Below are 72,089 nucleotides of genomic sequence, written 5' to 3'. Positions count from 1 at the left end.
TTATTACGATGTCCTGCAGACATGGCAACCATATTATATTTTTTTTAGAAACACACTAAGTCAGCTGAGTAGCACTGTAGCCAGGTTGTGAGAGAACAAAGAATGAAGGAGAGAATGAAAGAAAGGAAGAGAGAAAGAAAGAAAGAAAGAAATAAGGAAAGAAGAAAATAAATAAATAAAGAAAGAAAAAGCATTGTACTCTAACGTGACGAATTAAACATTGAGGTTATTTGTAGTGTAGAGGCCTCGCCTACCATTTAGAATGACACAGTGCCTACGTTCCACATTAAACTACCTGTGTTTCCCAATCTTACCCATTGAATGTTTACTTTTAGTATTTTCTCTACCTGTTACTGACGAATGATGATAATTTCTGTAGATATCTTTATTGTGACAGTGACGAAAATATTACAAATTGTTTTAAAAGTAATTGTTATCTGTTTAAGTTTTAGATTGTTCTCTTTCAGGTTTACTATACTTTGTCCTTGTGGCAGCTCATCAGTTTGTCTAGGAAATAGTTGATCCACACAATGGCAATAATGGTAAGTATTGTCATGTCGCACCATGGATATGTACACAATTCCAACTGTTACTGGGACTATCACTAATCGACCACAGAAACTGCACTCAAAAATAATGTCGGCCAGTTTGGACATTTTCCTTTTAACCCCAAGTTGGTGGGTGCTGGAACTGGACTTAACTGTGTATTCTACACTATTACGAATTTTTTACATGCTACTCTCTTCTCTACCGTCCCTAGGATTGTTACTGATATCATCTCTCCCCTCCCCAGCAGTCTTTGACAGATCTCACTGTTTCACTGAAATAGGACCTGCGATTTACGTGGAGATGTGTAACAACCTCCTCCCTCACATATGAATTATTTTTAAGACGTCAATTTAAGAAGAGGAACCAACACCAATAACAGAAGAATCACTGTGTCTGCCATATAAAAAATAAACTTAATTGGTCGCAAGGTATTGGGGCTTTCTGAGCTGTATGTTCTAACAGTACTCTTGAATTTCAGTGCTTCTTTTCCCTCTGTCAGTAATATCACAAACATTCCAATATATCCCCAGCGAGAAAGGGGATGATAACCGAACAGGCTACAACAGATAACGTAGCCTTTCTGGTCTAAAATTGGCCTTGTACCTAATTACAACATTTGTAACAACAATTTCAGACGAGAAACTACACAAATACAGATTTCTACCGAAATAGACCAGAATTGATTTGTCTACACTTCTTAGCTCTAATGTCCTCTACTTTGCTTTCCAAGCTCCTAAAAGTCATGACATTTTCTTTCAAGCCCCTCTATAGAGGACATATCTACGATAATGTGTCCACTGCTGCACGTGTCTCAGCATTTTAAGGCACCAATTCACTGTGCTCTTGTTCTTCTGCTTCTTCCACTGGCAGGCAAGAGTCGGGACTATTCTTGAAGAATCCTGCTTTCAAGAAACGATTTGAGATCGTAGTTAGCTTCACAGCTTTCCAAGACATTGCAATGAAGTGGAGTACACCGAAGATTGAAAATTTAAATGATGATGGAAAATTTCCAGCATCCCTAAGGAATGAAATAAGCTGTACCAGCTTCTCCCTATAGAATGACTTAAATGGGTGTATAATACCTACATCCATAGGGTGCAGCTTGCATGTGTAATTAGCAGGCAGAAATTCTAACTGCACATTCCTGAAATTAACATCCACAGGATGTGCAGGACAACAGTCGATGAAAGGAAGGATTTTCCAATTTTTCACACCCATTTTTGAATCGAGAGCAGCTAACTGCTGTCGAAAAAGATATGAGGTCGTCCAAGCTTTAGGACTGGCATCATAGGCAGTTGCCAATGATCGCACATTCTTGAAGCAGGGAGGCTTGGAGCATCTCAGAGCCACCAGCATGGGATCACATCATTGTGTGCACCAATTTCCTCAGTTTCCCATCACGGCATTTATCACCTTTAAATGCCAAGAACTTGCTGGGCAACACAATCAAAAACAGCCCAGCTTCATCTAGGTTAAAAATGTTACTGGGTTCGTGTTTGTAAGTCAGCTCCTGCAGTCTTCCATTGATTCCCTCTTCCACAGATTCAACACTGTGTTTCATTCTCAATTATATGCGCTGAAATTTTCAATGCCAAGAATATTTGCTACTTTGCGTGCAATTTAAAAAAACAGCATCTATCTTACATTCATACGATGTACACTGGGTGCATGGTTATGGCGTCTGTTGTTTTGTCCCATACCCATGTGAATAACATATTGAAAAATAACCTTTGGGTACGCAACACGCTCATCAGAAATGTCCTACTTTTTGCGTAAATTTGTTAGGTAGGTAACCCGTTCATCATAGTTGTTAGGCGACTTGCGTTATTTCCCGACTTTAGCATTAGGCTAGTTCTGCCCATGTGTTGTCGTAACGTGTGTGCTGTCTGGTTTGATCATCATGCCGTGGTTACTCGAAGCATTATAGGTTAGTTGTGACACCCTTATACTTTGATTTTCCCCATCTCGAGCAGCCTGACGTGGAATAAACGGCGGGAAGCATAAAAAGTCGTAAACGTACAATTGATTATTTTAATAGATTGCGAGCGCAGAGAAACTGAGGAGCCCAACAAAAATGTTTTAAATGACGTTAAAACATAAAAAGGTGGAATGTAAAAGCGGGGCAATACTGGAATTACTTAAACTTCCACAAAAGGCTTTAGGAGGCTGCTGCTTTATACTGAGCTGAAGAAGGTGAAAAGTTAAATTGGAGGGGGAGGGTGGAAAAGTCACGTAGAGAAACTTCTTACTCAGTATAAGCCATGATGTGGTATGCGAAATAAATTCGGAATCCAGTCCTAGTATTATCAGTGAAGAGATTATGAGAGCAATAATACTCTACAAGGAAGGAATGGACACCAGGATACGATGGAGACCTCATGGGAAGAAATGTTCCACATACAGCTTAGCTTTAGGAGTGTTCTTCGCACAAGAGAACAAGTTACTTATATACAGGTTTTATGTCAAGGGTTCTGAAATGTCAATTGTGATATATTTGTTGCTTAGATTATGAGAAAGCCTTTGACATTGTGCAATATTCTACATTTATACGTGTCCTCAGCGAAACTGGAATTGATAATGACATACGTACTTTTAAAAAACTTACACTCGAATCGAACATTTGCTATATGAGTTCGTGGAGTTAACAATCAGCAAAGATTGGCATCCAGTCTGTTGACCGACGATGGTGCGCTTTGTCTCCAGAGCTCTTGAATTTTTATTGAGGGAGGCCTTGGTAGATGTGCGCCAGGGAATACTTATTACTGGTGAGCATTACAATAACAAGTACGCAGATGATAGTTCTACTTGCCGATTCCTTGGACGCTGTATAACAACTGATGGTTAAAAATCAATGTGAAAAAGTCAAAATTTATAGTTATTAGTAAAGAACAAAAATGTTCGGTGCAATGTCTAAACGGTACCGAAATTAGATAAAGGGAAATATTTAAATACCTAGGAAGCTATTGAGAACAATCAGTCGAAATTAAAAACTGATTAGAATAAGCATGGAATGTCTCTGTAAAAATCAGTCAAATACTGAACAGTAACTATTTGAACATCTGCACTAAGCTTTGATTGGTGAGATACTACACCTTCATTATCGTTGTATATGGTGTAGAAATAAGGACAGCGACTGCAGCCACTGGAAACTACAATAATAAGAAGTCTTTCAGATTTGGGTCTACAAATATCCCGTACACGGTACACATTATGAATTATTACGGACACTCAGGAAGGATAAAAAAATACCAAAACTGGTACGAAATGAAAACAATATCCGGGACACAAAGATAAATCCTGAGATGTTAGGCTTACTTCAGATTATACATACAGGAAGAATATGTCAGTCGTGGGCGAGAAAGACCTCGGAAGAACTCACTAATTTCTTTTGAGATTTGGCTAAACACTGCAATGACAAAACTTTTCCAAACTGCATTCTTAGTAAAGTGTTCCTCTCCCTTCGAAGGGCACCTGTGTTAAGTATTTATGATCATTACTAATTTCTTAGAATGGATCAACCTGGGATCAAAAATAAGGTTTCACCAATCCCAAAAAGAGCATTGTACAGGAATCTTTAGGGGATGCAAAGGAATAAAGAAAACCAGATTATGATGATATTTGTTGTTAAAAAGAGGCCTAACATCTAGATCACTGATGTCAATATTAGGAGGTGCAATGATATGAACTGAAATGACAAATAAAACTTCAAAATATATCCAATGACTAGAATCTAAAACGAATGACGAAAACATGAACATTAATCCCAAATAATCAGTGGATCAAATTCACAATGCTTTACTTTCTGAGATGAAGTCTGTTGTCCAGAGGGGTCCAGATCCAGCTCACTGGACCTCATAACTGGTAAAGCAGAACCATGGTGCTCCTCCTATAGTGGTACTAATCACGGGCAACCTAGACCCATCATGATCGTCTCATGGTAATACTAATAATCGGCAATGCACAACCCCGTGGTGAACCACACATAGTGGTACTACTCCCACGCAACCTAGAACCATGGTATTTCTTACATAGTGCATACTTCCCCGATTTAAGCGGAAAACTCCCTACTTTTGGTCCTTTCTCCCTCTCCCTTGATCCCAGAGACTTATCTGCCGATTTAGGGAAGAGATTTAGTATTCCTGTATTTTTTGAATATCCCAGGTTTTTCCTCGTTCTTTAAGTATCTGGAGAGAACTGATGTTCAGTGGGCACTGGCAAACAGATGCTTGCCAAGTGTAACGTCATGAGTCGCGTACGCTCGTTTCGACCTGAAATCAATAAAACACCAAACGCTTACTTAATGCGCTATTTATTATTACAACAATATAAGATAATACTATTTAAACACAGACAAACACTATTTGACATGATATTTATAATAATGAGATTTGCCTTTTCTGATGAAATTGAAAATATAAACTCATGTTCTGTTTATGGAAAATACCTGTAAAATGACGTTTAATTTCATTTAACACACGTCTACACAACTCTCCTTCTCAACAATGAATGATAACAGTGCACTTTCTGCAATATTGATAAGTCTACGTTATGAGTCGCGTCTGGTTGAATAGAACGGAGACAGGTAACGCGAGGAGTCGCGTGCGAACGGAACGACCGGATAAGCAGGTTGTCACTCACTGAAGGAGTGGAGAGGGATGACAATGGTGTGACAGAAGTGTGGACGAGTCAGTTGAAAGGTACTGAGGGGAAGGAAGTATAATAAAGTGTGTTCGCGGAAGGATTGATCAAAATAAAGAGGAATGGTTGAACGACCGGACGCGACCCTCACCGGTTAAATATGGCAGAATCCCTAACGCAATGCCTTTTATTTTACCATTTCCACATAAAAATGCCGACTGTGAGAGTATATTAGCATATTTACGAGGACAAACATTCAATTCAGGCCAAAGCTTTCCGAAAAATAATTCCATTACAAATTAATCCTTAAAACCCTTTCAACAAGGCCAGTACTTTGAGTGTAAATCTAGTACAGAAATTTATGAAGATGCCTAAGGCAGTTACAACGATGATGCATGGGTTCTAAAGCTCAGATTTATACAATAATTCAGTATTTATAAAATGCATGCAATAAGTCAGTATTTACTAATAAAGCATTAAGAGTATTATCTGTGAAATATTCTTCAATGTTACGTCATTACGGTGTCGAGATATGCCACAAAAACAAAATATCCTGAGTTATTATTTTTGAAAGTCGGCACGCATGCATAGTGGTACTGATCACAGGCAACCTAGACCCGTGGTGTTCCTCACATAGTGGTACTGATCACAGGCAACCTAGACACATGGTGTTCCACACATAGTGGTACTGATCACAGGCAACCTAGACCCATGGTGTTCCTCACATAGTGGTACTGATCACAGGCAACCTAGACAAACGGGGTTCCTCACATAGTGGTACTGATCACAGGCAACCTACACCCATGGTGTTCCTCACATAGTGGTACTGATCACAGGCAACCTAGACCCACGGGGTTCCTCACATAGTGGTACTGATCACAGGCAACCTAGACCCACGGGGTTCCTCACATAGTGGTACTGATCACAGGCAACCTAGACCTACGGGGTTCCTCACATAGTGGTACTGATCACAGGCAAACTAGACAAATGGTGTTCCTCACATAGTGGTACTGATCACAGGCAACCTAGACCCATGGTGTTCCTCACATAGTGGTACTGATCACAGGCAACCTAGACCCACGGGGTTCCTCACATAATGGTACTGATCACTGGCAACCATGACCCATGGTGTTCCTCACATAATGGTACCGATCACAGACAACCTAGCCCCACGCGGTTCCTCACATAGTGGTACTGATCACTGGCAACCATGACCCATGGTGTTCCCCACATAATGGTACTGATCACAGACAACCTAGACCCACGGGGTTCCTCACATAGTGGTACTGATCACAGGCAACCTAGACCCACGGGGTTCCTCACATAATGGCACTGATCACTGGCAACCATGACCCATGGGGTTCCTCACATAGTGGTACTGATCACAAACAACCTAGACCCACGGGGTTCCTCACATAGTGGTACTGATCACAGGCAACCTAACCCACGGGGATCCTCACATAGTGGTACTGATCACAGGCAACCTAGACCCACGGGGTTCCTCACATAATAGTACTGATCACAGACAACCTACACCCACGGTGTTCCTCACATAGTGGTACTGATCACAGGCAACCGAGACCCACGGGGTTCCTCACATAATGGTACTGATCACAGACAACCTAGACCCACGGGGTTCCTCACATAGTGGTACTGATCACAGGCAACCTAGACCCACGGGGTTCCTCACATAGTGGTACTGATCACAGGCAACCTAGACCCACGGGGTTCCTCACATAGTGGTACTGATCACAGACAACCTAGACCCACGGGGTCCCTCACATAGTGGTACTGATCACAGGCAACCTAGACCCACGGGGTTCCTCACATAGTGGTACTGATCACAGACAACCAAGACCCATGGGGTTCCTCACATAGTGCTACTGATCACAGGCAACCTAGACCCATGGTGTTCCTCACATAGTGGTACTGATCACAGACAACCTAGACCCGTGGTGTTCATCACATAGTGGTATTGATCACAGGCAACCTAGACCCATGGGGTTCCTCACATAATGGTACTGATCACAGGCAACCTAGACCCGTGGTGTTCCTCACATAGTAGTATTGATCACAGGCAAACTAGACCCATGGGGTTCCGCACATAATGGTTCTGATCACAGGCAACCTACACCCATGATGTTCCTCACATAGTGGTACTGATCACAGACAACCTAGACCCGTGGTGTTCTTCACATAGTGGTACTGATCACAGACAAACTAGACCCGTGGTGTTCCTCACATAGTGGTATTGATCACAGGCAACCTAGACCCATGGGGTTCCTCACATAATGGTACTGATCACAGGCAACCTAGACCCATGGGGTTCCTCACATAGTGGTACTGATCACAGACAAACTAGACCCATGGTGTTCCTCATATAGTGGTATTGATCACAGGCATCCTAGACCCATGGGGTTCCTCACATAGTGGTACTGATCACAGGCAACCTAGACCCATGGGGATCCTCACATAGTGGTACTGATCACAGACAACCTAGACCCATGGTGTTCCTCACATAGTGGTATTGATCACAGGCAACCTAGACCCATGGGGTTCCTCACATAGTGGTACTGATCACAGGCAACCTAGACCCATGGGGTTCCTCACATAGTGGTACTGATCACAGGCAACCTAGACCCATTGTGTTCCTCACATAGTGGTATTGATCACAGGCAACCTAGACCCATGGGGTTCCTCACATAGTGGTAATGATCACAGGCAACCTAGACCCATGGGGTTCCTCACATAGTGGTACTGATCACAGGCAACCAAGACCCATGGCGTTCCTCACATAGTGGTACTGATCACAGGCAACCTAGACCCACGGGGTTCCCCACATAGTGGTATTGATCACAGGCAACCTAGACCCATGGGGTTCCTCACATAGTGGTACTGATCACAGGCAACCTAGACCCACGGGGTTCCTCACATAGTGGTATTGATCACAGGCAACCTAGACCCATGGTGTTCCTCACATAGTGGTATTGATCACAGGCAACCTAGACCCATGGTGTCCCTCACATAGTGGTATTGATCACAGGCAACCTAGACCCACGGGGTTCCTCACATAGTGGTATTGTTCACAGACAACCTAGACCCACGGGGTTCCCCACATAGTGGTATTGATCACAGGCAACCTAGACCCATGGGGTTCCTCACATAGTGGTATTGATCACAGACAACCTAGACCCACGGGGTTCCTCACATAGTGGTATTGATCACAGGCAACCAAGACCCACGGGGTTCCTCACACAGTGGTATTGATCACAGGCAACCTAGACCCACGGGGTTCCTCACATAGTGGTACTGATCACAGGCAACCTAGACCCATGGTGTTCCTCACATAGTGGTACCGATCACAGGCAACCTAGACCCACGGGGTTCCTCACATAGTGGTACTGATCACAGGCAACCTAGACCCATGGTGTTCCCCACATAGTGGTACTGATCACAGGCAACCTAGACCCACAGGGTTCCTCACATAGTGGTACTGATCACAGGCAACCTAGACCCACGGGGTTCCTCACATAGTGGTACTGATCACAGGCAACCTAGACCCATGGTGTTCCTCACATAGTGGTATTGATCACAGGCAACCTAGACCCATGCTGTTCCTCACATAGTGGTACTGATCACAGGCAACCTAGACCCACGGGGTTCCTCACATAGTGGTACTGATCACAGGCAACCTAGACCCACGGGGTTCCTCACATAGTGGTACTGATCACAGACAACCTAGACCCACGGGGTTCCTCACATAGTGGTACTGATCACAGGCAACCTAGACCCATGGTGTTCCTCACAAAGTGGTACTGATCACAGGCAACCTAGACCCACGGGGTTCCTCACATAGTGGTACTGATCACAGGCAACCTAGACCCACGGGGTTCCTCAGATAGTGGTACTGATCACAGGCAACCTAGACCCATGGTGTTCCTCACATAGTGGTACTGATCACAGGCAACCTAGAACCACGGGGTTCCTCACATAGTGGTACTGATCACAGGCAACCTAGACCCATGGTGTTCCTCACATAGTAGTACTGATCACAGACAACCTAGACCCGTGGTGTTCCTCACATAGTGGTACTGATCACAGGCAACATAGACCCGTAGTGTTCCTCACATACTGGTACTGATCACAGGCAACCTAGACCCGTGGTGTTCCTCACATAGTGGTACTGATCACAGACAACCTAGACCCGTGGTGTTCCTCACATAGTGGTACTGATCACAGGCAACCTAGACCCGTGGTGTTCCTCACATAGTGGTACTGATCACAGGCAACCTAGACCCACGGGGTTCCTCACATAGTGGTATTGATCACAGGCAACCTACACCCGTTGTGTTCCTCACATAGTGGTACTGATCACAGACAACCTAGACCCGTGGTGTTCCTCAGATAGTGGTACGGATCACAGGCAACCTAGACCCGTGGTGTTCTTCACATAGTGGTACTGATCACAGGCAAACTAGACCCGTGGTGTTCCTCACATAGTGGTACTGATCACAGACAACCTAGACCCATGGTGTTCCTCACATAGTGGTACTGATCACAGACAACCTAGACCCGTGGTGTTCCTCACATAGTGGTACTGATCACAGGCAACCTAGACCCGTGGTGTTCCTCACATAGTGGTACTGACCACAGGCAACCTAGACCCGTGGTGTTCCTCACATGGTGGTACTGATCACAGGCAACCTAGACCCACGGGGTTCCTCACATAGTGGTACTGATCACAGGCATTCTAGACCCACGGTGTTCCTCACATAATGGTACTGATCACAGGCAACCTAGACCCACGGGGTTCCTCACATAATGGTACTGATCCCAGGCAACCTAGACCCACGGGGTTCCTCACATAATGGTACTGATCACAGACAACATAGACCCATGGTGTTCCTCACATAGTGGTACTGATCACAGACAACCTAGACCCGTGGTGTTCCTCACAAAGTGGTACTGATCACAGGCAACCAAGACCCGTGGTGTGCCTCACATAGTGGTACTGATCACAGGCAACCTAGACCCACGGGGTTCCTCACATAATGGTACTGATCACAGGCAACCTAGACCCAGGGGGTTCCTCACATAGTGGTACTGATCACAGACAACCTAGACCCGTGGTGTTCCTCACATAGTGGTACTGATCACAGGAAACCTAGACCCGTGGTGTTCCTCACATAGTGGTACTGATCACAGACAACCTATACCCGTGGTGTTCCTCACATAGTGGTACTGATCACAGGCAACCTAGACCCGTGGTGTTCCTCACATAATGGTACTGATCACAGGAAACCTAGACCCGTGGTGTTCCTCCATAATGGTACTTATCACAGGCAACCTAGACCCGTGATGTTCCTCACATAGTGGTACTGATCACAGACAACCTAGACCCGTGGTGTTCCTCACATAGTGGTACTGATCACAGGCAACCCAGACCCATGGGGTTCCTCACATAATGGTACTGATCACAGGCAACCTAGACCCACGGGGTTCCTCACATAGTGGTACTGATCACAGGCAACCTAGACCCACGGGGTTCCTCACATAGTGGTACTGATCACAGGCAACCTAGACCCACGGGGTTCCTCACATAATGGTACTGATCACAGGCAAACTAGACCCACGGGGTTCCTCACATAATGGTACTGATCACAGGCAACCTAGACCCACGGGGTTCCTCACATAATGGTACTGATCACAGGCGTCCTAGACCCACGGGGTTCCTCACATAGTGGTATTGATCACAGGCAGCCAAGACCGATGATGCTCCTAACATAATGGTACTGATCACAGGCAACCTAGACCCATGGGGTTCCTCACATAGTGGTACTGATCACAGGCAACCTAGACACACGGGGTTCCTCACATAATGGTACTGATCACAGGCAACCTAGACCCATGGGGTTCCTCACATAATGGTACTGATCACAGGCAACCTAGACCCACGGGGTTCCTCACATAATGGTACTGATCACAGGCAACCTAGACCCACGGGGTTCATCACATAATGGTACTGATCACAGGCAACCTAGACCCATGGGGTTCCTCACATAGTGGTACTGATCACAGACAACCTAGACCCATGGGGTTCCTCACAGAGTGGTACTGATCACAGGCAAACAACCCATGCTGTTCCTCACATAGTGGTACTGATCACAGACAACCCAGACCCATGGGGTCCCTCACATAGTGGTACTGATCACAGGCAAACAACCCATGCTGTTCCTCACATAGTGGTACTGATCACAGACAACCTAGACCCATGGGGTTCCTCACATAGTGGTACTGATCACAGACAACCATGACCCATGGTGCTCCACACATAGTGGTACTGATCGCAGACAACCTAGACCCATGGTGTTCCTCACATAGTGGTACTGATCACAGACAACCTAGACCCATGGTGTTCCTCACATAGTGGTACTAATCACAGACAAACAAGACCGATGATGTTCCTAACATAGTGGTACTAATCACAGACAACCATGACCCATGGTGTTCCTCACATAGTGGTACTGATCACAGGCAACCTAGACCCATGGGGTTCCTCATATAATGGTACTGATCACAGGCAACCTAGACCCATGGGGTTCCTCACATAATGGTACTGATCACAGGCAACCAAGACCCGTGGTGTGCCTCACATAGTGGTACTGATCACAGGCAACCTAGACCCATGGTGTTCCTCACATAGTGGTACTGATCACAGGCAACCTAGACCCATGGTGTTCCTCACATTGTGGTTCTGATCACAGGCAAACAACCCATGCTGTTCCTCACATAGTGGTACTGATCACAGACAAACTAGACCCATACTGTTCCTCACATAGTGGTACTGATCACAGACAACCTAGACCCACGGGGTTCCTCACATAATGGTACTGATCACAGGCAACCTAGACCCATGGGGTTCCTCACATAATGGTACTGATCACAGGCAACCAAGTCCCGTGGTGTGCCTCACATAGTGGTACTGATCACAGGCAACCTAGACCCACAGGGTTCCTCACATAATGGTACTGATCACAGGCAATATAGACCCAGGGGGGTCCTCACATAGTGGTACTCATCACAGAAAACCTAGACCCGTGGTGTTCCTCACATAGTGGTACTGATCACAGGAATCCTAGACCCGTGGTGTTCCTCACATAGTGGTACTGATCACAGGCAACCTAGACCTGTGGTGTTGCTCACATAGTGGTACTGATCACAGACAACCTAGACCCGTGGTGTTCATCACATAATGGTACTGATCACAGGCAACCTAGACCCGTGGTGTTCCTCACATGATGGTACTGATCACAGACAACCTAGACCCGTGGTGTTCCTCACATAGTGGTACTGATCACAGACAACCTAGACCCGTGGTGTTCCTCACATAGTGGTACTGATCACAGACAACCTAGACCCGTGGTGTTCCTCACATAGTGGTACTGATCACAGGCAACGTAGACCCACGGGGTTCCTCACATAGTGGTACTGATCACAGGCAACCTAGACCCATGGGGTTCCTCACACAATGGTACTGATCACAGGCAAACTAGACCCATGGGGTTCCTCACATAATGGTACTGATCACAGGCAACCTAGACCCACGGGGTTCCTCACATAATGGTACTGATCACAGGCATCCTAGACCCACGGGGTTCCTCACATAGTGGTATTGATCACAGGCAACCAAGACCGATGATGCTCCTAACATAATGGTACTGATCACAGGCAACCTAGACCCATGGGGTTCCTCACATAGTGGTACTGATCACAGGCAACCTAGACCCACGGGGTTCCTCACATAATGGTACTGATCACAGGCAACCTAGACCCATGGGGTTCCTCACATAATGGTACTGATCACAGGCAACCTAGACCCACGGGGTTCCTCACATAATGGTACTGATCACAGGCAACCTATACCCACGGGGTTCATCACATAATGGTACTGATCACAGGCAACCTAGACCCATGGGGTTCCTCACATAGTGGTACTGATCACAGACAACCTAGACCCATGGGGTTCCTCACATAGTGGTACTGATCACATGCAAACAACCCATGCTGTTCCTCACATAGTGGTACTGATCACAGACAACCTAGACCCATGGGGTTCCTCACATAGTGGTACTGATCACAGGCAAACAACCCATGCTGTTCCTCACATAGTGGTACTGATCACAGACAACCTAAACCCATGGGGTTCCTCACATAGTGGTACTGATCACAGACAACCTAGACCCATGCTGTTCCTCACATAGTGGTACTGATCACAGGCAACCTAGACCCACGGGGTTCCTCACATAGTGGTACTGATCACAGACAACCTAGACCCATGCTGTTCCTCACATAGTGGTATTGATCACAGGCAACCTAGACCCACGGGGTTCCTCACATAATGGTACTGATCACAGGCAACCTAGACCCACGGGGTTCCTCACATAATGGTACTGATCACAGGCAACCTAGACCCATGGGGTTCCTCACATAGTGGTACTGATCACAGACAACCTAGCCCCATGGTGTTCCTCACATAGTGGTACTGATCACAGACAACCTAGGCCGATTGGGTTCCTCACATAGTGGTACTGATCACAGGCAAACAACCCATGCTGTTCCTCACATAGTGGTACTGATCACAGGCAACCTAGACCCGTGATGTTCCTCACATAGTGGTACTGATCACAGACAACCTAGACCCGTGGTGTTCCTCACATAGTGGTACTGATCACAGGCAACCTAGACCCATGGGGTTCCTCACATAATGGTACTGATCACAGGCAACCTAGACCCACGGGGTTCCTCATATAGTGGTACTGATCACAGGCAACCTAGACCCACGGGGTTCCTCACATAGTGGTACTGATCACAGGCAACCTAGACCCACGGGGTTCCTCACATAATGGTACTGATCACAGGCAAATTAGACCCACGGGGTTCCTCACATAATGGTACTGATCACAGGCAACCTAGACCCACGGGGTTCCTCACATAATGGTACTGATCACAGGCGTCCTAGACCCACGGGGTTCCTCACATAATGGTACTGATCACAGGCAACCTAGACCCACGGGGTTCCTCATATAGTGGTACTGATCACAGGCAACCTAGACCCACGGGGTTCCTCATATAGTGGTACTGATCACAGGCAAATTAGACCCACGGGGTTCCTCACATAATGGTACTGATCACAGGCATCCTAGACCCACGGGGTTCCTCACACAATGGTACTGATCACAGGCAACCTAGACCCACGGGGTTCCTCACATAGTGGTATTGATCACAGACAACCTAGACCGATGATGCTCCTAACATAATGGTACTGATCACAGGCAACCTAGACCCACGGGGTTCCTCACATAATGGTACTGATCACAGGCAACCTAGACCCATGGGGTTCCTCACATAATGGTACTGATCACAGGCAACCTAGACCCACGGGGTTCCTCACATAATGGTACTGATCACAGGCAACCTAGACCCACGGGGTTCATCACATAATGGTACTGATCACAGGCAACCTAGACCCATGGGGTTCCTCACATAGTGGTACTGATCACAGGCAACCTAGACCCATGGGGTTCCTCACATAGTGGTACTGATCACAGACAACCTAGGCCCATGGTGTTCCTCGCATAGTGGTACTGATCACAGGCAAACAACCCATGCTGTTCCTCACATAGTGGTACTGATCACAGACAACCCAGACCCATGGGGTTCCTCACAGAGTGGTACTGATCACAGGCAAACAACCCATGCTGTTCCTCACATAGTGGTACTGATCACAGACAACCTAGACCCATGGGGTTCCTCACATAGTGGTACTGATCACAGACAACCATGACCCATGGTGCTCCACACATAGTGGTACTGATCGCAGACAACCTAGACCCATGGTGTTCCTCACATAGTGGTACTGATCACAGACAACCTAGACCCATGGTGTTCCTCACATAGTGGTACTAATCACAGACAACCAAGACCGATGATGTTCCTAACATAGTGGTACTAATCACAGACAACCATGACCCATGGTGTTCCTCACATATTGGTACTGATCACAGGCAACCTAGACCCATGGGGTTCCTCATATAATGGTACTGATCACAGGCAACCTAGACCCATGGGGTTCCTCACATAATGGTACTGATCACAGGCAACCAAGACCCGTGGTGTGCCTCGCATAGTGGTACTGATCACAGGCAACCTAGACCCATACTGTTCCTCACATAGTGGTACTGATCACAGGCAACCTAGACCCATGGTGTTCCTCACATAGTGGTACTGATCACAGGCAAACAACCCATGCTGTTCCTCACATATTGGTACTGATCACAGACAACCTAGACCCATACTGTTCCTCACATAGTGGTACTGATCACAGACAACCTAGACCCACGGGGTTCCTCATATAATGGTACTGATCACAGGCAACCTAGACCCATGGGGTTCCTCACATAATGGTACTGATCACAGGCAACCAAGACCCGTGGTGTGCCTCACATTGTGGTACTGATCACAGGCAACCTAGACCCACAGGGTTCCTCACATAATGGTACTGATCACAGGCAATATAGACCCAGGGGGTTCCTCACATAGTGGTACTGATCACAGAAAACCTAGACCCGTGGTGTTCCTCACATAGTGGTACTGATCACAGGAAACCTAGACCCGTGGTGTTCCTCACATAGTGGTACTGATCACAGGCAAACTAGACCCACGGGGTTCCTCACATAATGGTACTGATCACAGGCAACCTAGACCCACGGGGTTCCTCACATAATGGTACTCATCACAGGAAACCTAGACCCGTGGTGTTCCTCACATAGTGGTACTGATCACAGACAACCTAGACCCGTGGTGTTCCTCACATAGTGGTACTGATCACAGGCAACCTAGACCCGTGGTGTTCCTCACATAATGGTACTGATCACAGGAAACCTAGACCCGTGGTTTTCCTCACATAATGGTACTTATCACAGGCAACCTAGACCCGTGATGTTCCTCACATAGTGGTACTGATCACAGACAACCTAGACCCGTGGTGTTCCTCACATAGTGGTACTGATCACACTCAACCCAGACCCATGGGGTTCCTCACATAATGGTACTGATCACAGGCAACCTAGACCCACGGGGTTCCTCACATAGTGGTACTGATCACAGACAACCTAGACCCACGGGGTTCCTCACATAATGGTACTGATCACAGGCAACCTAGACCCACGGGGTTCCTCACATATTGGTATTGATCACAGGCAACCAAGACCGATGATGCTCCTAACATAATGGTACTGATCACAGGCAACCTAGACCCATGGGGTTCCTCACATAGTGGTACTGATCACAGACAACCTAGACCCATGGGGTTCCTCACATAGTGGTACTGATCACATGCAAACAACCCATGCTGTTCCTCACATAGTGGTACTGATCACAGACAACCTAGACCCATGGGGTTCCTCACATAGTGGTACTGATCACAGGCAAACAACCCATGCTGTTCCTCACATAGTGGTACTGATCACAGACAACCTAAACCCATGGGGTTCCTCACATAGTGGTACTGATCACAGACAACCTAGACCCATGCTGTTCCTCACATAGTGGTACTGATCACAAGCAACCTAGACGCACGGGGTTCCTCACATAGTGCTACTGATCACAGACAACCTAGACCCATGCTGTTCCTCACATAGTGGTATTGATCACAGGCAACCTAGACCCACGGGGTTCCTCACATAATGGTACTGATCACAGGCAACCTAGACCCTCGGGGTTCCTCACATAATGGTACTGATCACAGGAAACCTAGACCCATGGGGTTCCTCACATAGTGGTACTGATCACAGACAACCTAACCCACGGGGTTCCTCACATATTGGTATTGATCACAGGCAACCAAGACCGATGATGCTCCTAACATAATGGTACTGATCACAGGTAACCTAGACCCATGGGGTTCCTCACATAATGGTACTGATCACAGGCAACCTAGACCCATGGGGTTCCTCATATAGTGGTACTGATCACAGACAACCTAGACCCATGGGGTTCCTCACATAGTGGTACTGATCACATGCAAACAACCCATGCTGTTCCTCACATAGTGGTACTGATCACAGACAACCTAGACACATGGGGTTCCTCACATAGTGGTACTGATCACAGGCAAACAACCCATGCTGTTCCTCACATAGTGGTACTGATCACAGACAACCTAAACCCATGGGGTTCCTCACATAGTGGTACTGATCACAGACAACCTAGACCCATGCTGTTCCTCACATAGTGGTACTGATCACAGGCAACCTAGACGCACGGGGTTCCTCACATAGTGCTACTGATCACAGACAACCTAGACCCATGCTGTTCCTCACATAGTGGTATTGATCACAGGCAACCTAGACCCACGGGGTTCCTCACATAATGGTACTGATCACTGGCAACCATGACCCATGGTGTTCCCCACATAATGGTACTGATCACAGACAACCTAGACCCACGGGGTTCCTCACATAGTGGTACTGATCACAGGCAACCTAGACCCACGGGGTTCCTCACATAATGGCACTGATCACTGGCAACCATGACCCATGGGGTTCCTCACATAGTGGTACTGATCACAAACAACCTAGACCCACGGGGTTCCTCACATAGTGGTACTGATCACAGGCAACCTAACCCACGGGGATCCTCACATAGTGGTACTGATCACAGGCAACCTAGACCCACGGGGTTCCTCACATAATAGTACTGATCACAGACAACCTACACCCACGGTGTTCCTCACATAGTGGTACTGATCACAGGCAACCGAGACCCACGGGGTTCCTCACATAATGGTACTGATCACAGACAACCTAGACCCACGGGGTTCCTCACATAGTGGTACTGATCACAGGCAACCTAGACCCACGGGGTTCCTCACATAGTGGTACTGATCACAGGCAACCTAGACCCACGGGGTTCCTCACATAGTGGTACTGATCACAGACAACCTAGACCCACGGGGTTCCTCACATAGTGGTACTGATCACAGGCAACCTAGACCCACGGGGTTCCTCACATAGTGGTACTGATCACAGACAACCAAGACCCATGGGGTTCCTCACATAGTGCTACTGATCACAGGCAACCTAGACCCATGGTGTTCCTCACATAGTGGTACTGATCACAGACAACCTAGACCCGTGGTGTTCATCACATAGTGGTATTGATCACAGGCAACCTAGACCCATGGGGTTCCTCACATAATGGTACTGATCACAGGCAACCTAGACCCGTGGTGTTCCTCACATAGTAGTATTGATCACAGGCAACCTAGACCCATGGGGTTCCGCACATAATGGTTCTGATCACAGGCAACCTACACCCATGATGTTCCTCACATAGTGGTACTGATCACAGACAACCTAGACCCGTGGTGTTCTTCACATAGTGGTACTGATCACAGGCAAACTAGACCCGTGGTGTTCCTCACATAGTGGTATTGATCACAGGCAACCTAGACCCATGGGGTTCCTCACATAATGGTACTGATCACAGGCAACCTAGACCCATGGGGTTCCTCACATAGTGGTACTGATCACAGACAAACTAGACCCATGGTGTTCCTCATATAGTGGTATTGATCACAGGCATCCTAGACCCATGGGGTTCCTCACATAGTGGTACTGATCACAGGCAACCTAGACCCATGGGGATCCTCACATAGTGGTACTGATCACAGACAACCTAGACCCATGGTGTTCCTCACATAGTGGTATTGATCACAGGCAACCTAGACCCATGTGGTTCCTCACATAGTGGTACTGATCACAGGCAACCTAGACCCATGGGGTTCCTCACATAGTGGTACTGATCACAGGCAACCTAGACCCATTGTGTTCCTCACATAGTGGTATTGATCACAGGCAACCTAGACCCATGGGGTTCCTCACATAGTGGTAATGATCACAGGCAACCTAGACCCATGGGGTTCCTCACATAGTGGTACTGATCACAGGCAACCAAGACCCATGGCGTTCCTCACATAGTGGTACTGATCACAGGCAACCTAGACCCACGGGGTTCCCCACATAGTGGTATTGATCACAGGCAACCTAGACCCATGGGGTTCCTCACATAGTGGTACTGATCACAGGCAACCTAGACCCACGGGGTTCCTCACATAGTGGTATTGATCACAGGCAACCTAGACCCATGGTGTTCCTCACATAGTGGTATTGATCACAGGCAACCTAGACCCATGGTGTCCCTCACATAGTGGTATTGATCACAGGCAACCTAGACCCACGGGGTTCCTCACATAGTGGTATTGTTCACAGACAACCTAGACCCACGGGGTTCCCCACATAGTGGTATTGATCACAGGCAACCTAGACCCATGGGGTTCCTCACATAGTGGTATTGATCACAGACAACCTAGACCCACGGGGTTCCTCACATAGTGGTATTGATCACAGGCAACCAAGACCCACGGGGTTCCTCACACAGTGGTATTGATCACAGGCAACCTAGACCCACGGGGTTCCTCACATAGTGGTACTGATCACAGGCAACCTAGACCCATGGTGTTCCTCACATAGTGGTACTGATCACAGGCAACCTAGACCCACGGGGTTCCTCACATAGTGGTACTGATCACAGGCAACCTAGACCCATGGTGTTCCCCACATAGTGGTACTGATCACAGGCAACCTAGACCCACAGGGTTCCTCACATAGTGGTACTGATCACAGGCAACCTAGACCCACGGGGTTCCTCACATAGTGGTACTGATCACAGGCAACCTAGACCCATGGTGTTCCTCACATAGTGGTATTGATCACAGGCAACCTAGACCCATGCTGTTCCTCACATAGTGGTACTGATCACAGGCAACCTAGACCCACGGGGTTCCTCACATAGTGGTACTGATCACAGGCAACCTAGACCCACGGGGTTCCTCACATAGTGGTACTGATCACAGACAACCTAGACCCACGGGCTTCCTCACATAGTGGTACTGATCACAGGCAACCTAGACCCATGGTGTTCCTCACAAAGTGGTACTGATCACAGGCAACCTAGACCCACGGGGTTCCTCACATAGTGGTACTGATCACAGGCAACCTAGACCCACGGGGTTCCTCAGATAGTGGTACTGATCACAGGCAACCTAGACCCATGGTGTTCCTCACATAGTGGTACTGATCACAGGCAACCTAGACCCACGGGGTTCCTCACATAGTGGTACTGATCACAGGCAACCTAGACCCATGGTGTTCCTCACATAGTAGTACTGATCACAGACAACCTAGACCCGTGGTGTTCCTCACATAGTGGTACTGATCACAGGCAACATAGACCCGTAGTGTTCCTCACATACTGGTGCTGATCACAGGCAACCTAGACCCGTGGTGTTCCTCACATAGTGGTACTGATCACAGACAACCTAGACCCGTGGTGTTCCTCACATAGTGGTACTGATCACAGGCAACCTAGACCCGTGGTGTTCCTCACATAGTGGTACTGATCACAGGCAACCTAGACCCACGGGGTTCCTCACATAGTGGTATTGATCACAGGCAACCTACACCCGTTGTGTTCCTCACATAGTGGTACTGATCACAGACAACCTAGACCCGTGGTGTTCCTCAGATAGTGGTACGGATCACAGGCAACCTAGACCCGTGGTGTTCTTCACATAGTGGTACTGATCACAGGCAAACTAGACCCGTGGTGTTCCTCACATAGTGGTACTGATCACAGACAACCTAGACCCATGGTGTTCCTCACATAGTGGTACTGATCACAGACAACCTAGACCCGTGGTGTTCCTCACATAGTGGTACTGATCACAGGCAACCTAGACCCGTGGTGTTCCTCACATAGTGGTACTGACCACAGGCAACCTAGACCCGTGGTGTTCCTCACATGGTGGTACTGATCACAGGCAACCTAGACCCACGGGGTTCCTCACATAGTGGTACTGATCACAGGCAACCTAGACCCACGGTGTTCCTCACATAATGGTACTGATCACAGGCAACCTAGACCCACGGGGTTCCTCACATAATGGTACTGATCCCAGGCAACCTAGACCCACGGGGTTCCTCACATAATGGTACTGATCACAGACAACATAGACCCATGGTGTTCCTCACATAGTGGTACTGATCACAGACAACCTAGACCCGTGGTGTTCCTCACAAAGTGGTACTGATCACAGGCAACCAAGACCCGTGGTGTGCCTCACATAGTGGTACTGATCACAGGCAACCTAGACCCACGGGGTTCCTCACATAATGGTACTGATCACAGGCAACCTAGACCCAGGGGGTTCCTCACATAGTGGTACTGATCACAGACAACCTAGACCCGTGGTGTTCCTCACATAGTGGTACTGATCACAGGAAACCTAGACCCGTGGTGTTCCTCACATAATGGTACTGATCACAGGAAACCTAGACCCGTGGTGTTCCTCACATAATGGTACTTATCACAGGCAACCTAGACCCGTGATGTTCCTCACATAGTGGTACTGATCACAGACAACCTGGACCCGTGGTGTTCCTCACATAGTGGTACTGATCACAGGCAACCCAGACCCATGGGGTTCCTCACATAATGGTACTGATCACAGGCAACCTAGACCCACGGGGTTCCTCACATAGTGGTACTGATCACAGGCAACCTAGACCCACGGGGTTCCTCACATAGTGGTACTGATCACAGGCAACCTAGACCCACGGGGTTCCTCACATAATGGTACTGATCACAGGCAAACTAGACCCACGGGGTTCCTCACATAATGGTACTGATCACAGGCAACCTAGACCCACGGGGTTCCTCACATAATGGTACTGATCACAGGCGTCCTAGACCCACGGGGTTCCTCACATAGTGGTATTGATCACAGGCAACCAAGACCGATGATGCTCCTAACATAATGGTACTGATCACAGGCAACCTAGTCCCATGGGGTTCCTCACATAGTGGTACTGATCACAGGCAACCTAGACACACGGGGTTCCTCACATAATGGTACTAATCACAGGCAACCTAGACCCATGGGGTTCCTCACATAATGGTACTGATCACAGGCAACCTAGACCCACGGGGTTCCTCACATAATGGTACTGATCACAGGCAACCTAGACCCACGGGGTTCATCACATAATGGTACTGATCACAGGCAACCTAGACCCATGGGGTTCCTCACATAGTGGTACTGATCACAGACAACCTAGACCCATGGGGTTCCTCACAGAGTGGTACTGATCACAGGCAAACAACCCATGCTGTTCCTCACATAGTGGTACTGATCACAGACAACCCAGACCCATGGGGTTCCTCACATAGTGGTACTGATCACAGGCAAACAACCCATGCTGTTCCTCACATAGTGGTACTGATCACAGACAACCTAGACCCATGGGGTTCCTCACATAGTGGTACTGATCACAGACAACCATGACCCATGGTGCTCCACACATAGTGGTACTGATCGCAGACAACCTAGACCCATGGTGTTCCTCACATAGTGGTACTGATCACAGACAACCTAGACCCATGGTGTTCCTCACATAGTGGTACTAATCACAGACAAACAAGACCGATGATGTTCCTAACATAGTGGTACTAATCACAGACAACCATGACCCATGGTGTTCCTCACATAGTGGTACTGATCACAGGCAACCTAGACCCATGGGGTTCCTCATATAATGGTACTGATCACAGGCAACCTAGACCCATGGGGTTCCTCACATAATGGTACTGATCACAGGCAACCAAGACCCGTGGTGTGCCTCACATAGTGGTACTGATCACAGGCAACCTAGACCCATGGTGTTCCTCACATAGTGGTACTGATCACAGGCAACCTAGACCCATGGTGTTCCTCACATAGTGGTCCTGATCACAGGCAAACAACCCATGCTGTTCCTCACATAGTGGTACTGATCACAGACAAACTAGACCCATACTGTTCCTCACATAGTGGTACTGATCACAGACAACCTAGACCCACGGGGTTCCTCACATAATGGTACTGATCACAGGCAACCTAGACCCATGGGGTTCCTCACATAATGGTACTGATCACAGGCAACCAAGTCCCGTGGTGTGCCTCACATAGTGGTACTGATCACAGGCAACCTAGACCCACAGGGTTCCTCACATAATGGTACTGATCACAGGCAATATAGACCCAGGGGGGTCCTCACATAGTGGTACTCATCACAGAAAACCTAGACCCGTGGTGTTCCTCACATAGTGGTACTGATCACAGGAAACCTAGACCCGTGGTGTTCCTCACATAGTGGTACTGATCACAGGCAACCTAGACCTGTGGTGTTGCTCACATAGTGGTACTGATCACAGACAACCTAGACCCGTGGTGTTCATCACATAATGGTACTGATCACAGGCAACCTAGACCCGTGGTGTTCCTCACATGATGGTACTGATCACAGACAACCTAGACCCGTGGTGTTCCTCACATAGTGGTACTGATCACAGACAACCTAGACCCGTGGTGTTCCTCACATAGTGGTACTGATCACAGACAACCTAGACGCGTGGTGTTCCTCACATAGTGGTACTGATCACAGGCAACGTAGACCCACGGGGTTCCTCACATAGTGGTACTGATCACAGGCAACCTAGACCCATGGGGTTCCTCACATAATGGTACTGATCACAGGCAACCTAGACCCACGGGGTTCCTCACATAGTGGTACTGATCACAGGCAACCTAGACCCACGGGGTTCCTCACACAATGGTACTGATCACAGGCAAACTAGACCCATGGGGTTCCTCACATAATGGTACTGATCACAGGCAACCTAGACCCACGGGGTTCCTCACATAATGGTACTGATCACAGGCATCCTAGACCCACGGGGTTCCTCACATAGTGGTATTGATCACAGGCAACCAAGACCGATGATGCTCCTAACATAATGGTACTGATCACAGGCAACCTAGACCCATGGGGTTCCTCACATAGTGGTACTGATCACAGGCAACCTAGACCCACGGGGTTCCTCACATAATGGTACTGATCACAGGCAACCTAGACCCATGGGGTTCCTCACATAATGGTACTGATCACAGGCAACCTAGACCCACGGGGTTCCTCACATAATGGTACTGATCACAGGCAACCTAGACCCACGGGGTTCATCACATAATGGTACTGATCACAGGCAACCTAGACCCATGGGGTTCCTCACATAGTGGTACTGATCACAGACAACCTAGACCCATGGGGTTCCTCACATAGTGGTACTGATCACATGCAAACAGCCCATGCTGTTCCTCACATAGTGGTACTGATCACAGACAACCTAGACCCATGGGGTTCCTCACATAGTGGTACTGATCACAGGCAAACAACCCATGCTGTTCCTCACATAGTGGTACTGATCACAGACAACCTAAACCCATGGGGTTCCTCACATAGTGGTACTGATCACAGACAACCTAGACCCATGCTGTTCCTCACATAGTGGTACTGATCACAGGCAACCTAGACCCACGGGGTTCCTCACATAGTGGTACTGATCACAGACAACCTAGACCCATGCTGTTCCTCACATAGTGGTATTGATCACAGGCAACCTAGACCCACGGGGTTCCTCACATAATGGTACTGATCACAGGCAACCTAGACCCACGGGGTTCCTCACATAATGGTACTGATCACAGGCAACCTAGACCCATGGGGTTCCTCACATAGTGGTACTGATCACAGACAACCTAGCCCCATGGTGTTCCTCACATAGTGGTACTGATCACAGACAACCTAGGCCGATTGGGTTCCTCACATAGTGGTACTGATCACAGGCAAACAACCCATGCTGTTCCTCACATAGTGGTACTGATCACAGGCAACCTAGACCCGTGATGTTCCTCACATAGTGGTACTGATCACAGACAACCTAGACCCGTGGTGTTCCTCACATAGTGGTACTGATCACAGGCAACCTAGACCCATGGGGTTCCTCACATAATGGTACTGATCACAGGCAACCTAGACCCACGGGGTTCCTCATATAGTGGTACTGATCACAGGCAACCTAGACCCACGGGGTTCCTCACATAGTGGTACTGATCACAGGCAACCTAGACCCACGGGGTTCCTCACATAATGGTACTGATCACAGGCAAATTAGACCCACGGGGTTCCTCACATAATGGTACTGATCACAGGCAACCTAGACCCACGGGGTTCCTCACATAATGGTACTGATCACAGGCGTCCTAGACCCACGGGGTTCCTCACATAATGGTACTGATCACAGGCAACCTAGACCCACGGGGTTCCTCATATAGTGGTACTGATCACAGGCAACCTAGACCCACGGGGTTCCTCATATAGTGGTACTGATCACAGGCAAATTAGACCCACGGGGTTCCTCACATAATGGTACTGATCACAGGCATCCTAGACCCACGGGGTTCCTCACATAGTGGTATTGATCACAGACAACCTAGACCGATGATGCTCCTAACATAATGGTACTGATCACAGGCAACCTAGACCCACGGGGTTCCTCACATAATGGTACTGATCACAGGCAACCTAGACCCATGGGGTTCCTCACATAATGGTACTGATCACAGGCAACCTAGACCCACGGGGTTCCTCACATAATGGTACTGATCACAGGCAACCTAGACCCACGGGGTTCATCACATAATGGTACTGATCACAGGCAACCTAGACCCATGGGGTTCCTCACATAGTGGTACTGATCACAGGCAACCTAGACCCATGGGGTTCCTCACATAGTGGTACTGATCACAGACAACCTAGGCCCATGGTGTTCCTCGCATAGTGGTACTGATCACAGGCAAACAACCCATGCTGTTCCTCACATAGTGGTACTGATCACAGACAACCCAGACCCATGGGGTTCCTCACAGAGTGGTACTGATCACAGGCAAACAACCCATGCTGTTCCTCACATAGTGGTACTGATCACAGACAACCTAGACCCATGGGGTTCCTCACATAGTGGTACTGATCACAGACAACCATGACCCATGGTGCTCCACACATAGTGGTACTGATCGCAGACAACCTAGACCCATGGTGTTCCTCACATAGTGGTACTGATCACAGACAACCTAGACCCATGGTGTTCCTCACATAGTGGTACTAATCACAGACAACCAAGCCCGATGATGTTCCTAACATAGTGGTACTAATCACAGACAACCATGACCCATGGTGTTCCTCACATATTGGTACTGATCACAGGCAACCTAGACCCATGGGGTTCCTCATATAATGGTACTGATCACAGGCAACCTAGACCCATGGGGTTCCTCACATAATGGTACTGATCACAGGCAACCAAGACCCGTGGTGTGCCTCACATAGTGGTACTGATCACAGGCAACCTAGACCCATACTGTTCCTCACATAGTGGTACTGATCACAGGCAACCTAGACCCATGGTGTTCCTCACATAGTGGTACTGATCACAGGCAAACAACCCATGCTGTTCCTCACATATTGGTACTGATCACAGACAACCTAGACCCATACTGTTCCTCACATAGTGGTACTGATCACAGACAACCTAGACCCACGGGGTTCCTCATATAATGGTACTGATCACAGGCAACCTAGACCCATGGGGTTCCTCACATAATGGTACTGATCACAGGCAACCAAGACCCGTGGTGTGCCTCACATAGTGGTACTGATCACAGGCAACCTAGACCCACAGGGTTCCTCACATAATGGTACTGATCACAGGCAATATAGACCCAGGGAGTTCCTCACATAGTGGTACTGATCACAGAAAACCTAGACCCGTGGTGTTCCTCACATAGTGGTACTGATCACAGGAAACCTAGACCCGTGGTGTTCCTCACATAGTGGTACTGATCACAGGCAAACTAGACCCACGGGGTTCCTCACATAATGGTACTGATCACAGGCAACCTAGACCCACGGGGTTCCTCACATAATGGTACTCATCACAGGAAACCTAGACCCGTGGTGTTCCTCACATATTGGTACTGATCACAGACAACCTAGACCCGTGGTGTTCCTCACATAGTGGTACTGATCACAGGCAACCTAGACCCATGGTGTTCCTCACATAATGGTACTGATCACAGGAAACCTAGACCCGTGTTTTTCCTCACATAATGGTACTTATCACAGGCAACCTAGACCCGTGATGTTCCTCACATAGTGGTACTGATCACAGACAACCTAGACCCGTGGTGTTCCTCACATAGTGGTACTGATCACAGGCAACCCAGACCCATGGGGTTCCTCACATAATGGTACTGATCACAGGCAACCTAGACCCACGGGGTTCCTCACATAGTGGTACTGATCACAGACAACCTAGACCCACGGGGTTCCTCACATAATGGTACTGATCACAGGCAACCTAGACCCACGGGGTTCCTCACATATTGGTATTGATCACAGGCAACCAAGACCGATGATGCTCCTAACATAATGGTACTGATCACAGGCAACCTAGACCCATGGGGTTCCTCACATAGTGGTACTGATCACAGGCAACCTAGACCCATGGGGTTCCTCACATAGTGGTACTGATCACAGACAACCTAGACCCATGGGGTTCCTCACATAGTGGTACTGATCACATGCAAACAACCCATGCTGTTCCTCACATAGTGGTACTGATCACAGACAACCTAGACCCATGGGGTTCCTCACATAGTGGTACTGATCACAGGCAAACAACCCATGCTGTTCCTCACATAGTGGTACTGATCACAGACAACCTAAACCCATGGGGTTCCTCACATAGTGGTACTGATCACAGACAACCTAGACCCATGCTGTTCCTCACATAGTGGTACTGATCACAGGCAACCTAGACGCACGGGGTTCCTCACATAGTGCTACTGATCACAGACAACCTAGACCCATGCTGTTCCTCACATAGTGGTATTGATCACAGGCAACCTAGACCCACGGGGTTCCTCACATAATGGTACTGATCACAGGCAACCTAGACCCTCGGGGTTCCTCACATAATGGTACTGATCACAGGAAACCTAGACCCATGGGGTTCCTCACATAGTGGTACTGATCACAGACAACCTAGCCCCATGGTGTTCCTCACATAGTGGTACTGATCACAGGCAACCTAGACCCACGGTGTTCCTCACATAATGGTACTGATCACAGGCAACCTAGACCCACGGGGTTCCTCACATAATGGTACTGATCCCAGGCAACCTAGACCCACGGGGTTCCTCACATAATGGTACTGATCACAGACAACATAGACCCATGGTGTTCCTCACATAGTGGTACTGATCACAGACAACCTAGACCCGTGGTGTTCCTCACAAAGTGGTACTGATCACAGGCAACCAAGACCCGTGGTGTGCCTCACATAGTGGTACTGATCACAGGCAACCTAGACCCACGGGGTTCCTCACATAATGGTACTGATCACAGGCAACCTAGACCCAGGGGGTTCCTCACATAGTGGTACTGATCACAGACAACCTAGACCCGTGGTGTTCCTCACATAGTGGTACTGATCACAGGAAACCTAGACCCGTGGTGTTCCTCACATAATGGTACTGATCACAGGAAACCTAGACCCGTGGTGTTCCTCACATAATGGTACTTATCACAGGCAACCTAGACCCGTGATGTTCCTCACATAGTGGTACTGATCACAGACAACCTGGACCCGTGGTGTTCCTCACATAGTGGTACTGATCACAGGCAACCCAGACCCATGGGGTTCCTCACATAATGGTACTGATCACAGGCAACCTAGACCCACGGGGTTCCTCACATAGTGGTACTGATCACAGGCAACCTAGACCCACGGGGTTCCTCACATAGTGGTACTGATCACAGGCAACCTAGACCCACGGGGTTCCTCACATAATGGTACTGATCACAGGCAAACTAGACCCACGGGGTTCCTCACATAATGGTACTGATCACAGGCAACCTAGACCCACGGGGTTCCTCACATAATGGTACTGATCACAGGCGTCCTAGACCCACGGGGTTCCTCACATAGTGGTATTGATCACAGGCAACCAAGACCGATGATGCTCCTAACATAATGGTACTGATCACAGGCAACCTAGTCCCATGGGGTTCCTCACATAGTGGTACTGATCACAGGCAACCTAGACACACGGGGTTCCTCACATAATGGTACTAATCACAGGCAACCTAGACCCATGGGGTTCCTCACATAATGGTACTGATCACAGGCAACCTAGACCCACGGGGTTCCTCACATAATGGTACTGATCACAGGCAACCTAGACCCACGGGGTTCATCACATAATGGTACTGATCACAGGCAACCTAGACCCATGGGGTTCCTCACATAGTGGTACTGATCACAGACAACCTAGACCCATGGGGTTCCTCACAGAGTGGTACTGATCACAGGCAAACAACCCATGCTGTTCCTCACATAGTGGTACTGATCACAGACAACCCAGACCCATGGGGTTCCTCACATAGTGGTACTGATCACAGGCAAACAACCCATGCTGTTCCTCACATAGTGGTACTGATCACAGACAACCTAGACCCATGGGGTTCCTCACATAGTGGTACTGATCACAGACAACCATGACCCATGGTGCTCCACACATAGTGGTACTGATCGCAGACAACCTAGACCCATGGTGTTCCTCACATAGTGGTACTGATCACAGACAACCTAGACCCATGGTGTTCCTCACATAGTGGTACTAATCACAGACAAACAAGACCGATGATGTTCCTAACATAGTGGTACTAATCACAGACAACCATGACCCATGGTGTTCCTCACATAGTGGTACTGATCACAGGCAACCTAGACCCATGGGGTTCCTCATATAATGGTACTGATCACAGGCAACCTAGACCCATGGGGTTCCTCACATAATGGTACTGATCACAGGCAACCAAGACCCGTGGTGTGCCTCACATAGTGGTACTGATCACAGGCAACCTAGACCCATGGTGTTCCTCACATAGTGGTACTGATCACAGGCAACCTAGACCCATGGTGTTCCTCACATAGTGGTCCTGATCACAGGCAAACAACCCATGCTGTTCCTCACATAGTGGTACTGATCACAGACAAACTAGACCCATACTGTTCCTCACATAGTGGTACTGATCACAGACAACCTAGACCCACGGGGTTCCTCACATAATGGTACTGATCACAGGCAACCTAGACCCATGGGGTTCCTCACATAATGGTACTGATCACAGGCAACCAAGTCCCGTGGTGTGCCTCACATAGTGGTACTGATCACAGGCAACCTAGACCCACAGGGTTCCTCACATAATGGTACTGATCACAGGCAATATAGACCCAGGGGGGTCCTCACATAGTGGTACTCATCACAGAAAACCTAGACCCGTGGTGTTCCTCACATAGTGGTACTGATCACAGGAAACCTAGACCCGTGGTGTTCCTCACATAGTGGTACTGATCACAGGCAACCTAGACCTGTGGTGTTGCTCACATAGTGGTACTGATCACAGACAACCTAGACCCGTGGTGTTCATCACATAATGGTACTGATCACAGGCAACCTAGACCCGTGGTGTTCCTCACATGATGGTACTGATCACAGACAACCTAGACCCGTGGTGTTCCTCACATAGTGGTACTGATCACAGACAACCTAGACCCGTGGTGTTCCTCACATAGTGGTACTGATCACAGACAACCTAGACGCGTGGTGTTCCTCACATAGTGGTACTGATCACAGGCAACGTAGACCCACGGGGTTCCTCACATAGTGGTACTGATCACAGGCAACCTAGACCCATGGGGTTCCTCACATAATGGTACTGATCACAGGCAACCTAGACCCACGGGGTTCCTCACATAGTGGTACTGATCACAGGCAACCTAGACCCACGGGGTTCCTCACACAATGGTACTGATCACAGGCAAACTAGACCCATGGGGTTCCTCACATAATGGTACTGATCACAGGCAACCTAGACCCACGGGGTTCCTCACATAATGGTACTGATCACAGGCATCCTAGACCCACGGGGTTCCTCACATAGTGGTATTGATCACAGGCAACCAAGACCGATGATGCTCCTAACATAATGGTACTGATCACAGGCAACCTAGACCCATGGGGTTCCTCACATAGTGGTACTGATCACAGGCAACCTAGACCCACGGGGTTCCTCACATAATGGTACTGATCACAGGCAACCTAGACCCATGGGGTTCCTCACATAATGGTACTGATCACAGGCAACCTAGACCCACGGGGTTCCTCACATAATGGTACTGATCACAGGCAACCTAGACCCACGGGGTTCATCACATAATGGTACTGATCACAGGCAACCTAGACCCATGGGGTTCCTCACATAGTGGTACTGATCACAGACAACCTAGACCCATGGGGTTCCTCACATAGTGGTACTGATCACATGCAAACAGCCCATGCTGTTCCTCACATAGTGGTACTGATCACAGACAACCTAGACCCATGGGGTTCCTCACATAGTGGTACTGATCACAGGCAAACAACCCATGCTGTTCCTCACATAGTGGTACTGATCACAGACAACCTAAACCCATGGGGTTCCTCACATAGTGGTACTGATCACAGACAACCTAGACCCATGCTGTTCCTCACATAGTGGTACTGATCACAGGCAACCTAGACCCACGGGGTTCCTCACATAGTGGTACTGATCACAGACAACCTAGACCCATGCTGTTCCTCACATAGTGGTATTGATCACAGGCAACCTAGACCCACGGGGTTCCTCACATAATGGTACTGATCACAGGCAACCTAGACCCACGGGGTTCCTCACATAATGGTACTGATCACAGGCAACCTAGACCCATGGGGTTCCTCACATAGTGGTACTGATCACAGACAACCTAGCCCCATGGTGTTCCTCACATAGTGGTACTGATCACAGACAACCTAGGCCGATTGGGTTCCTCACATAGTGGTACTGATCACAGGCAAACAACCCATGCTGTTCCTCACATAGTGGTACTGATCACAGGCAACCTAGACCCGTGATGTTCCTCACATAGTGGTACTGATCACAGACAACCTAGACCCGTGGTGTTCCTCACATAGTGGTACTGATCACAGGCAACCTAGACCCATGGGGTTCCTCACATAATGGTACTGATCACAGGCAACCTAGACCCACGGGGTTCCTCATATAGTGGTACTGATCACAGGCAACCTAGACCCACGGGGTTCCTCACATAGTGGTACTGATCACAGGCAACCTAGACCCACGGGGTTCCTCACATAATGGTACTGATCACAGGCAAATTAGACCCACGGGGTTCCTCACATAATGGTACTGATCACAGGCAACCTAGACCCACGGGGTTCCTCACATAATGGTACTGATCACAGGCGTCCTAGACCCACGGGGTTCCTCACATAATGGTACTGATCACAGGCAACCTAGACCCACGGGGTTCCTCATATAGTGGTACTGATCACAGGCAACCTAGACCCACGGGGTTCCTCATATAGTGGTACTGATCACAGGCAAATTAGACCCACGGGGTTCCTCACATAATGGTACTGATCACAGGCATCCTAGACCCACGGGGTTCCTCACATAGTGGTATTGATCACAGACAACCTAGACCGATGATGCTCCTAACATAATGGTACTGATCACAGGCAACCTAGACCCACGGGGTTCCTCACATAATGGTACTGATCACAGGCAACCTAGACCCATGGGGTTCCTCACATAATGGTACTGATCACAGGCAACCTAGACCCACGGGGTTCCTCACATAATGGTACTGATCACAGGCAACCTAGACCCACGGGGTTCATCACATAATGGTACTGATCACAGGCAACCTAGACCCATGGGGTTCCTCACATAGTGGTACTGATCACAGGCAACCTAGACCCATGGGGTTCCTCACATAGTGGTACTGATCACAGACAACCTAGGCCCATGGTGTTCCTCGCATAGTGGTACTGATCACAGGCAAACAACCCATGCTGTTCCTCACATAGTGGTACTGATCACAGACAACCCAGACCCATGGGGTTCCTCACAGAGTGGTACTGATCACAGGCAAACAACCCATGCTGTTCCTCACATAGTGGTACTGATCACAGACAACCTAGACCCATGGGGTTCCTCACATAGTGGTACTGATCACAGACAACCATGACCCATGGTGCTCCACACATAGTGGTACTGATCGCAGACAACCTAGACCCATGGTGTTCCTCACATAGTGGTACTGATCACAGACAACCTAGACCCATGGTGTTCCTCACATAGTGGTACTAATCACAGACAACCAAGCCCGATGATGTTCCTAACATAGTGGTACTAATCACAGACAACCATGACCCATGGTGTTCCTCACATATTGGTACTGATCACAGGCAACCTAGACCCATGGGGTTCCTCATATAATGGTACTGATCACAGGCAACCTAGACCCATGGGGTTCCTCACATAATGGTACTGATCACAGGCAACCAAGACCCGTGGTGTGCCTCACATAGTGGTACTGATCACAGGCAACCTAGACCCATACTGTTCCTCACATAGTGGTACTGATCACAGGCAACCTAGACCCATGGTGTTCCTCACATAGTGGTACTGATCACAGGCAAACAACCCATGCTGTTCCTCACATATTGGTACTGATCACAGACAACCTAGACCCATACTGTTCCTCACATAGTGGTACTGATCACAGACAACCTAGACCCACGGGGTTCCTCATATAATGGTACTGATCACAGGCAACCTAGACCCATGGGGTTCCTCACATAATGGTACTGATCACAGGCAACCAAGACCCGTGGTGTGCCTCACATAGTGGTACTGATCACAGGCAACCTAGACCCACAGGGTTCCTCACATAATGGTACTGATCACAGGCAATATAGACCCAGGGAGTTCCTCACATAGTGGTACTGATCACAGAAAACCTAGACCCGTGGTGTTCCTCACATAGTGGTACTGATCACAGGAAACCTAGACCCGTGGTGTTCCTCACATAGTGGTACTGATCACAGGCAAACTAGACCCACGGGGTTCCTCACATAATGGTACTGATCACAGGCAACCTAGACCCACGGGGTTCCTCACATAATGGTACTCATCACAGGAAACCTAGACCCGTGGTGTTCCTCACATATTGGTACTGATCACAGACAACCTAGACCCGTGGTGTTCCTCACATAGTGGTACTGATCACAGGCAACCTAGACCCATGGTGTTCCTCACATAATGGTACTGATCACAGGAAACCTAGACCCGTGGTTTTCCTCACATAATGGTACTTATCACAGGCAACCTAGACCCGTGATGTTCCTCACATAGTGGTACTGATCACAGACAACCTAGACCCGTGGTGTTCCTCACATAGTGGTACTGATCACAGGCAACCCAGACCCATGGGGTTCCTCACATAATGGTACTGATCACAGGCAACCTAGACCCACGGGGTTCCTCACATAGTGGTACTGATCACAGACAACCTAGACCCACGGGGTTCCTCACATAATGGTACTGATCACAGGCAACCTAGACCCACGGGGTTCCTCACATATTGGTATTGATCACAGGCAACCAAGACCGATGATGCTCCTAACATAATGGTACTGATCACAGGCAACCTAGACCCATGGGGTTCCTCACATAGTGGTACTGATCACAGGCAACCTAGACCCATGGGGTTCCTCACATAGTGGTACTGATCACAGACAACCTAGACCCATGGGGTTCCTCACATAGTGGTACTGATCACATGCAAACAACCCATGCTGTTCCTCACATAGTGGTACTGATCACAGACAACCTAGACCCATGGGGTTCCTCACATAGTGGTACTGATCACAGGCAAACAACCCATGCTGTTCCTCACATAGTGGTACTGATCACAGACAACCTAAACCCATGGGGTTCCTCACATAGTGGTACTGATCACAGACAACCTAGACCCATGCTGTTCCTCACATAGTGGTACTGATCACAGGCAACCTAGACGCACGGGGTTCCTCACATAGTGCTACTGATCACAGACAACCTAGACCCATGCTGTTCCTCACATAGTGGTATTGATCACAGGCAACCTAGACCCACGGGGTTCCTCACATAATGGTACTGATCACAGGCAACCTAGACCCTCGGGGTTCCTCACATAATGGTACTGATCACAGGAAACCTAGACCCATGGGGTTCCTCACATAGTGGTACTGATCACAGACAACCTAGCCCCATGGTGTTCCTCACATAGTGGTACTGATCACAGACAACCTAGGCCGATTGGGTTCCTCACATAGTGGTACTGATCACAGGCAAACAACCCATGCTGTTCCTCACATAGTGGTACTGATCACAGACAACCTAGACCCATGGTGTTCCCCACATAGTGGTACTGATCACAGGCAAACAACCCATGCTGTTCCTCACATAGTGGTATTGATCACAGACAACCTAGACCCATACTGTTCCTCACATAGTGGTACTGATCACAGGCAACCTAGACCCATGGGCTTCCTCACATAGTGGTACTGATCACAGACAACCTAGACCCATGGTGTTCCTCACATAGTGGTACTGATCACAGACAACCTAGGCCCATGGTGTTCCTCGCATAGTGGTACTGATCACAGGCAAACAACCCATGCCGTTCCTCACATAGTGGTACTGATCACAGACAACCTAGACCCATGGTGTTCCTCACATAGTGGTACTGATCACAGGCAACCAAGCCCCGTGGTGTTCCTCACATAGTAGTACTAATCACCAGAAACCTGGACATGGTGTTCCTCACATAGTGGTACTAATCACAGACAACCATGACCCATGGCGCTCCACACATAGTGGTACTGATCGCAGACAACCTAGACCCATGGTGTTCCTCACATAGTGGTACTGATCACAGACAACCTAGACCCATGGTGTTCCTCACATAGTGGTACTAATCACAGACAACCAAGACCGATGATGTTCCTAACATAGTGGTACTAATCACAGACAACCATGACCCATGGTGTTCCTCACATATTGGTACTAATCACAGACAACCAAGACCCGTGGTGTTCCGCACACAGGGGTACTGATCACAGGCAACCAAGACCCATGGTGTTCCTCACATTGTGGTACTAATTACAGTCAAACATGACCCATGGTTTTCCTCACATAGGGGTACTGATCACAGGCAACCTTGACCCGTGGTGTTCCTCACATAGTTGTACTGATCACAGGCAAACTAGACCCGTGGTGTTCCTCACATAGTTGTACTGATCACAGGCAACCTAGACACGTGGTGTTCCTCACATAGTGGTACTGATCACAGGCAACCTAGACACATTGTGTTCCTCATATAGTGGTATTGATCACAGGCAACCTAGACCCGTGGTGTTCCTCACATAGTTGTACTGATCACAGGCAACCTGGACCCATTGTGTTCCTCGCATAGTGGTACGAATCACAGGCAACCAAGACCCATGGTGTTCCTCACATATTGGTACTGATCACAGGCAACCAAGACCCATGGTGTTCCTCAAATTGTAGTACTAATCACAGCCAACCTAGACCTATTGTGTTCCTCACATAGTGGTACGAATCAAAGGCAACCTAGACCCATGGTGTTCCTCACATAGTGGTACTGATCACAGGCAACCTAGATCCGTGGTGTTCCTCACATAGTTGTGCGAATCACAGGCAACCTAGACCCATGGTGCTCCTCACATAGTGGTACTGATCACAGGCAACCTAGACCCATGGTGTTCCTCACATAGTGGTACTAATCACAGGCAACCTAGATCCCTGCTGTTCCTCACATAGTGGTACTAATCACAGGCAACCTAGATCCCTGCTGTTGCTCACATTGTAGTACTAATCACAGCCAACCTAGACCTATTGTGTTCCTCACATAGTGGTACGAATCACAGGAACCTAGACCCATGGTGTTCCTCACATAGTGGTACTGATCACTGGCAAACATGACCCATGGTGTTCCTCACATTGTAGTACTAATCACAGCCAACCTAGACCTATTGTGTTCCTCAGATAGTGGTACTAATCACAGGCAACCTAGATCCCTGCTCTTCCTTACATAGTGGTACTAATCACAGCCAACCTAGACCTATTGTGTTCCTCAGATAGTGGTACTAATCACAGGCAACCTAGATCCCTGCTGTTCCTCACATAGTGGTACTAATCACAGGCAACCTAGATCCCTGCTGTTCCTCACATAGTGGTACTAATCACAGGCAACCTAGATCCCTGCTGTTCCTCACATAGTGGTACGAATCACAGGCAACCTAGACCTATTGTGTTCCTCACATAGTGGTACTGATCACTGGCAACCAAGACCCATGGTGTTCCTCACATTGTAGTACTAATCACAGGCAACCTAGATCCGTGGTGTTCCCCACATAGTGGTACTAATCACAGGCAACCTAGACCCATTGGGTTCCTCACATGGTGGTACTAATCACAGGCAACCTATACTCGTGGTGTTCCTCACATAGTGGTACTAATCACAGGCAACCTAGACCCGTGGTGTTCCTCACATAGTAGTACTAATAACAGGCAACCTAGATCCGTGCTCTTCCTCACATAGTGGTACTAATCACAGGCAACGTAGACCCGTGGTGTTCCCCATATAGTGGTACTAATCACAGGCAAACTAGACCCATTGTGCTCCTCACATAATGGTACTAATCACAGGCAACCTAGACCCATTGTGTTCCTCACATAGTGGTACTAATCACAGGCAACCTAGATCCCTGCTGTTCCTCACATAATGGTACTAATCACAGGCAACCTAGACCCATTGTGTTCCTCACATAGTGGTACTAATCACAGGCAACCTAGATCCCTGCTGTTCCTCACATAGTGGTACTAATCACAGGCAACCTAGATCCATGCTGTTCCTCACATTGTGTTACTAACCACAGGCAATCTAGATCCCTGCTGTTTCTCACATAGTGGTACTAATCACAGGCAACCTAGACCCGTGGTGTTCCCCACATAGTGGTACTAATCACAGACAACCTAGACACATTGTGTTCCTCACATAGTGATACTAAACGCGGGCAACGCACAATCCTGTGGTTTTCCTATCATTGTTGTTTGTTTGAGTCATCAGTCCACTGAGTGTTTTGATGCAGCTCTCCATGCCATCCAATCCTGTGCTAACATTTTCATTTCTACGTAACTACTGCACCATACATCTGCTCTAATCTACTTGTAATATTCATACCTTTGTCTACCCCTACCCTTCTTTCCACCTTCACTTCCGTCAAAACCAACTGAACAAGTCCTGAGTGTCTCAAGATGTGTCCTATCATTCTATCTCTCCTTCTAGTCAAATTTAGCCAAATCGATGTCCTCTTGCCAAATCGATTCAGTATCTATTCATTCGTGATTCGATCTATCCATCTCACCTTAAGCATTTATCTGTAACACCACATTTCAAAAGCTTCTATTCTCTTTCTTTCTGAGCTAGTTATCGTCCATGTTTCACTTCCATACAATGCCACGCTCCACACGAATGTCTTCATAAACATATTTCTAATTCTTGTACCAATGTTTGAAGTGAGCAAATTTCTTTTCTTATTAAAGTTCTTCTTTGCTTGTGAAAATCTTCATTTTATGTCCTCCTTATTTCTGCCATCGTTAGTTATTTTACTACCCAAAAATATTCATCCACTTCCTTTAAGACTTCAATCCCATTTTTTTATTTCCTGCATCACCTGCTTTCGTTCGACTGCACTCCATTACTTTTCGTCCCCACTCTGGCAAACTAGCGAAAGTGACAAACTAAATAATCTGTAGTCCTCAAGTTTTGGTCTATAATTTTATTATTTATATAATGTCTACCCTCTGACAAAGTCTCACATCTGCAGCTCGTTCTGTATGGCTAACACATAAAACCAATCATTAAATATAAAGATTAATTTGACATGAGTAATCACAACTTCTTTCAGCTCTCCTAACCTTTTGACAATTTGCAGATTCGTTAGTTTGCCAGAGTAGGGACGTTTTGTTTTGGACTTACTTATTTTCATCTTGTACTCCTTCCCCAAGACTTTGTCCATATCATTCAGCATATTTTTGAGATCTTAAGAAGTTTCTGATAAAATAACAATATCATCGACAAATCTCTAGGTTTTGATTTCCTCTCTTTTGATTGTGATTCCCTTTCCAAATTCCTCTTTGATTTCCTTTACTGCCTGTTCTATGTAAACATTGAAAAGGAGGGGTGAATTGCAGCCTTGCCTCACTCCCTTCTGGATTGCTGCTTGTTTTTCAAAGCTATCGATTCTTATCACTGCAGATTTATTTTTATACAGATTGTAGATAATTCTTCGTTCTCGGTATCTGGTCCCAATCACTTTCATGATGTTAAATAGCTTGGTCCAATCAACATTATCGAATGCCTTTCTTAGATCTACGAACGCCATGTACGTAGGCTTGTCCTTCTTGATTCGATCCCCTAAGATCAGACGTAAAGTCAGAATTGCTTCACGTGTTCGTACATTTCTTCTGAAGCCAAATTGATCTTCTCCCAACTCAGCTTCAACTTGTTTTTCAATCCTTCTATAAATAATTCGTGTTAAACTTTTGCAGGCATGAGATACTAAGTAATGGTGCGGTAGTGTTCACACCTGTCTGCACCGGTTTTCTCGGGAATAGGTATAACAACATTCTGCCGAAAATCGGATGGGACTTCTCCTGTTTCATACATCTTACACACTAAGGGCCGGTTCTACCATCTGCTGGTAAAGTGGCTGGCAGCTGCCCGGGAGGTAAACTACCTGGAGGTGTAAATCGGCTGGTACTTTGGCTTGCGTCCAACCACCTCCGCGCAAGCGCTAGGTAGCTACCCGGAGCTAGACACCGATATACGAAGTTGGCTAGACTGATTTTCAGCGATTTCTCGCTTTCGAGTGTGGTGCTATCTATCGTCAGATGCATGAAACCCATTTCGATTGTCTTATTTCCCTGTGCTTGCGTATGCTGATTATCACCAAAAAGCAGGGTGGTACTAATCGTAAGTAACGTCAACCCATTGTGTTCCTCGCAGGGTGGTACTAATCGTAAGTAACGTCAACCCATTGTGTTCCTCGCAGGGTGGTACTAATCGTAAGTAACGTCAACCCATTGTGTTCCTCGCAGGGTGGTACTAATCGTAAGTAACGTCAACCCATTGTGTTCCTCGCAGGGTGGTGCTAATCGTAAGTAACGTCAACCCATTGTGTTCCTCGCAGGGTGGTACTAATCGTAAGTAACGTCAACCCATTGTGTTCCTCGCAGGGTGGTACTAATCGTAAGTAACGTCAACCCATTGTGTTCCTCGCAGGGTGGTACTAATCGTGAGTAACGTCAACCCATTGTGTTCCTCGCAGGGTGGTACTAATCGTAAGTAACGTCAACCCATTGTGTTCCTCGCAGGGTGGTGCTAATCGTAAGTAACGTCAACCCATTGTGTTCCTCGCAGGGTGGTACTAATCGTGAGTAACGTCAACCCATTGTGTTCCTCACAGGGTGGTACTAATCGTAAGTAACGTCAACCCATTGTGTTCCTCACAGGGTGGTACTAATCGTGAGTAACGTCAACCCATGGTGTTCCTCACAGGGTGGTACTAATCGTAAGTAACGTCAACCCATTGTGTTCCTCGCAGGGTGGTACTAATCGTGAGTAACGTCAACCCATTGTGTTCCTCGCAGGGTGGTACTAATCGTGAGTAACGTCAACCCATTGTGTTCCTCACATGGTGGTACTAATCGTGAGTAACGTCAACCCATTGTGTTCCTCGCAGGGTGGTACTCATCGTGAGTAACGTCAACCCATTGTGTTCCTCACATGGTGGTACTAATCGTAAGTAACGTCAACCCATGGTGTTCCTCGCAGGGTGGTACTAATCGTGAGTAACGTCAACCCATGGTGTTCCTCACAGGGTGGTACTAATCGTAAGTAACGTCAACCCATGGTGTTCCTCACAGGGTGGTACTCATCGTGAGTAACGTCAACCCATTGTGTTCCTCGCAGGGTGGTACTAATCGTGAGTAACGTCAACCCATGGTGTTCCTCACAGGGTGGTACTAATCGTAAGTAACGTCAACCCATTGTGTTCCTCGCAGGGTGGTACTCATCGTGAGTAACGTCAACCCATTGTGTTCCTCACATGGTGGTACTAATCGTAAGTAACGTCAACCCATGGTGTTCCTCGCAGGGTGGTACTAATCGTGAGTAACGTCAACCCATGGTGTTCCTCACAGGGTGGTACTAATCGTGAGTAAGCCCGCTGTCACACAGGGCATCGAACGATCAAGAGCGACCAACTGGCATCGAGTACAAACGACTAAATTAATTTACCTTGTCACACTGCTCATCGATCGAGAGGGATCGACTGCACGGAAACAGCTGATACTCCCGCCCAGTACCGTACAGGCTACAGACGTCTTCATGTTCACGAGAGAAAAAGAAGGTGTGAAAGCAATAATTCGGGTGGAAATATGATTCTAACCTATGAATATATTAGGAGAAAGGAAAGAACCAGACGATCGCAGTGGACAAGGTAAAGAGCCATGGAGAATTCCACCAAAGTGTGCCTTCGTTGTGGAATGACGAAGAAAAATTCAGGAACTAGTACGGTACCGAATGTTCATCAATAATTACGGTATAAGGAATTAGAGGAAAAAATGTAGTCACTAATAAATATCAGGCAAACAAATTACAGGAAAAGTATAAGTTCTGAGGAAAGGCTGACACTATCGTTAAATTCAATATTCACAACGATTTTTGTAGGTTTAAAGTCAGAAGTGATGTTCACCTCAAAAACAACAACTGTATGTCCATGGCAAAATATATCAAATAAAGAATTAGTGGCAGGTACATTTCTTTGCATTCTGTAGGATTCTAATAAAGTATTGATAAAAAAGGACTGAAAACTGTTATGTAGCCTACATCAATTTGAATTCATAATTTGAAGGTGCTACAATGAACAGTGGAAATATATTTATTTAGGCCTACAGGTTTCTGGACATTGGTGACTCATACAGATTTAGGATTGCTCACAATACATCAGTGGATTTGTTCCTATTATATGTGATGCCATTCATAGAGCACTACAGCCAGAATTCTTGACAGGGTGAAAGTTCCAACAAAAGCCTCACAACAGTGGTTCATTGTAATTAAAATATAAGACTAATACCATTTATGCTTATTTGTTTTGGGGCATAATTACTGTCTTTTCAAATGATATTTTGAGGTGTTTATTAGATGGAGGTTAACAACTTTTTTTTTCCATACCACTTGGTGAGATCCCACCTACCAAAATAATAGACATATCAAGAAATGCTTCCAGTCAAAATTTACATTACCTAATGTAGAAATAGTGTGTCAAGTTTCATTACAATCCTGTAAATAATTTTGAAAGAAAGAAAAATGCACATATGCTCTGAATATTGTGAAAATGATAAAAGTATTGGAGTTCCTTACACTGTTTCTCTCCCTCATGATCCTCTGCAAATATCTTGTTGTCTCTCCTCTTCTTTGTTATTGTGCCATGTTCAGAATAGTATCATATTGCCTTCATGACAAAGATGTTGCTGAATTTCTGTAGGCCTACTGTGTTTTGTGCAAAGAATCCAGGTCCATATCCAAACTTTGCAAGAATGACAATCCTGTCTTAATTTATATCATTGAAGACTACAGCAGTTTCAAAAGAAGCTAATTTTACCAAATGGCTGTGAAGAAAGGTTGTCTATGAACATCTCTTCCAAAGTAAATTCTCTTTAGGGTTCTGTGTATTCACATATGTGTACATTTCTTGAGGAGTTCAGGTGAGGCTAGTGCTCTGTACACTAGCTTAATAACTATAGGAAAAGCTTCTGAAATATTGTTCTAATAAGTAAGTTGGCAGTGTAATAGACTGATACTTGTCACAACTAGGCCTACATGTAAATTACACACAAGTTCTTGTTTATTACCCTCATCACTAAGCATAAAGTACTGTCTCCCCAAACTTCGCACTGGCAAGCTGCTCTAATTGCTCACTTGACAATAATAAACCAATTAATATAAATCCTGCATTTCCATCCAAGTTACTGGTAAACTCCTTGGTACAGAGTAACAACTTTTTCCGCAAAGGTCTGGTAGGACTCTTTCTTACCTCAGTGTTGATTTTGCCTTTCTGTGTATTATTCATATGTAACTTCTTTACTGATATGAACACTACCAAGCCTATCTATCCATCCTGAAATACTTTCCTTATCAATCAGTTCAAGGAAAATGAAAATTTTGCCTTCAATTTAACCCAAAATGAGAACCAAACACTGCAAAAAATAATAGGTGCTAATAACAAGCACCTTGCCTTCTATTTTTAGAAGTGAAGAGTATGCCTTTCTAACAACTAAATACTATTGCCATCTACAGTAAAATGTTATTTAGGCCTGTTGCTCAGGTGGTAAATGATTTAATTTTGCTATATCTTAGATTGCCTGTCAAAACTGTTTATAAATACCAATTATATAAATTAATGTTTGACAGAGTAGGGTGTATGGGTCTTTTAAGATCTTGGATTGACTTACAGGGTAATTAATCTACTCAACCTTTTATTACAAGCATGTAACTGTCATATGGATATATGTTTTATAAATATGTACATGTTCTGCCATCATATCCCCTTAATATCACATCCCACAAAATACAGTTTTTTTATGTTGTAGATTAAAATCTATAAAACTTTGGTAGAAACACCTGTCAAAATAGTTACAAATGAATTTTTTATCTTTGTTTTTCATTGTTTATATGGATCTACAGCACAAGAAATAAAATAATCGGTCTACCTTGATGCCCCCTGTAGGCCTATATGTTATTAATAAATTATAAGTACGGTAACAGACTTGAAAGTAGCGATTGCTGGTGCAGACAGGTACCAATGGCAGGAGAGTACTTGGAATGAGGAGATAAAGGCTACCTAAGTTACAAAGGTATAAGGTGGCAGGGAGGGATTCTGTCAGGTATAACTCTAGTAAGAATTTTGTCCTATGCAAACGACTTGGTCTATTGAAACTGTGCGATCTAATATCTTGCAACTTCAAAAAGGATGCAATGAATATGACATGAAAATTAGTTGTTTTGATTCTAAAGTGATGACAGTAGGGAAGACACCTAAAATAGAACTGAATGTCAGGTTGAGAATACAAAATTGGAACAGGTAGATAATTTCAAATAGGTATTTAGGATGTGTATTCTTCCAGGATAGCATTATAGTAAGCAACATTGAATATAGATGCAGTAAACCCAATGCAATGAGCTTGCAGTTGTGTTCAACAGTATTCTGTAAGAAGACAGTCAACTCCTGGACAAAACTACTCATGTCTTTACACTGGTCTGGTTTCAGACCACCTGTGCTGTACATACCTAATGCAATGAGTTTGCAGTTGTGATCAGCAGTATAGGTACCGTAAGAAGGAAGTCAGCTCTTGGACAGAACTATCAATACGCCTACTACATGTATTTCAAAATACTCCTTTCCTCGTAAACCATACATGTTCTACCACATAAAATATACAAATTAAGATGTTGTAATAATGCTAATAATTTTAAAAAATTGGAGTTAAGGTTCTTTCCCATCAGGTGAAGGTGTATATCACTGAGGATTCAAATAAATATTGATAGATAAGTATAACAAAAACTGATTTAATTAAAAAAGTAGAACATTTCTCAAGAACATAAATTTTATTCAATTATTTCTTGATCTAACACTGTATACAACAGTTCCTGAATTTTAACTTTGAAAACCCTTCGACCTAGTACACTCATTCTTTCCATGTCATCACAAAGACACTAAAAATAACACTGATTACATTTTCTTTTCAGTTTTCAGTATCTTTTCTAAATATTCACTTAACACATCACTGTCACTGTCACTTTCACATTTCTGTTTCTTTTATTTTTAACTGCTGGCAGAGCTGTTTGTGGAAGCAGAAGCCACTGGACTGGAAGTTGAAGTCCCTTCAGTAATTTCTGATCTGTAGGAGTTAGACCCCTCCAACACAAATTATTTCTGCTTCCTCCTCCTCTATTTCAGCTTGGTGAAAAGGCTCTCACACATCAGGTGCCACTTCCATAGATGTGTTTGTTACAGAACTGAAAAAAATGAACAACATATTAAGGCAATTCTTCTAAATTGGAGCTATATTTTAGTCTGGACACAAGCCTTCTGCTTAAGAAATTGTTACTTTCAATAATTATTTTAGTAAGATGATTGTTAGGTTGGATTATATTATATTACTTTCAGTTATATCTGATAAATTAATGAACAGATGGGTGGAACTTATGGCCTACAGACTGAATCTTCCCCTCACTCTTTCACAACTAGAACACTTGTCTGTAGTATTGGCCTACTTTTAAAAATAAATATTACAGAATTGTACCTTTTTCCAGCAATGAAGAGTTCCAGAAAGTTGAGGGCATTGAAATAGACCCATTTTATGTTTTCTGTACAGCAGAACCTGGGAGGAGAGGGAGGATGTTATCTCTCCAAGTTCGATATCCAGCCTTCAGAATTTGCCTTGTTTTGGCACAACTTTTTCCTGAAACAATGAATCAGAATATTGTGACAAAGAAAATATACATGTAGTAGGCCTACTTATGGCATAGGCCTACACTTATTTGTCATTAAAGCGAACAATGGTAGGCCTATTCATTTCATTAGGTACGAGATGGAGGTTAGAAAAGCACTGCTTATGTTTTCCAAACATTTCTTCAATTAAGTTACAAGAATGATAATTACTAGTTGTCCTAGTGTAACTTTTTTTTTACCAATCTATTCTGTATAATATATTTTATCAATAAATAATCTAAGATAACACTATTCATAAGATAATCGTAAAAATATAATAATTACTTACCAGTTTTTGTCCCAGTTCTCGACGCTATAGAATGCCATACAAAATTCACGGTCTCCCTGTTACTATATCCAGGGAGTCTAGGATTATACACCACTTTGTTTTCGTACACTAAGCAAATTAATGTTTCGATTTCATCAACAGATGACCATGTTGCGTCCGCCATCATCGAACGACTGCGACTGAAAAACGGACACGTTTGTTTTCACAAACCAGTCGATCTTCATCGCTCGTAGTTGATCGCTGACGATCGATGCTGTGTGACTGGTGCCACTGCCCTCTGTAGGTTTGTTTTCTTAGTCGGTCGATCGCAGTCGTTCGATCGAGCCTGTGTGACAACCCCCTAACGTCAACCCATTGTGTTCCTCGCAGGGTGGTGCTAATCGTGAGTAACGTCAACCCATGGTGTTCCTCGCAGGGTGGTACTAATCGTAAGTAACGTCAACCCATTGTGTTCCTCACAGGGTGGTACTAATCGTGAGTAACGTCAACCCATTGTGTTCCTCACAGGGTGGTACTAATCGTAAGTAACGTCAACCCATTGTGTTCCTCGCAGAGTGGTACTAATCGTAAGTAACGCCAAACCATGGTGTTCCTCGCAGGGTGGTACTAATCGTAAGTAACGTCAACCCATTGTGTTCCTCACAGGGTGCTACTAATCGTAAGTAACGTCAACCCATGTTGTTCCTCACAGGGTGGTACTAATCGTAAGTAGCGTCAACCCATGGTGTTCCTCGCAGGGTGGTGCTAATCGTAAGTAACGTCAACCCATTGTGTTCCTCGCAGGGTGGTGCTAATCGTAAGTAACGTCAACCCATTGTGTTCCTCACAGGGTGGCACTATTCGTAAGTAACGTCAACCCATTGTGTTCCTCGCAGGGTGGTGCTAATCGTAAGTAACGTCAACCCATTGTGTTCCTCACAGGGTGGCACTATTCGTAAGTAACATCAACCCATTGTGTTCCTCACAGGGTGGTACTAATCGTAAGTAACGTCAACCCATTGTGTTCCTCACAGGGTGGTACTAATCGTAAGTAACATCAACCCATGTTGTTCCTCGCAGAGTGGCACTAATCGTAAGTAACATCAACCCATGTTGTTCCTCGCAGGGTGGTACTAATCGTAGGTAACGCTAACCCATGGTGTTCCTCACATAATGGTACTAAGTGGTCCCATGGTTCTAAAGCCATCATCTCTTGGTCGCTCCTTTTAGTCGTCCCTTAAGACAGGCAGGGGATACGGTAAGTATTTTTTGTCTGCATCTTCCACCCACAGAGGATCAGAAAAGGAGACATTTCTGATTAGGCTGGTGGCAAGCAATATGATAAAAGGTCCATATAGAGTATTAAGGCATTGACAGTTAACAAATACAATAGATATAACAAATTCTGAAGCTTTTCTTTGAATGCTCTTACCCCTCGAATTAAAGTTCTCTGTGTTGTCTACTACTCGTATTTGAACGCACTGACATACTTATTTTAATTAACTGATCATGCGCATTTATACCATTTTTTCATCCATAAGATACGATTTTACGCTACTAAGATTTATACATTTAATCCACAACATGCTGAATTTTAGTCACACCCTTATTTGATGTGATGAAATGCAGCACCCAGAAGAACCATTTGTGTGTGTTTCAATGGTGTGAAACACCCTAAAACACTCCGGAAAATATAAACCCATAGAATACTTTCAGAGTCGTATCTCATTACACTTTTCTTGCTTGTCTTGCTTTCAACATAATCAGGGCATGGTTTACGGCTATAAGCCTTGTAAAATTTTCCCAGTGTACTCATACAGGGCCAGTTAGAATTTTTCTGTGATTAACTGATCGGCAATAATGTTTCTTTCAGTAGCTGCTTCATCCCATAAAGGGTTTGAATCACATGTTGAGAAATGTGTAGACGGGAGGGATCTGGAGGGAGGGTCCTGTTTATGAAGGGTTTTATTCCAGAATTTCATATAAAATCATATTCGGATGGTTTATAATCTGCTTTATTCCATTCCCAGCTATCTTCCTTTTTTTTTGTAGGCAGGATGGATTTCAGTACCATCGTCACTTTCAAATGCGCCATCACTCACGTGAAATATTTTGTTATGCTGCTATAATTTTCACTGCTAGTAAATAACATTGATTTATTTCCAAAAACTACATCACTGATCAATTCACTCTGACTATCCCATAATATATGATCAATTTTATTCCTTGTAATACAATGTTTACTACGGCCGGCCATTTCTACCTGTTCAAGAGAGAGAGAGAGAGAGAGAGAGAGAGAGAGAGAGAGAGAGAGAGAGGGCAGATGCTCAACTTACAGACAGTATACTGCATGTCACGCCATCTGTGGACACAACGCTTGAACTAGTTTCAGAAAGCGCCTGCCAGGCGTCTGTGTATGAATGGTCACTGCAGGCGCGGCCGCCTGGTAGGCAGCAAAGTATGCCAATGAGTTAAATATGAATTTCTATCTTATTTGACCTGCATTCATCTTTCACGACTTGGGAGATAGCACTTGCTTTTAAATGATATAGTTAAGCTGTACACGTGTACAGAAAGCTGTAGTGGAGCAAATAAAAGCAATATGTGCAATTATAGAAAATGATTTTACACTAGCAAATGTACCCGTGCATCGCTACGGTATTCTACAATGTATACGGATATCGAAGTAAATTGCTGTACATGAAGTGAATAAGAATTTTTTAATTGCATGTCTCTTGGCGTTATCCCAGAAAAAAACATAGGGAAGTCCGCACATGTTGTTTCCAATGTAAAGTGCGAGTTGCAGGGTTGTGATGATAAAGACAGGTCCACTTGTCTGCCGCAAATCACTATGCGTAACGTCAGTCACATTTTGATGGGTAAATTTGTTTATAATTGGGAGTACCTATACCTAATGATGAAGAGAATCAGGTAAAAGAGGTTTTCTTTAATGCACGCTCCCTTGCGTTCAGCTAGTCAAATCAAGAAGGTAATTATACATTACAACGGTACACAGGCGCTGGAGAAGGACCCCATTATTATTGCTAGTTAAAGTCGATGTGGGGAGTACTGATTAAAACAGCAGACGCCCTCCTGCTGACAGTCACTATTGATTTGTAAAGTATTAATTACAATGTAAGACACACCTCCTTCTAGATCGCTATAAATCGACTTAATAAATGTACATCGACATACGGAAGTATATGCATGTTAACCTTCATCTACAGAATGACTGCTGCTAAACGGTGCATTCATATTGAAAAACGGATTGCATGAAAAGATGCCACTGGCCTCATTTAGCGATCTAAATGGCTGGCCCTATGATATTTCCTCGTATCTCATCTATTTAAAGGCAAGATTATTTTAGAAACTTTGAATAGGGTGAAATTTGTGTAAGGTTTTCACACAGTAAATTACTTTTTAGATACTTATGCGACAGCTTCAAACATAGAATTTGGCTGGGTGGGCCAATATTCGTGTAGAATTTGATGATCCCATATTTCCTATAAGTGAATCAAACTATCAATTATACGTGTACAAAGTGCAAAATTTAGGTAAATCCAGAGATAGAGCCAAATTTAAGATAAGGGATAGAGGTACAAAAAAAAGTCATAGAATCAAAGTTGTAGATCACTCCAAATTGAACAGATATTGTGCCATCCGTTTTGTGATACGACTTACCGTTCAGCCACCAAATACCTCGAAAGGAAGGTCTGCACCGTCATTGAAATTGCCTCCAAATTTCGATATTTTCCGAGAGTAAAAAATAAAATGTTTGAACATCTCGTAAATTTTCCGTCGGTTACATGCTAAAAGCTATAATTTTGAAAAATTTCAATTTTCTAACTCGTCTGGGAGATTGTGCTGCCATCTTTATATGGGGGAGGGGGTTAAAAATTAGGACTTTCAGGAAACGTTTAAGCCCATGAAACCTATAGATTATCGTTCTGGATAAATATCACCGACTGTGTTCTTATACACATTTGAAACTCCCAGCGTGTCCCTCTCAGAGAATTTTGAGAATTTTAGATTTGTCTAGGGATCCTGAAGTCATCAGGTTGTCTGGTACCAAGTTTTAAGTTTCTAGGGTGCCTAGAATGGTCTCATTAATTCACGTCTGTTTTCATTTTTATGCCCTCATATATATATATATATATATATATATATATATATATATATATATATATATATATATATATATATTACAGTATATATAGATCGCGCCAAACTGACTTCTATTTATTAATATGATTATATTTCACCCGCTTCCGTAGTGGTTCTAGGGGACGTCTTACTCACACAGTATGTTTTCCAGGTAGTAAGTCATACTTGAAAGTCATAAAGGAACATACACACGACTATTACCTTGGGCATTCTTGACAATTTATTTTTTCACCCTTTCTCACCCTCTATGCCAAAGGGGGCTGAAGTTGGACTTTAAAAATCCGGAATGTTACTATTCACTTCAGCGACCCGGAAAACTATGGATTAGGCAGTATATTCGATTATTATTATGTCTCAATCCCCCCTACCCCCTAAAAGGGGGTAAACTTTGGGTTTTAAATAATCGGGAGTGTTACTATTCATCTCAGCGACCCCTAAAACTATGGATTTGACACTACATTCGATGATTTGTGTATTCAGCCCCCTCGCCCCTCGCCCCACGCCCCTAATGTTTTCTGGGGTGTATCACCCCCGCGTGGTTTGTCTCCTGATACTAAAATTCCGGAGTGTCACTATTCACCTCAGCGACCCCGAAGACTACGTATTCGACAGTATTTTCTATTATATCTATATATCACTCCCCCATCACCCCCTCCCCAACGAAGAGGGCTGAACTTGCACATTAAAATATTTCGGAGTGTTGCTATTCATTTCAGCGAGCCCGAAAAGTATTGATTCGACACCACTTTCGATGATATTTATATCTCACGCCCTCGCCCCGTCCCCTGCCCCTAAGCGTTTACGGGGTGTCCTACCCCCACGTGGTTTGTCTCCTGATACTAAAAATCTGAAGTGTAGAATTCACCTCGGCGACCCCGAAAACTATGTATTCGACACTATTTTCGATTAACTTTATATATCACTCCCCCCTTGCCCCCCACCCCAAAGGGGGATTAACTTAGACTTATAAAATATCGGGAGTCTCACTATTCATCTCAGTGACCCCGACAACAATGGATTCGACACTCTTTTCGATTATTTCTATATATCACTCTCCCATCGCCCCCTAGCACGAAGGGGGCTGAACTTGGACTTAAAAAAATTCCGGAGTGTGACTATTCACCTCAGCGACCACGAAAAGTATGGATTCAACACTACTTTTGATGATTTTTGTATCTCAGCCCCCTTGCCCCGCCTGCCCCTAAGGTTTCTTGGGATGTAATACCCCCACGTGGTTTGTCTCCTGATACAAAAAATCCGAACTGTACAATTCACCTCGACGACCCCGAAAACTGTGGATTCGACACTATTTTCGATTATTTTTATATATTATCCCCCATCGCCCCCCACCCCAAAGGGGGCTGAATTTGGACTTTTAAAAATCCGGAGTGTCACTATTCATCTCAGCGACCACGAAAAGTATGGATTCGACACTATTTTCGTTTAATTTTATATATCACTCTCCCATCGCCCCCCACCCCAAAGGGGGCTGAATTTGGACTTTTAAAAATCCGGAGTGTCACTATTAATCTCAGCGACCACGAAAAGTATGGATTCGACACTATTTTCGTTAATTTATAGATCTGACACCCCTTCCCCCGCCCCTAAGGTTTCCTGAGCTGTCTTACCCCCAGTGTTTTGTCTCATGATACTAAAAATCCGGAGTGTACAATTCACCTCGACGACCCCGAAAACTATGTATTCGACACTATTTTCGTTTAATTTTATATATCACTCCCCCCTCGCCCCCACCCCAATGAGGGCTGAACTTGAACTTTAAAAAATCCGGAGTGTCACTATTCATCTCAGCGACTCCGAAAAGTGTGGATTCGACACCATTTTCGTTAATTTGTATATCTGACCCCCTCCGCCCCTAAGGGTTCCTGTGCTGTCTTACCCTCACGTGGTTTATCTCCTGATACTAAAAATCCGAAGTGTACAATTCACCTCGGCGACCCCGAAAACTATGTACTCGACACTATTTTCGTGTAATTTTATGTATCACTCCCCCTCCCCCCACCCTAAGGTTTCCTGGGCTGTCTTACCCCCACGTGGTTTGTCTCCTGATACTAAAAATCCTGAGCGTACAATTCACCTCGACGACCCCGAAAACTATGGATTCAACACTATTTTCGATTATATTTTACCTGCCCCCCCCCCAACCACCCCACCCTAAGGGGGCTAGAGGTGGCTTACCGCCACAGTGCTCATCTCCAGATAGCAGATAATAAGTGTTCAAAATTTGATTGAAATTGCCCAGTGGTTTAGGAGGAGATGTGTCATTTACACACATACATACATCCATTTTTATGTATAGTAAGACTGACTTGAGGATGGATTATTTACTGTGCGTTAGTGACTTGTGAATCCATTTATTGAGTCTTATTTTCGAGAATACATGTTGCTGAACGTAATTTCTTCAAGTGGAGCACGTGTTAATTGATAGACGTGGAGTTGAGTAATAATAATGTCGTGACTCATAAACCATGAAGGTGAATGCTTATATTTGACCTGTTCTATATGCGTTTCTGTAGTCGACAATTTCTTCAGACATCAACCGCCAATGTTATCATGAACAACGTTGTTAATTTCATCTTTTTTAATTAAGTGATTATCCAGACTTCATCACATTCCTGAGGGACGTAAAGTATTTTTTCTTTGCCCGGTACCGTCATCGAGAAATTTCAAATATTAGGATTAAAAATCAAAGATTAATATTCAAAGGCTAGAATTCGTTGCAAATAGTGTAAATAATTCTCGTGTGCCTTAGTGTGAATGCTGTGTGTGTGACTGATATTATTTCAGTTCTTTGTGATATTTTCTTTGACCATGATTTTGACCTGACCACGTGTTCGTTACGTTGAGACCTGATTGTCAGCGTCGTTGTTTGTGTTGGCATAATTTTTTGAAATTTAAACCTTTAGTGAATTGTATTTGGTATTTAAGTATAGAAAGGTTCAGAGTATCACATGGTAATGTATAAGGAAGGATCATTTCCGTGGACTCGGTTCACCAGTTAATTTTGTAAAGCCTACAACGTTAAAATTTTCCTTAGAAGTGTCAAGTATTAAAGATTGACTTCACGTTTGTCAGACGATATATTAGAGGAAGATTAAGAGGAATAATTATTGTACATGCACAATGGTGCAAAACTTAAGTCCAATGGAGTAATTTTTTAGTAATATTTTGATAAGATTTTGGTTTAATTAATTTTCAGTTTAATTGACATAACGCTTAATTCAGCACACATTAAAGAAGGAAGTATGTACTTGAGATAAATGTTGAAATGAATAAATCTGGTAATTTAACGTTCAAGATAAATAGGAATCACACAATTTTCACTTTTTTAACTTATAAAGAATAATATCATTATTGAGAGGAGGTCCTCCCACAAAAAGTGTGTATATTTCCAGAATAATGTCGACCGAGAATAATGGAGATTATGTGCAGTTAAAAGGAACTAGCGGGGAAGAAAATTAATTTTCTCATCAAGATTGTTAATTAAATTTGTTATTGTGAAATGTGTTAGTTTATAATAAATGTCGGAACCTGATGTTTTATATTTTTGTGTTATTGTCGCTATTCCTTGTCTCTTACCCTGCCTTCGAAAATAAGTAAATCCAGACAACGAACGGTCCACCCTCGGGAATCTCGTTCTCCGGCTGAGCTATGCCCGGTAAGAAGGGGGCAATACTAATCTCTGGGACCCGCACCATCCCGTGGTGTTCCTCGCATAGTTGGTACTAATGAGAGGTAAAAGCAAGACCCGCGGTGTTCCTCGCAACACAAACCCATGGTGTTCCTCACATCGTTGTACATATCTCAGGGACCCGATCTATCTCGTGGTGTTCTACACATAGTGGGTACTATTCACTGGTAAAACTCAGATCGTGATGTTCCTCGGAATGCAAACCAATGGTAATTTTTTTTTTTTTTTTTTTTTTTTTTTTTTTGCTATTTGCTTTACGTCGCACCGACACATATATGTCTTATGGCGACGATGGGGTAGGGAAGGCCTAGGAATTGGAAGGAAGCGGCCGTGGCCTTAATTAAGGTACAGCCCCGGCATTTGCCTGGTGTGAAAATGGGAAACCACGGAAAACCATCTTCAGGGCTGCCGACAGTGGGGCTCGAACCCACTATCTCCCGATTACTGGATACTGGCCGCACTTAAGCGACTGCAGACCAATGGTAATCCTCGTATAGTGGTACTAATCAGAGAGACCCGTAATATCCCGTGGTGTTCCTCGCATACCGATACTAATGACAGGTAAAACCCAATTCCGTGGTGCTCCTCGGAAGTAAACCCATGGTGTTCACCACATAGTGGTACAAATCACAGGACCCCGTACTATCCCGTGGTGTTCCAAACAGAGTTGTACAAATCTGTAGGACCTGTTCTATCCCGTTTTGTTCCTCGAAAGCAAGACCATGGTGTTTCGCACACAGTTGCACAAATCACAGGGTCCCGTACGATACCGTGATGTTCCTCGGAACGCAGACCCATGACGTCCACAAACAGTTGCTGAAACACCCGAGCGAGGTTAGCCTGTTTTTATCTCCCTGAGGTCTTCCAAACGAATCGGGGCAAAGGGTTAGCCTCCGTCAGAGTGGTGGGTACTGTAAACCCATAGTTATCCTCCAACAGACACATGGTATTATTCAGCATGTGGCACTAATCACAAGGATAATAGAAGTAAACACGTGTAATTTGGTTCAAAATTCAGCATCCCTTGGTCTCGTCCCCCACCCACAGAGGTTTGTGTGATTGGTCCTCGAGAGCTATTTTATTTCCCTCAAGTAGGCCGGCAAATCAGTTAGGACCCACCTACCCGCTACCTGGAACGCAGCACGTGGGAGTGACACCTCTCCCCCTGCTACGACAGCGTAGTAGGTTCGTGATTAATCTGCTGTAATCTGATGTCGTCTATCGCTCCTGGCTTACCGCTCTTACAACTGTCAATGGTTGCCATACAGAAGAGCTGCATAAGATGACTAGACTCTAATTCTTCCGAATGTAACATTTTTAAGTCCGACGGCGAGGTTCACCATTTCCACGAGCTGGCGTGCGATCTGTTTAGCTGTTACATTTGCATGACCCTCTCTAGCTGTTTGGTCATAACTCAGAGGCTTATGAAACCTCCAGGCTTGCTGGCTAGTTATCCTTCGATCAGTCTCCTCAATCACTGCTGTATTAGATACTGCCTTTAAGAACTCATCCCCAGATTAGACTGTATTGGAGCTCAAAAGACCGTTGTCCAGGATATCACGATAAATTCTCAATATTTTCCTAGTTTCTGTATATATTGTGCAGCCTCAAGGAATTGAGGTACGAGAACAATGCTTCACGATATTTACATAATCATCATATGAGTCAGGAAAGGCTCTACTGTATATTCAGAATGTTCTCTTCCAGTAAAATGGTATATTTCCCACAATCAGCCTTCTTAAAATGGTACCTTATTCGAAGAGGATCTCAGATTGTAACGAATTAAAGGTAAGACGTATAGAACTAAGACGAGGCCACAAAACAAGATGCAAATAGAGTATTGTGGGGGTTTATTATATTCACACAGCGTCGCAGACTGAACGCTGAAAGGCATAACAGTATGCAATGAAAATGTATATATGAAAAGGAACTGTGTGCAGTCAGACTGCAGAATATATCTGGCATATAAAAGGAAAATGAGGGATTGCTTGCCCCACTGATTTCGCTGATAACTGAGATGTGTGTTTGCTTACGCAGGTACTGTAAGTTAATATATGGATTATATCCACGCCATCTCCTTTTCGCACTGTTGAATGATGCTAGAAGTATGTTATCATCCTGTAGAATTAGTTCACACGTATCTGCCCGTTCTATCTCAGCCTCTCCACTTTTGTCGGTACCTGGGTAGCCCCATGTTGTATTATGAATGTTGAAATCACCATCCACAAAATTCACATAATGATGCTGGAAGGCTCCACAAACGTAAATACAGTACCTGGTGGGTTATTAATTGAGCTCTACTGCGAGAGTTTCAATGTCATCACGCTGGAGGTTGTTCAACCACTAAACGCATGCCCTTGATATTTGGATAGCGAAGATTCTAGTTTCGGTGAGTTTCCTGAATGCATATTATTAGCGTGTAGAGAAAATTGCGAGGGTATATATTTTGTGGGTTTTTTCAGATTCTTAGAATTAAGTCTATAATAGAAATAAAATAATCAAAATGCAAAATATTATTGTGCAAATTTACACAACCAGTAACTCCACACATACAGAGATCGACGATGAGCAGAAAATGGGAGCTGATAAGTGTTAAAAACTCAGTGTATTCCAGTAACTTCTACAGCGTAGTCCGGTGTATTTTGCTATGTGCAGGGCTGATTTGACTTTGTTTTATTTTAGGGTAAGTTTATCACAGTTTCACTGATGATTTTTGTGCTGAGAAGACACGATGCGAAATTTACGACGCTTGCGTGTGTTAAAAGTGTCACTTTGTTATAACAGAAATGTGGTTATATTTTTCCTCAGGATGGGACTTTAAATTTATTGCATTTCTCATCGAATTTATTCAGACGTAATGAGGAACATGTTTGCAGTAGAGCAGTGAAATTTAGAGGAATTTTATGTACGTTAATTTGCGAGATTTCATGTCCACATACATCAGTTGTGTATGCAAACTGGAAAGTTTTGGTCAACGTGTAATTTGTAAATGTCAATAATTATAATAATTATTATTCATTTTTTGGCATATGGCTACATAACTATAAACAATGATTATTAAAATAATTATCTCATACTAATAACAATAATTATTCATTCCATCATGCTAGTAAATTGAAGACAGGGGAGAGTTCGATTTTAATCTATATCAGCAGTATAACTAAGGTATTTAGCACTAGAGGTTGCCTCGAGATATTTTCTGGTAAGCTAGTTAATCACAAAATTCACATCAAATGTTTGGCCTTCACAGATGGTCTAGTTATTCTATCCAACAATAGCAATGAATGAATTCGTCCCCAGAAAAACTTCAAACAAATCCAAATCCAAACTTCATATAAGAAAACCCGATACATGTAAGTTTCTAATCGATACTTACACAAACAAAACATGGTAACTAAGTTTGGCAAAATTCCTCAGATAAATAATTTCAAATACTTAGGGAAATCATCGAACGATCTGCATTAAATCATGAGGCAAACGGAGAGAGATTACTAAATTAAAAATAGGCCAAAGAATCACATGGATAAGGTACAACAAAAATCAATATCCCGGAACACTAAATTAAAATATTACATCACCGTAATTAAGCCTGAAGCCTTACACGCATCATACACCTTAACCACTGGAGAAAGATCACTATCTAAAATGATCGAAAAACAAGAAAGAGATGTCCTCAGGGAAATCTTTTGCCCAGTATGCATAGGAGTGTGGATGAATAAGAGGTCTTCGGAATTTTACCAACAGAGAAAATATCAGATACAAATGGAAAAAGGCGATTGAAATTTGATGGCCATATTCAAAGAACGGATGACGAAAGACTCACTAAAAATATATTTGTACCAGTCGTACCGGCATTTACTGGTACAAGTAAACAAGAACAACAGATAGCAAGAAACCTGGAAAAAACTTAAAAGGAAGCTGCAAAATACTTACCCAGGTTCAGAAAACAGGCCCGAAAACAGAGGTGACGAGATCGAGAACCAAAGAAATACACGGTAGTAAATAGTGGAAAACATGAAAGAGAAAAACTGTTGTTTTCTTAAAGGAGATAAATAGCTTAATTACTGCGACCAAAGTTACATTCGGTAATTAAAGAAAACCAATGAGTAAAGATTAAAAGGTGCACCTGGTAAAAATCTGGAAATTCATTAATTAGCTAAGTGATAAATTGTTTAACCAAAACTCTCAAATTAATTAACATTTGATAAATTGATTGACCAAATTGAACTAGGTTCAAAGAGTACCTTGAAACGAGGGACGCCCTCTAAACTAAGAAAATTAATTAAAACCTAACAAAACCAAATCAATTACAATAATTATTTGCGTTAATGTCCCTTGACCAATTCTACTGCCCGAAAGAGGGCTACAGTGATTACCTAAACTTCACAAGAGTTTACTTGTATATCAGTAATTCAAACCAAAATCTTTCTTCAGGAATTTTGGTACCAATGTGTTAGTAGGTCAAAAAGAGACCGCCAGATTCTCTGCAGAAGCGGGACCCAATAGCCTCAACGAGGAATTAAATAACATACACCAAATGCTTTTTCCAAAACCGGAGGGGCACACAAAATTAAAATACACGAAACAGATCATCAAATGGCCCTGAAATTACACCACGCGTTGTAAAGTAAGAAACGATAACACAAAGGATAACAAGGTGCCCAGCCAAAATCACAATACGGACATAAATTATCAGAGCAACAGCACGAGGTTAAACAGTGCGATCACACATAAAATCAAATCGCCGTGAAGGGCAGGGCAGCTCAAAGCAGAAGGGAAAGTTCACGGTTTCAAATTATAATTCATTTAAAGGGATAAATAAGGAGCCAAAACACCCAACATAATGGCACACACGTCACAAATTAGAATAATACATCCTTTCACCATCAAACAATTCATTCATATCCCCAAACCAATCAATAGTTCCTGATGGCAACGGTTGTCACAGAAGCAAGGAAAGAGACACAGGAAAGATGGCACAAAACAGAACTAGATCCCGACCCGCGGAGAAAATCTCACGATCTCAAACCTATAAAAATTTTAATTACATAACTAATTTAACCTTCACGAAACATCTCAAACATAGTTTGCATCGGCAAAATCATTTGTAACTTTAGTCCAAAAGTATTACTCCCACTTGAAACTGTTTTATTCTTTGTAGTCATTAAACCCGAGGTTTTTTTTTTTGCTATTTGTTTTACGTCGCACCGACACAGATATGTCTTATGGCGACGATGGGATGGGAAAGGCCTAGGAAGTGGAAGGAAGCGGCCGTGGCCTTAATTAAGGTACAGCCCCGGCATTTGCCTGGTGTGAAAATTGGAAACCACGGAAAACCATCTTCAGGGCTGCCGACAGTGGGGCTCGAACCCACGATCTCCCGATTACTGGATACTGGCCGCACTTAAGCGACTGCAGCTATCGAGCTCGGTAAAACCAAGGTTTTGGTTTATTAAAATTTCTACGTTCATTCGAAACGAAGGTCCTTTGGAAATGGTGATAGTAAAGCAGAAAATTTTTCACTTCAAAAATGAAGGTTATGAGACTAACGCGTGGCGTAAGTTTGGAAAGCATGTTACTTACATTTCATTAGCACACTATTTAAGCAGAAAAAAATAACGGACGTCACCTCAGAAAAGGATAATAATGAAAAAACAAAAGAAAATTAAAAGACTTCAGGGCCTTAGCCCATATTTGTAGCACATCATCCGGGCATATCTAAATAGAAAGATGCCCAAACGGAGTGTCCACGCACGAGGCTTGTAGCCATCTTGGAACTCGACAATGCACTGAGGCTACGCTACAAGGCGAGCCTGTTGCAGAAGCCAGTAGAACAGCGAGCGGACCTAAGATCAGCCTCGCTCTCAGGCTGGCCTGAGACGGACCAATAGACAACAGGAAAATTGTGACTTACATGAAGTTAAAACAGTTGAAGTACTCCGCGGACGGACGGAATACAGACATTAGTCGCACTGTACAAACAGAGTTGGAATAGGTTCCCAAAAGATACAAATTTCAAGGGGGAGTCACCAAAGGCTAAAATCGTGTCCCACCGGGGACATATTTAACAATACCTCTTCATTAAAAGTCATGAATAACTGGAGAATCGAAATTGTGAAAGACCAAGAAATCAGCATACAAGATGAAAATATATGGGAGACGCCTAGCTTTAGAACGTTGGTGAACAAACATCATTTTGCTAAAAACCCAAGATGAGAACACCACTGCATGGACGGATGAAAAGCACAGGGTGGGAAGAGGAGAACCTGGGAAGAGAAGAAAGCACACTCATTTGCAAAATTAATACAATTTAACTACTTAGTTGGTCACATTATGAAATGACAATAATAAGTAATGGAATGGATAATATTTACTATCCATATGTATGGATTGTTTTGTAAAAGGTCAGTCTGCGATAAATTTGACAGGAGGTGATAGCAGGGGGTTCGGCCTAATGAGGATTGAGGTCGATTTTTAAGTCTGTCATATGCGTCCGGAGTATTGCATTTCCAAGTGAAGTGAGAGACTTCGAAACTGTCTATAACTCTCGGTGGTAGATATGATCTAATTTTCCACGTAGTTATGACATGTGACTCAGTTAGTGAGAGATGTTCCTGGTAGATGTACGTATGTTGGGTATTCAGCCCGAAGGCTGGTTGGATCCTCAATAGGTTCACCATTAGCTGTCATAGATGGCCTAGGTGTCACTGAAGAGGCATACTAGGGAAATGAGGAGTGAGGTAGTTTCCCATTGCTTTCCTCACCTGGTAGATATTCCAGAGTTAATAGTGTAGATAATGCCGAGGTTTCTTTGTTAAAAGGCCTGAGGGAAAATCGTGAGGAGAGAATGTTTTGAAATATGGTATGTTCCATGGTTTGAACAATGAACAGGATCTCATATTAAGAGGGATGCTTTGTTCATCTATTAACTCCATTAATACCAGCGAAACACACATCATATTCCACACATCCCAACAGATTTGAGTTCATTCGTGATGGCAGTAGTGTTGACCGAGAAATTGTCTGATAATACACGGATTTTGACGTAGATTTGAGCTGTAGTAAATGGCCGTCCGTGGCGAGATTTGTTTGCTCACTTGTAAGTCAGGGGAGAGCGGCAGCTATAAACCTATTTGACGAGATAACAGGTGCTCACATTTATTTGAGGCGGACCGTGTTTGGAAATAGAAGAGCGTGTTAAAACAATATTGATGCTAAAATAAATAAGCAGTTACTTGAATTTCAATTCTATTGCATAGGCAAATGACAGAGTGGATTTTCAGTAACAGTTCCAAACATTTGAATTTGTATTACACTTTCGATATTTCCATAACACAGTCATAGCTCATATTCCGACTGGGCATTTTAATAATTATTTAAGTGTAAGAAGAATGTCCTTAGATATTTAGGTTTTCCATTTCTTGATGTTTGTAGTGCAGCTAGGTATTAAGGATTTTCGATGGGATGTCCTCCAGTGGAAATGTAAGATGGTGGTTGAGGTTTATGGAAGGGATTCCTGGGATTGGTGGGCCATACTATGATCATGAAATGATGTTGCCAGCCAACTGCTCCTAGATGATGTGTGAGAATCCCCGTTTAACACAAAGTCAGTAACACATGGTTATTTCATAAGATGTAATAGCACACATCCATTAGTCCATGGGATACCCATGATTCATGGCCATGCTGCTCATAAAAGAGTTGTCATATTTTGCACGTTTATATTTTAGCAGTGGATGTAGTTGTAGTGACAAATAATATTTAACGGTTACCCATGTGTCGAGCTTATTTTGGTGATTCGCTGAACGTCATAACAAAATCACAGCATGGGTAAAATTTTGGTAGTATAGGATTTCCTTTAACAGGTTTTCATGGATTTATTTCATCACTGACTGCAATCTGTTGTTTTGGTTTGTGAAGTAACTTCATACATTTAACATACACAATACTGTTTTATCTTGTGTAATAATACACCTGTCACTGGCACTTGAGGTCCTCTTGTTTCGGCGAGTCGCTTAGGTCATCAGGCATGTTCAATTAACTTAAGTCCAATGAGGGGTCACTTTGGTCATCAGGAACGTTTCCTTAACCTTGAACATTAATGTTATTGGATGACCGTGATAGCTCAGTACTGTGAATTGGAGGTTACACAGATTCATTTAAGGGTCCAGGTAACTTGTTCTATACCGACGGTCTGTTAGTGGACAGCCTAAATTAAAAGAGGTCTGGAGATCACTTCCTGATATATAGATGATCGAGAATCATAATGCACTCTTGCTTATGGAGCCAAGCAAATTGAATCTCATACTGTTTTCTAATTAACCACAAAGTCGTTTCCTATAAATATCCCTTGAGGCTTTCTTTTGTGGTGGTAATTAATTCCATCCCGATATTGTCCAAACGCAGCATTATATTAAGGCCACCGACCAGAGTTTATGGCCATATTTGTGAAGAAACCCACCATTATATTACACTGTTTTTGATTGTATTCACACAGTCAGATTATGTAAGCCTTTAATTTAAGTAAGTAAGCCTTCCTTCATACCCCATAGTCACGTACAGAAGTGACGAAGAGCCATTAACACCCCCTAAAACAAAACAGTTAACACTTCCTGCCAAAAACCTGGAAGAGGCAAATATTAATTTGACATGACAAAAAGGGTTCAGTACTCAGTGTGTCTCTTCAACACTTGCAACGTTGAGATATAAGAGATTTACCGTGACTTATTTGTGGTTTCATTAGAGAAAAGCAAGTGGCCAATTCTCTGACACTAGATAAACAAAAATTGAGGAACTTTTGCACGAGTATACAGCAGCTGTCGACATACGAGTCCTTACTTACAGACGCCTCCTCGAGAACTAGGTGATCTTCATGAACAGGTACGGGCACTGAAGTTTAACTTTCAATTTGCATTCAGAACAGGTTGACAGACACAATATTATCGTACAAGAGCCGAGGGAGCAGGTACAGTTTTGAGCTACTGGCCTACCCATAATTAAAGGAACACAATAGTGACATGTAGGAAGGGCAGCACAGGTGTGCTCAGTCTTCAGCAAACACTTCTTCAATTGTGTACCTTATTATGACTTGATGCGGCACTTAGTTATCCTCTAGAATTGTTAATACGAACGTTTCAATATTTTTTCATCAGTTTCTAGTCTTACCACTTCTCCTTGTCGTATGATTCTTCTGTGTTAATCCGGATTACTTCATATCCCCACATCTGGGCAGCTCCTCAATGAGTGTTACTGACCATACTGCTACTGATGTCCGAAAGCAGAATAAGTGTCGTCAACGGCTGAAAACAAGCGGGCGTCATATATCTGTGACTGATGAGGAGAAAGTCAGAAGATTTCCTCTGCTTCTTTTTCTTTCCTGATTGCTTTACGTCGCACCGACACACACCCTTGCTTCCATCGCACACGGACCTTGGATTATGTTACTTGAAAATTGTATCTCAGAAGAAATGGCACAAAGGGATGGACTGCTCTCCAGTGTACATTATGAGGTGTGCCGAGAAGGAGCCGATCTGAATTAAAAACTTATTACTTCTCTGCTGTGTGCGATGGCAAGTGCCTGGCTACATCTCCCAGATTGGAGAACGCCCTGTAGAACTCCTGAACTCTCGTGCAGTAGTTAGTGGAATGTAAAGCAAAATAACGTTATTTAGCTCTTGCGGCCTTATCCCGGCGTGACGTGACCCTCGTGCGCCTTCTCGGCCGTGTGCACCGAGAGCGTTGTGTCCGTGCGAGCGATTTGCCATAAACACGGAGCAGTGCGGCATCTCTCTCGCTTGTGGTTCACATGTGCTCGATTATGTTTACATGATTCTGAGAACATTTTACGGCCTTACTGAGAAAAACGTGTGCCTTACCAACTGTATACCCACGAATGGGAACTGTTACATAGATTTTCTGACTGAAGATTTTGCGACAGACATTTCACCAGTATTGGTTCTCCTGTGTATGCGCCGGCATGTATTTCGAGAAAGCAATTCTCTCAGAGATATGCATAATACAAATACTGGAAAAGTGTGGCTTCGCGCCCGTGTGAATCCCCATCTGACGTGTAAGGTGTCCTTTACGGCTGGAGGATTTGCTACAGACGTTGCACTAGTATAGCTTCTCACCGGTGTGAGTAGGCATGTGATTCGAGAGTGTTCTTTTATCTGTGAACACCTTAGCACAAGTATTGCAAATAAACTCGCGTGTGTGCATGTGCATATGACGTGTTAAATTGTCTTTCTGGATGAAGGATTTGTCAAAGACCTTACACCCGTATGGCTTCTCTCATGTGTGAGTCCGCATGTGCTTCGGGAGTGAATATTGATGAGGAAAGAGCTTACCACAAATATTACAACAGTATCACTTCACGCCTGTGTTTCGAGAGATTATTTATATAGTCGGAAAACTTACCACAGATGCTGCATCAGAATGGCTTCTCGCCTGTGTGAGTACGCATGTGGACTGTGAAATGGCTTCTCAGACTGAAGTATTTACCACAGACATTGCAGCAGTGTTGCTTCTGGGTTCTGTGAGTCCACGTATGTTTTGATAGTGTACTTTTATCCAAGAAGAGCTTGCCACAAGAATTGCAACAGAATGGCTTCTCGTGTAAGTGAGAGCGCACGTGAAGTGTTAGATGGGATGCCTGGCGGAAGGATTTGCCACAGACCGTGCAGGAGTATGGCTTCTCTCCTGTATGATTCCTCATGTGTATCGTGAGTGAACCCTTAAAGGTGAAGGGCTTACTACAAATATTGCACCAGTAAGGCTTTTCGCCTGTGTGAGACCGCATGTGGCCAGTTAGATTGCTTTTCTTGACGAATTTCTTACCACAGATATTGCATTCGCTTCCTATCATACTTGTATGCAACCGCATGTGCTCTTCGAGCTGGTTCCGATTAGTAAAGCATTTATGACAAAATTCGCAAACAAGGCGCAGGTGGATCCTCAAGTGTTTCGACAAGCTACTTCCGCTGCTGAAGACCTTTCCACAGTAATCGCAGTTGAAGGGACGATCATCTTTGTGTCTCTTCAGATGTCGCAAAAGGCCCGACTTCCCAGCCAGAAATTTTCCGCACACATTGCACTTAAAACAAGGTGCTCCGCCATCCGGTGGTAGATGATCTGCGTTCCTCACCTCGGTCCTCGATCTACAGTGACAAATAAAACCTTGTTAATAATAGTTCAAGAGGCAAGTCCTCTACAACTCTCAGACAAAGAAATTGCTCCTAAGCATTCCACTCGCTGACATACCATTCAGAGAGCTCGTTACTAATGAACATCACATTCGTGAGGGTAGACATCATCTGAGGCCAAGTTCAGTGGTCTAAAATTTCAAAACCCATCACTTTTTACGAGGATGTGACGCGTCTTTTCTCCTGAACCAAAATATGTCTCGCAAGAAACTTCTGACGGTTTAGGAATGCACGAGCTCATAGACAACCTTCTAATTAAAGGTACCTTGTTGGATATTACTGAAGGTTACATGCGATAAGATATATAGTTCAATTCAGGCTTCAATTTGAATGAAATTTTAGAAAAATCTTGAACACACTTTGATTTCCTGATCGCATTTTTTAGAAAAAATAAATTTCTCAATAGTAGATTAGCATTTCAAAATATGCACAATAACTTTTTCAAGCCACTCACATTATCTGCAATACCCTCGCTAAATTCCCCGTCTTTCCATCCCTCTACACCTCTCGCGCTGCCCCTCCCTACTCCCCCGCCCATCCTCTACCACAGGGCACAGTGCATCTGCGACGCTGTGCATCATAACATTCACTTTCTTCTCTAACGCACACCACAGCACACGGCACTAGAAGTGAGTCGTACACTGTTCCGTTACTGCACGTAAAATACGTTCAAGCAAACCTGCCAACTCTTGAAAAGGGCTATCAGTAAAACTCACGCGCGACAAAAAATCTAACGATTTTCGACGTACCCCGGCTTGACGAAAATAATGATACTGCTGGGCTACTAAATACAATAATTCATGCTTTAAACAGTATACTTCAATGCAATCATATCTACTTACATCATAGGCCAATGATTTGTGGACGAAAATAACATTAAGAAGAAATCCATGTTAAACAGCAGCAGACGTGGTGAGTATTAGTTTGGAGCAAACATAAGAGGACTTCCTTGATAAATTAAGCTCAGTTGCGATAACTGAAAAAGGCTTTACACAGTAAAACGCGTTTAATGTAACACGGGCAAGAAATAATATCAAGCACACTGCAAATCACACGGTAGTTCGACTTGAAAGTCACAATAATACCAATAAAAATGGTCCGTTATTGGACATTATATCATATCATTTCAAAGTCACAGTTGCGGCCTTTTTAGCTTCCTGAAAAAGACTTGAGAAAATGTTTTGTCATAACAGGGACCAGGACTCCTGGTGTTCAAAACAGAAATAGACTCCAGAGGTTCATTGGGCATCGATGATCTGAACTCTGTTATATTTTTCTTCACAAGGCTGATATCAGGTTCACATTCTGCATTGCTATGGAGTATGGTGAGAATATACATCATTACTCTAGAAATTCGGTTATACTTAAGAAGTCCTTCGGCTCCACGAATTCTTGATATTTGTGCCCAACTGGAATTGCTTGCAGGATCGTGATTTGCAACCAAAGTGTCATCAACCTGAACTCATTCACCACTTCATCTGTAGTTTCATTCTCTTCTTTCATAACATGATAGGAAACCTTACCAAGAAAAAGAAAACAAATGGAAGAAAACTGTGTATCTTAAATTTTGTCTAACCTAGCATGGTTTAACACATCATCTTTGAGTGGAAACTTGTTGATGTAGTCACAGGCAGTACAAAGATAGTTTCTCACTGATGAAAAGAAAAGAGTTTTATCTGTATCCTGGAGATCATTCACAATGTTGGAAGTCTGAATGCCAATAACTAACTGAACATCACTTAAATCGTTGCGTACACCATGTGCAATATTAATATAACACCCACATACCGTACAAAAGGCAAATTTTTCTCCCTTTCTTCATTTCAGTATGCATTTAAAATGAACAGGATATGATTCTTTAAATGTCTGCAAGTACTATTTCTTGCTGGATTTATTCATGATAATCTACAATCGGAATATAGAGTATGAAAATGTCCGAGAACAAACTGAAACATCGAAAGGAACCTAGACCACTGAACGTCACATAAAATTATAACAAACACTCAAGGCAGTCAAACACTTCTTTAAAACACGCCAAAGCACACAAAGTCTTGAACAATTAAATGAACACGACGCCAACCTCGTGAACAAGGATATGCACGCGCGCACACACACACGTGGAACTAATGTAATTATTATTATTATTATTATTATTATTATTATTATTATTATTATTATTATTATTATTATTATTATTATTATTATTATTATTATTTATAACTTAATGGGCTTCGCTAACAGCGGTATACAGGAAACTGAGAAGTTATAACACAAAAACTCAAACACTTCAAAAAAATCATAATCTTAAAAGGCCAAAACATTCTTGATTTTAGTATGCACGGAAAATCAACAGAATATGATTCTTTAAATGTCTCGAAGTACTGTTCGTAAACAAACAACAACACTGGCGTGGTCAAAGAATATAGGTTAAATCACAACAAGCGAACGGAGCGGAACAAAGAATTTGCGGAGCAGAGCCTGCCGACACCTAATATTCACACGGAAGAACTGTTATCCCAGCTTTAAATTCAATTCGAATAGCCACACAAACATCACAGAGTTAAAAATACCAATCATATCAAAGAATGAGTTATCGACTATCGTGGCCTTGCCTTCAACCAAGACCGAGCGTGCTTCGAATCACGCAAACAATCGATTGTACGGGAGTGGAGCGATTATCGAATGTTGTTTCAAATTTTTGTCCGCGAATTCGATAAATGACACTGTTCATCCGTAGAACAGTAAAATGCTGCTATTTCCGCAAATTTTACGGATAAACCGTAAAAGTTGGCAGGTATGGCTCAAGTCTAAATAGTAAATTCCCCTTTTTTTCTCTTCTTCCGGTCTTATATTGAACTACGAATTCCTTATAGGACATTGGCACATAATATGGCATCCATCTCACATACAAAACTTTAACAAACTTCAAATTACCAACTACAGCACAATTCCCAAGTTTGGAAAACGAACAAAACATCTTATTCTTATACTGCAGTTTTCAGCCAGAAAGATTCAACGGATTTTTCATGTAACATAGACACACATCATACTCCTAAAATATGTGATATAAGTTTTTTCCTTATCTTAAACTATAGGCAACACAAAGTTGTACACGGAATCTCATGATCTTACTAGACTTGCAGAAAACTAGTATTAAAGTGTAAAATTTTGTCATAAGAACCAGTGTCATGTTTTCAACCCAAAATTGATGAATCTCATAAGTGGAAAAAACCTATTGAGCATTTTGTTACAGAAATTCAAAATGATTTCAATAAGGAAAATATCTTACAACGTAACATACTGTTATAGAATGAATGTTAACATTTTTAACTCAGTGTTGTCAAATTTTTTCTAATTCATTATCACTCATTTTTACTCTTAGTCTATCTCAATCATTTTAAACAGAGTTATATTGTTATAGTGCATTGCCCTCTATGTTTACTTATATATGTGTCTACGCCTGTTTTTCAATTTTTGGCTTTAAGATGACGCAGAAATTGGCGTTGAAACTAGTCCAACAACTAATTAAACGGTTGTACTTTAATAAAAAAAAATTGCCAGGGGCTTTACGTCGCACCGACACAGATAGGTCTGATGGCGACGATGGGATAGGAAAGGCCTAGGAGTTGGAAGGAAGCGTCCGTGGCCTTAATTAAGGTACAGCCCCAGCATTTGTCTGGTGTGAAAATGGGAAACCATGGAAAAATATTTTAGGGCTGCCGACAGTGGGGTTCGAACGTACTATCTCCCGAATACTGGATACTGGCCGCACTTAAGCGACTGTAGCTATCGAGCTCGGTACATTATGAAGTCCACAAAGAATATGGGTTTGGTAGTAGTGTTTTATTACAATGTTCTGAAACCCTGAATTTGAACCGAAATGCAAGCCATCATTTTCTTGAATATTCTTACAAATGTTCCTTTAACACTACAGCTAGAAGGAGAATGAAAATCATGGCCTGAGCCAAAATTTGAGATTACAGAACATTGAATTTCATCATAGTGGATACTGCTGCTACATAAAAGAAGGAATGAGATCCCTTCTACTTCAAAAGGTCACGGACAAAGTGAATATTTATAGTGGAATGATAACATCATTGGGTAGCATCCAAGTCTATGCCTGTCTCCCCACCGCAGAGTGATTCTACATATTCTAGGAAAGAAGAGCGAGAAATACGAATTTCTTGGTTAAAGGTGAGATCAAAAACATGGATAAAGCCTATCATGAAGGCCAAAATACATTGTAACACGAAGTAGCACTTCCCATTTCACGCTGTATGCACTGAATTCACATGGACCATTCGAATGCATGATTTCCTAACAAGCAAAGTAGTGGAAGGCTCGACCACGTGTTATTACTGCACTCTTAGGGGAAATTAAGCGGACAAATAATGAAAGGGGGACACTGATTCCAGATACGACGGGCTAAACCTTTTGATCATCACACAAGGTATTGATGTTGACACCACTAGACAACAGGGGGCAGAAAATACGACACTGGACTGTATGCCATTCATTTTGTGGCCAAAGGTGTAAAATTCCGTAGCCAATCTTCCTTATGTGATTATGTGATTTCTGACACAAGTGGTTTATGAGGTTCACAATTAGTTTTTCAGTAAAATGATATGATATTTTGCTCCTATATTCTCCACCGACCAGCTACATTGCTGTAACACGTGGCACGTCCCAGGCGATGGATACGGCTTCCCCACTGGCATTTGGGCAGACTTGAGTGAAATATAATAGCTCTCGCGAACCAAACACGCACCAAGTCTATAATGACAATTTTGGTGGAGAGTGACACATTCCTTTCTGGAAGTTAATGCAGAAAGGAACGTAGTGTTTCTTCTCTAGAGGATCGGCTGCAAAAGGCGTCTGTTCCCCATGTCCGGAGCACCGTAAATACCTGGTGTCACTAGCTCACAAATGCTTCAAGGCAAGCCGGCCGTAAAATAATACCATCACATGATTACAGAAATATGTCCCATGTAATCGGTACCAAGGTTAGGGCCTCCTCTGGAAGGGAAGCACGTTGGAAGCGCCCAGCCAGCATGAAAAGTAAGCAAGGGTTACTGTAGCACGGGCTGTGACGGCTAAGCAAGCGAGTATCCCCATTCTGTATCGCATCACTGAACTATGTCTGGATGAAGTAGCAAATTAGCGACAGCACTTGTGAGAACGCATTTAGGCATCTGTGAGTTGCAGGAAAATGAAGGAGTGGAGAAAAGTCATGTGAAATGTGGTGCAGTTACTATCTGATGTACAATGGAAGCCGAAGAACAACTAATGGTGTTGGCATTATGATAGAATCAAGGTTTGACGGTTCTGTCTCTGACGTGCAGAAGTGTGACCATCGCTTGATGTAACTCGTCTATATTGGGGAGAGAAGAAAATGATAATTTTTCAGTGGAATGCTCCAAAACTGGCCTCGGCACAGAAACCAAAGATGCCTTCTGGGCACTGCCTGACAAGAAGACTGCTATCTTATCGTTGCTGCTGATATAAATGGACATGTCGAATGGATGGAAAAAGAACCCACAGTCTATGGCAGACATAGATATGCGCAGAAGAACGATTGCCAACAAATTCCTAATTAAGCAGAAACTATCATTGCGAAGACACAGTTCAAAAAGAGTGATATTCACCTAGTCACGTACTACAGTGGCTCCCATCCAACTCACACTGACTAAATCCTCGTCAGTGTTCTCCCCAGAAATTCTTGTCAGACAGGTGGCAGGAATAAGTAGCCGGGTGGGGGAATACTACCTCAAAAATGAGTGTTAAAATTTCAATAAATAAATTGTGTATTCCCCTCTGGTTGATATAGGTGGGGCACATGCTTGGATTAACAATAACATCAGAGAGGTAAACATAAACTGAAAAATCGATTTCACTGTTATCACCAACGAGACAAAATAAGATATATCTTTTTCTACCATTAAAAATTTGAAATTTACTTTTAGCATGACATTTTATATGTTGATTCTTCTTTGAGGCCCAGTTGTCTGCAGCTCTTACATAATTGAATTCTGTTGAGTCTGGTCCCTCTAGTGAAATCAGCATCAAATTGTTGAGTGTGCTCTGCTTCATACGATTCCTCAAGGAGGTTTTAACTCTCTTCAAAGACGAAAATCCCCTTTCACATTCAGCTGTGCTCACAGGTATGGACAATCCAATAGCAGCTAGTCTTGCTAAATTTGGAAAAGATTCCTTAAGCTCGCATATTGTTGCAAACTTCATCAGTATTTGTATAGGTCTTAATCCAATGCAGGACTCTCCTTGGAACATTTTTGATGCAACAGACTATTCCATTTTAGCGCTATTGTTATTTACTACTGGAGGGCTTCCCATTTTAGAGTAGAAATCAATAAGCAACTCAGAAGCTTCATGCTGATCTTGACTTTTTGCATCAAACACTTTTGAAAAGCAGGAAATGATGGGAATATCTGGAAATCTGTGTTCAAGATGTTGGATAACAGTATCTATGTACTTGTAATAAATTGCTGTCTTGAAGGTCACAACATCGACATCTGAATAAGTGATGTGGAAGTCTGACCATTCACCAGAAGATGGTGACTGAGACTATGAAAATGATTTCCTGGAGTGTCTTTCAATTGTAAGACGCTGAGTTTTGTGGCTTCTAAGATTGGCTCACTTTCTGTCAAGCCAATATCTTGCATTTGCCCAGCTCTAGACAATGTGCACAGAAGAGGTAAGATATCTGAAAGCATCATAATTGCAGCTAAGATATTGTATGTCTTCATGTACTTGCTTAAGCCTTCGGCTGTAATATCATTCCTTTCAGTGGCCTCTCTTTCAAGTGCAGCAACAACAATCACCATAGATCTTCTTAGAGACTGTACAGCAGAGTCATGAGACAACCATCTAGTATCACTAGCCAATTTTAGTTTAATATTTTTTTTTCTA

The sequence above is a fragment of the Anabrus simplex genome, chromosome X (genome assembly GCF_040414725.1).
Source record: "Anabrus simplex isolate iqAnaSimp1 chromosome X, ASM4041472v1, whole genome shotgun sequence".
NCBI classification, from domain to species: Eukaryota; Metazoa; Arthropoda; class Insecta; order Orthoptera; family Tettigoniidae; genus Anabrus; species Anabrus simplex.
The sequence above is the reverse complement of the archived record's forward strand: the minus strand, read 5'-3'. Positions refer to the sequence as shown.